The sequence below is a fragment of the Mustela nigripes genome, chromosome 4, assembly GCF_022355385.1.
Source record: "Mustela nigripes isolate SB6536 chromosome 4, MUSNIG.SB6536, whole genome shotgun sequence".
Lineage (NCBI taxonomy): Eukaryota > Metazoa > Chordata > Mammalia > Carnivora > Mustelidae > Mustela > Mustela nigripes.
Genome location: NC_081560.1, coordinates 154584204 through 154655594, shown reverse-complemented (window position 1 = coordinate 154655594; position 71391 = coordinate 154584204). Strand labels below are relative to the sequence as shown.

The following is a 71391-nucleotide window of genomic DNA, read 5'->3' as shown; positions in this document are numbered from 1 at the left end:
TCTTCCAAATGGAGAGTCAGTTGCCCCACCATCATTTGTTATATTACCTATGCTTTTTCTGGTTATTTTAATGCTTTCTTTGTTGTGTTCCAAATTACCATTTATTTGATGATCTGCTTTTAGGTTCTGTATTTTCTTCTGCTGGTTAATTTGTCTAGCCGTATACTAATAATAGACACTTTAGTAACTTTTATATAAATCTCAATGTAATATTTTAAATATAAATCTTAATACATTTTTTAAAAAGATTTTATTTGACAGAGATCACAAGTAGGCAGAGAAGCAGGCAGAGAGAGAGGGGGAAGCAGGCTCCCTGCCAAGCAGAGAACCCGACACGGGGCTTGATCCCATGACCCTGAGATCATGACCTGAGCCAAAGGTAGAGGCTTAACCCACTGAGCCACCCAGGCACCCCTAAATCTTAATAATTTTTAAACAAATTTATTTATCTTTTTAAGTAGTAGCCCAGTGTGGGGCTTGAACTTACAACCGTGAGATCAAGACCTGCGGCAAAATCAAGAGTCAGACGCTTAACCAACTGAGCCACCCATGTACCCTTCAATATAATGTAGCTATCTTTATTCTTGGTTTTCAAATTCAACTAACTACTCTTGTCCCTTTTCTCTTAATATATGAATTTTAGAATCAGCTTGTCAATTTTCATAAAAATCTCCTGCAGACATGGACTCTGGACAAGGTTCTAGACCTATTCCTGTTCTGGGATGGTACTAGAAATGGACCTTCATTTTAACTAATTTTGCAATAAATGTTGGAAATAAATTGCTTTACACTTATTTGGTCCTGATATGATACATGTAGCCAAACTACAAAACAGTCAGGAGTGGGCTGGAAGGACAGGATGGTATAAAACCAAAAGAGTATGTCAAAGGGAGCTTCTGCAGTGGAAAGAATCCCTACTTTGTATGGGTGGTATAATTCATTGCTTCATTTTCTTCTGGAACCCTGGGGGTTTTAGGAAATTCTTCTTAAGGAATACTTTGTTGTTTCTTGATTTGTGTAACAGCCTTCGTAAGTTACCATGCACATAGCCAATAAAGAATCTTTACATTCTGTTAATTGGTGTATTTCTGTAAATCCTATGACCTTCCTGATAACATCTTTGCACTGAGACAAAAATGCAAATTAGAGATAGAAGTTATATTGAGGGAAAGTCCCTAGATCTTCGTGGCCCTGGTTATTTGAGGGAGGGAAAGGAAGTCAAAGTGAAGGAGAGTATTCCAAAAATTCCAAGATGGGTTGACAGGCTATCTTTGACATAGGATTGTGAACTTTTGCAACTGGAAAATGAGAAAATATTTATTTCAACAGCGGATTTCTTTTTCTTTTCTTTTTTTTTCTACTTTCTGTCTCCTTCCATATAGTTTGGCTTAACTGAGAAACAGTTCTAGTTCAGAATGGCCAAGTTTTAAAATTTCTTGTTGATTCACTAAGATATACCTAAGAATGGCCTAGGAAGCAGTCATCTGGAAAAAGAAAAGAAAAGAAAAGAAAAGAAGCAGCAAACTCATCTGAGACTTTGGAAACCATATTTTTGTCTAAGAGAACTTTGTATTGTATCCTGCTTTATGTGACATATTTGTTAAATTTTCATACCCTTTTCCATTTATTTGATTTCATGATATACTAAAAAAAAAAAAAAAAAAAAGATTTATTTATTTATTTTAGAGAAAGGAGAGAGGGGGAGAGAGAAAATTTCAAGCTGACTGGGGATTTGACCTCACAACCCTGGGATCATGACCTGGGCCAAAATCAAGAGTCAGACACCCCACCAACTGAATCACCCAGGTGACCCTAGGCAGAATTTATTAGACAGAACTACAAAAATTAAGATAAATTATTGCCCAAATAAAATAACCTTATGTGTTTATCACATTATTAGGCTCTGAAATGATCTGAGAAATGAAACTTCCTCCCATGTAACTGGGGATCTTTGATCTTAAAGTGGGTTAGTGCTGCTGACCTAACCCTTTTTTTTTTTTTAAGATTTTATTTATTTATCTGACAGACAGAAATCACAAGTAGGCAGAGAGGCAGGCAGAGAGAGAAGAGAAAGCAGGCTCCCTGCTGAGCAGAGAGCCTAATGTGGGGCTCGATCCCAGGACCCTGGGATCATGACCTGAGCCGAAGGCAGAGGCTTTAACCCACTGAGCCACCCAGGTGCCCCGACATAACCCTTTTAAACATTCAATGTACTTTTAACTGGATTCTACCAATCTGCCTCTGTTAGTTTGTTCTTTGAAAGCAGTCAAGAAGTTGCCTGTTTTGATAACAGTTTGTGGGGTTTACAGGTATCAAGATATAGCTTAAAGGCAGTTTGTGGTTATGTGTAAGAATTTGAAACAGAATGGTCAATATAAGTTTTCCAAGAGGTTAAATAAATAATCTCTATCTCTGTCCTGCTTCTCAATCTCTGTCCCTCTTTCCGTCTTACTCTTCTCCCACTCTCCTGGGTCTGAAAGACTCTCCATCTTGATTCAGGGGTTCTCACTTTATCAAATTACTGCTCTTTATATTTTCTTTTCTTTTTAAAGATTTTTAATTCGTTTATTTGATCCATGAGGGTAGGAGGAATTGAGAGGCATTACCCTAGAGATGCTGAAACAGAGTAACATCATTTGTGATACTGCCTTAAGGTATCCAATCAACTGAAGGCTATTATGGAATGCTGAAGGGTGGATGCTCAGTCACCGCCCTAATCTTCCGTATAGAATGCTTGCCCAGGGATGGAGTCAAGTATTCTGGAATGCTCTCTTAAAGAAAGGCATATGTCTTAATCTCTCTCCTTTATGCCTTAATAGAAATTAGCTGTTCCCCCAAAGTTAATGTATGCTTCCCTGTTATATCTATGTCCAGTTAATGGCCTCAGGTTAAATTGGTCAAGATGTATCAGTTACAATCCCACCTTCCCAAGTCAATAAATAAGGCATCCATATTTTCTCTACCATTTTTTAAAATATATCGATACTTGTTATTGGTGAAAAACTGGAATATTGAACACTGGGTAGCCTCCTAAGAAATGCACGAGGAATCATTAACCATCAGTTAGAAAATGAGGGCTGCTATCACCTCCTCATTGTGTCATAAATTCCAATTTAGTTACGTACATAATCACTTTTCTACTCTCAACTATTGCTTGAGCTTCTAGTATTAACTTCTAGGGGATGAATGTCTAATGTAGTGAGGTGTCCCAGTTTCACACCCCAAGTGAATTATATGTGATACAGTGCATATTTTAAGCCTGATCATCCCAAACATATTCTCCAAAAGTTTTAAAATGTTTTTATATAGCTATTTTTATATAAAGTACTTTCAGCCAAATACAAAAATAATTTTATAAATAAGTTATATGTCTATAGTGAGGCCTGAAGAGGCTGGGAGTGCTGTGAAAACAAGCAGGATTTGGGGGTACATCAAATATTAAAACAAGAGATAAGGCCAAGAAGAAAAATAATAGAAACTGTCTCTCCTGACTTGTTTTATATAGTATAAAATGATGAAGAAAATAAAGGAAATGAGGTACTGAGGAATTAAATGCATTTAAATATATTTCAACTTCATTTGCTATGTTTGAACATGGTGTATGTACCCTACTTGGCTTTAGCTTGGCAGCAGGGGGTCATCTGAAGTGGTGAAATCTGGAAAACTCCAATAGACCAGCGGCACCCAGGAAAAAGAACTACTTATGTTCCTGAGCAGCTGCCTCGAGGGGAGAAGGGTAGGGGATTCAACATCCTATAGTGTATGGGGTATACCACACAAATAGCTCTTCTCCACCTTCTTCTTGTGTAGCCACAGACTGTTGTATATTTTAAAATAAACACAACAAATTTCATGCCCTTATTATCTCCAACCACTCCTTCGACCTAAAATTAGCACGTGCAGTCATAGTTTAGTGAGGCTAATCAGGCCTAGAAGGAAATATGAAAAACACAAGTCACAAGATTTGAAGAGAAACCAGAGTTTCAATTTCTCAGATAATATGAACAAAGGGAAACATGTCCTACTTACACAAATAAAAAGTTCTTCCACTTAAAAATCTGGGTAGGACATGTGGTTCTGACAACGCTGGTTGAACTGCAAAGTACAGACATTTCATTCTACCCACATGAGGAACCGGAACAATCAGCTCATTGTATAGTATATAGAAAAGCTTGGTACTTAAATACTTTAACTGAATGATTTTCAGTGAGGGAACAGAAATGAGTAACTTTTACTATCTCTCTCCAGAGAATATAAAAGAATGATGTTAAAAATATTTAAGTCTTTACTCTATGAGCATACTGAAGATCTTATTTAATGGGATCTTTCCTATGAACCCGTTGGTGGATGTGGAGGTTGGAGCTCTGGCTGAAGCCTTTCCCACACTTGCTGCACTCATAGGGCTTCTCTCCAGTATGCACTCTCTGATGGATGAGGAGTTTTGAACTCTGGCTAAATCCCTTCCCACATTTGCCACAGTGATAGGGCTTCTCTCCAGTGTGGACTCTGAGATGGATGCGGAGATCAGAGCTCTGGCTGAAGCCCTTCCCACAGTCATAGCACTGGAAAGGCTTCTCGCCTGTGTGTATGCAGCGGTGAATGTGAAGGTTTGAACTCTGACTGAAGCCCTTCCCGCACTCCCCACACTTGTAGGGCCTCTCCCCCGTGTGGACTCGCTGGTGGATGTGCAGGTTGGAGCGCTGACTGAAACTCATACCACACTCCCCACACTCATAGGGCTTCTCTCCAGTGTGCACTCGCTGGTGGATATGCAGTTTGGAGCTCTGACTAAAGCCCTTGCCACACTTGTCACATTTATAAGGTTTCTCGCCTGTATGGACTGCATGATGAATGAGCAGACTTGAACTTCTTGTGAAGCCTTTCCCACACTTGTCACACTTATAGGGTTTCTCATCGGTATGGACTGCTCGATGGATGAGGAGACTGGAGCTCCTTGTGAAGCCCTTCCCACACAGCTCACATTTGTAGGGCTTTTCCTCTGTGTGGTGTCTTTGATGAAGCAGTAGTTCTGAGTGCTCACTGAAGTCCTTACCACACTGACTACACCTGTGTAATTTCTCTGCAGGGTGGATTTTCTCACATGGATGACCATCTGAGCTGTTGTTATGTCTCTTCTCAATGTTGTAATGGTTATAGGGTTTCTCCTCTGTATGAGCTCTCTGATGACTACGACTGACCACTCGTGATTTCCAACCACAAACATCTTTGCAGTTATAGTCAAAGAGATCCAAAGACTCTTTCAATTGGCCATTCTGGCAATTTGCCTCACCAGTGACCAATGGTGAGACCAGTTCTGTTACATCAGACATAAGTTTAATTTGAAGGTTCTCTGAACAATGATCCATGGGAGGACTTTCTCCCTGCAAGACTTTTCTCTCAGTGCTTTCTTCAGTTACAAATAGACTTTTGCTTTTCTGAAGATCCTGGGGCTCATTTTTACAGAACGTCACTGAGGAGTCCTGTGTGGTCATTTGGCTTGGGACTTTCAAAGACAAATATTCTTCATTCGCCATGTTTTTTTTAATCATTACTTTGAAGAGTTACCACACTGCTCTTATTTCTGGAAATATAGAAGATGCCCGTCCCTACTTCTGATAAGGGGAAAAAATCTAGTTCAGGATTCCTGCATACTTCTCCTGGAAGATTCGCAATATAATCCCAACTCTGTTATTGTATCTGTTATCTTCTAAAATTAGCCAGCAGAAAAGCCCCTATATAATAGATCCATCCCTAAGTCCTTTCTCTTGAAGACTCTCCATAGAATTTTCATTCAAGTCTCCTAGGGAACAAAGAGAATTCAGTGATAAGAACACACAAAGAGTAGATTTCAAGATTTTATTTTATTTTTTAAAGATTTTCTTTATTTGTCAGAGAGAGAGAGAGAGCGCGCGCGCGCGCAAGCGTGAGCACAAGCAGGGGGAGGGGCAGAGGCAGTGAGAGAAGCAGGATCCCCACTAAGCAGGGAGCCTGATGCCGGCTGAACTCAATCCCAGGACTCTCTCGGATCACGACCTGAACTGAAGGCAGGTGCTTAACTGACTTAACTGACACCATCAAGGTGTCCCAGATGAGAACTGGATTGCCTATTGCCTGAAGAGTTAATAACTGAAAAATGTTCAGTCTTGTCCTTATAGTCATATCCTTTGGGTTAGTGTCAGAAAGAGAAAACTTAGCTGTACAAGACATCTTAGCTTGTATAAGAACCTTGTCTTGCCTTTTAAGCATAGTCAATAAAAGTGTGTTCCCCTACCCTGCAGACGCTATGAATTCCACGTCCTTGTCACAAATAACATTTCATTTCACTTCACTAAACTTTAATTAAATTTGTATTTAATTAGTAACCCACTTTAATAGGTGCTGGGTATACAAGGAAGAAAGAGAAATTCTTTTGCTATTCAAGCTAGAGCTTACTGCGAAGAAAAAAAAAATCAACAGTAGTAACACTCTAAGTGCAAAAACAGATGCATGCACAACTAGTCATGGGAGCACAGAGTATAGACTCGACCTGAATCTTGGGGAAGATTTCTGGGAGCAAATATAAGGGAGAGTAAAAAAAAAGTGAAAATGTAGAGAAAATCTGACATGCCCAGGAAAACTGTATGTAACTTCTTATGGAGGCTATAAAACAGGTGATAGTGGTAAAGAACGTGCCCTGGAAAAGAAGACTGGAGCCAGAACAAAGGACTTTGTGTGTACTACTAAGGATTTAGGGCTACAACTCTCAGGGATTTAAAATTTAAGGACTTCAGTGGGGAGTGAAATGCCTGACTTTGTGATTATAAACACCATCAGAAATAAGCAAGACTTTAGGTAGTGAAACAACTGCTGCAGCAAATCAGAAGCAAAATGATAAAATGATAAGGATGGTTACGGAGAGAAAGGGAGAGATTCATTCTAAATCATGCAATGACTAAACTTGGAAGGAGGCGCCAGCAAGATCTTCAAGTTCTTTGCTTGATTGACAGTATGAGGGTATAAATGGTAAGACAGGCTGGAGCTGGGAAGAGGGAACCAATAAACACAAACTTTGACTTGTTTAATTTGTGGTGCTGGTAGAACATTCTTGAACTGTTCAGTAACATGGGTCTAGAACTCAGAGAGAGAGAGAGCTGGGCTAGGAATGCAGATTTTAGACTTACTAGTATGTATGTCAGTCAAAATAATTAGAGTGAATATCTTAATATGACACTGAGATGACAAAAAAGAAGTCCACAATAGTCTTGGAAAAAAAGAAAGTTTGCAATCAGCAGAATAAAAATGTTGAGGAACTCCGAGATGATGAAGAGTAGGTGGATGACAAATGATGGGGTAACTAGAAAAAAATCCAAATGCACAGCTCAAATCACATACAGAAGGCTTCCAAAAGACTAAGAGATCTTCTCAACAAAGCCTAGAAATGCAAATTCCAAACTCAGAACCAACAACTATAAAAAGAGGTTGATCTTGGAAACAGGTTTATTAATTCACATTAGGTCTTTCTTTCTCTTTCCTTCCCTCCCTCCCTTTCCTTTCTTTCTTTTCTGTTCACTCACTCCTTCATTCATTCTATTCAAGTATCTCTTGAATACCCACACCCAATGTGGGACTTAAACTCATGATCCCAAGGTCAAGAGTCACATGCTCCTCCAAATGAGCCACCCAGGCGCCCCTCACGTTAGGCATTTCTAATGGCTTGACTAGTTGTTGCCATTAGTAGTACCACTTCCCTAAATACCTTCCCTGCCAAAAATGAAATCCTGGATGGCTCAGGGTAGTGGCCCACACAAAGCCTCAAGAAAGAATAAACAGCCAGCCAAAGAAAGACTTCTAATGGTATTATTTGGGCTGGAGAGAGTAGCAGAAGTTGAGGTAATACTGAACCTACACAATGACAGGGTTGATTAAAGTACAAAAAGAAGCAAGTGACTCCACATTTGCCCAGAATAAAAGCTCAAGCTAACCCCTGAAATGGGATTTCTGACAAGGGAGATACCTCAGAGCTAGAGCTTGAGAAGCGTAGGATGTCCCAGGTAACTCATTGGACTGAAAAGGCAACATCAAATAGGTGGTTGTAGAATCACCCTCCGTGTGGATTCTTATAGTCACCTCAAGCCCAATCAGCAGATGCCTCCTCTGTAAGGACAGCATGAATGCACCAGAGAGGGTCAAGCATCAGCTGAGGAGGTATAGTCCAGTACCATACCGTGAATATAAGACTTTTTTTTTCAAAAGATTTTTAAAAGATTTTATTTAGGGGCACCTGGGTGGCTCAGTGAGTTAAAGCTTCTGCCTTCGGCTCAGGTCATGATCCTGGGGTCCTGGGATCGAGCCCCACATCGGGTTCTCTGCTCAGCAAGGAGCCTGCTTCCTTCTCTCTCTCTCTCTCTCTCTGCCTCTCTGCCTACTTGTGATCTCTGTCTGTCATATAAATAAATAAAATCTTTAACAACAACAAAAAAAGATTTTATTTATTTATTTGAGAGAGAGAGAAAGAGAGAAAAAACACAAGTAGGGAGGAGGGGCAGAGGGAGAGGCAGGCTCCCCATGGAGTGGGAAGCCCAAAGCAGAGCCCTGATCTCAGGATCCTGGGACCATGACCTCAGCCAAAAGCAGACACTGAACCAACTGAGCCACCCAGGTGCCCCGGAACATAAGACTCTTGAAAAGAAATATGAGATCAACATAATAAAAATAATATAAGCAGACCAAAAAAAAGTAAAAAACAAACATAAATGAAGATTGGCTTCAAGAAATAATGAACAGAGGAAACAGAATTTAAACGGTACATAATTAAAATCCCAAAGAAATCTGAGAGGATATCACATTTAGAAAAACAATATAATCTAATAAAATATAAACACATTGCTATAAAAAATAATCAGAATTCTTTTAAATTAACCCAAGGATTGAAAAAGCAACAACTGTAATAACTAAGATCTACCGGGCCCATGTGAAGCACTCAGGCTCTAGCTGCATTATCACGTAAGAGAACTCATAGGACCTCCATTCTACCCATGAGGAAACCCAAGGTTGAAGAAGTTAAGTGACTTCTGTCGTAACTACTGTCAGGGAGACTGCTCTTAAGGTCTGCAATCTAGATGGGTCGAGTAGCAAAATTAACACATGTTTAATAAGTTTTAAGACTGAGAGATCCTCCTAGAATGTGGAGTAAAAGGACAGAAAGATGGAAAGATAAAAGTAAAAGCCCATATTGTAGGAGTTCCATGAATACAGTGAAGACAAAATGAGGGAGAGAAATGATCAAAGCACTAATAGATAAAAATCTCGTAGAATCCACAATTCATGGCTAACTGAATGCTTTTAGTTATGTGGGAAACCTCTGGATTTCAAGGAAAGAAACAAATCCCAGAAAATGCTAAAAGCATCCAGACAGAAAAGGCAGGTTGTGTGCAAATAAATGAGAATTCTTTTGACACTGAACTAACAACTAGCAATGCTGGATACCTAAGGATAACTGAGCAGTATCTTCCAATTACGGAGAAAAAGTAATTGTGAAAAAAATGATACATGATACAAGAAATAGCAGTGAGTAAAGAAGTCAATAAAACAATGGAGTTCAATCAGTTGTTGCTATACAAAACAATAATTAACCAAATTAACCCAAATGTTATACAATAGTCTGGGATGAAATCACCCCAAAGTTAAAAAGCAAACATTAGCTTTAGGAAAGGAAAAATAAAAAAGGAACTATAATCAATAGTGCAGTACTTGACCCTGCAAGGAACAAGAGTTATGAGGTCAAAGCAATGTAAGCATCAATCACTGATGTGACCCTGACATAAAATCTTGGAGGGTGCTGCCTGCCTGTGTTCTCTCTCTCTCTGACAAATTAATAAAATATTGAAAAAAAAAATCTTGGGAGGATGGGCATGCTGGGGAAATAACGTAAAGGAGCTAAATCCTCATGTGTGATGTAAGAAAGTCAATACAGAATACAAAATATTGATAAACTGAAAAACAGCAGTATATTATAATAAACTCTAACTATACTGAGAAACCATTTTCCACCTGTTACCCAAAACCTGAAGACACAATGCTTGTTAGTGTAAATTTGTATCACCCCAAAGAAGGACATTTTGACAAAATTATCTATCAAAATCATAAATGTATGCACTCAGCATTCCAGCTTGGGGGTTTTATTCTTCAGATTTCCGGGCAAACTTGTGAAATGATACCTGCAAGATTTACTCACTGCAGATGGCTTGTGATAGCAAATGACCATAACCTGGAAAAGAGGAGTTAGGGATATGAAGGAAGGCTTACACTGTGCACCTTTTTATTTTTGCAGTATAATTTTAATAATTTAAAAACATTTAGTACAGGGGCGCCTGGGTGGCTCAGTGGATTAAGCCGCTGCCTTCTGCTCAGGTCGTGATCTCGGGATCCTGGGATCGAGTCCCGCATTGGGCTCTCTGCTCAGCAGGGGGCCTGCTTCCCTTCCTCTCTCTCTGCCTGCCTCTCTGCCTACTTGTGATCTCTCTCTATCAAATGAATAAATAAAGTCTTAAAAAAAAAACATTTAGTACATTTGGGAATGTTCAAAATTTTTTTGTACATTTTTCCCAGCTTTATTTAGGTGTAGCTGACAAGTAACACTGTGTACTTTATGCTTTTTTTTTTTTTTTTTTAAACCATATGAATGTATTTGTTCCTTTAAAAAAAAAAGTAATGGGACACCTGGGTGGCTCAGTTGGTTAAGCATCTGACTTCAGCTTAGGTCATGATCTCAGCGTGCTGGGGTCTGGGCTCTGTGCTCATCGAGGAGTCTGCCTCTCCGTCTGGGCCCCCTGCCCCTGCTCGTGTTCTCTCCTCCCCTCTAGCTCTCAAATAAAATCTTTAAAAAAAAAATTAGTAACTGCATATTTTCAAGAATTAAAACCAAGTGACTATGAGAAGCCACCCTATGGCATAAGGAGCAGCAGAACAGGGAGAATGGCTTTTATAATTAAGACTTTTGATAGAATTTGCTTTACCTAGGTGAATGTATTATTTGTTCACAAATTTTAAAAGTAATGGCAAAAGAAAAAGGAAAAGAAAAATAGTGCAGTTTGGAACAGTTAAGAAGTCACGTGCTGGGCCAAAGTTATTAAATGGTCAAAGGACATTGCCTCAACGTTCTTGCTGTACAATACCTGGGAATGACCGCAGAACTGGAAGGTCTATGAAAATCAGTGGGGGCGATATTGTATTAATGGTAGGTTCTATAAATAGTTATGAAACCTTGTAATATTAGTTTTTAAAAATATTTAAAATATTATGAAGAATGAATATTTAATATTAGAAGAAAATGCTGATGTAATGAGAAAAGGGGTTCTTTTACAGGGAGTATTTATGTCATAACAGAGATCTCTCAGACATACTGCATAAGATTGTCAGTTGAAAAATACATGTAGGGGGCGCCTGGGTGGCTCAGTTGGTTAAGCGACTGCCTTTGGCTCGGGTCATGATCCTGGAGTCCTGGGATTGAGTCCCACATCAGACTCCCTGCTCAGCAGGGAGTCTGCTTCTCCCACTGATCTCTCTCCTCTCATGCTCGCTCTCTCTCTCTCTCAAATAAATAAAATCATTACAAAAAATTTTTTTTAAAAAAAGAAAAATATATGTAGTATAATCTTATAAAATTTTAACACATATATTTGTAATATACATACCTATGTATGGAATACATAAAAAAAGGATACACTATCATTAGTGATATCATTTCATAATAATTCTGTGTTGATTCTTTGAGATTTTTATATCTTACTTGCATTAAAAATGTTGGACAACCACTCAATTTTTTATCAATTAAAAATGAAAACCCAGCACCAAGATTGAAACTAGAAACACATATCCTACTTCGTTTTTCCTCCATTGCAAAACCACTTTCTACACAGCAGTCCCACTGATACTGGATAAATTGGATCATACCACTATGTTGTCCACTGGCTTCCCACTGAACTTAGCATGAATCCACACTTTTTACCCGTGCCTTCAATGCCACAAGTGAGCCAGGCCCTGCCCACCATATCTTCCCCATTCTGTTCTTCTCAGGTGCTCCCTGAATTCTTGCCACACTCCTTCCAGGTCTTGGGTTTTTCCCTTGCATTATTCTCTCTGCTTGGAATATCCTTACCCTAACCAGTCACCTGTGTCATGCCTATGAAGCCATTAGATCTCAGTTGAAATGTCACGTCAGAGGCTTTCCCTGAAACTTTCAACAATCACTTGTCTTGTCCCATACCTTCATTCTCTCAGGGCACACTATTTTATCCTTCACAGGACTTAGCAGTTTATAATAATATATTGTTTACTTAATATTTCTTCTTTGCTAAACCCACAGTAGTCAAATTTTAAATCTTGACTATTATTACCCAGTATTAAATAGTTTTCCCTCCAGAAACTTGGCTAGAAACAAGGAAAATAAATCAGACTTGTAGATCCAATGGTTAATATAAAAGCATACAAAAAATATCCAATCAGATCTGATGAGACTGTGAGATATAAATCGGAAGCTCTGAGAAGGGAGTCAAATGGAAGCAGTAGTCAAAGGTTTCACACTAGACTTTGAATAACATCTTAAAGGACCAAATTAATCAGGAAGCAGAGCACGATAATCATCAAAGTTTCTAGAGAAATCCAGGTAGGGAGTTTTGAGGTTCTAAACCAGCAACTAAGGGTAATTCCAGGTTTTTTTTTTTTTTTTAAAGATTTTATTTATTTATTTGACAGAGAGAGATCACAGTAGACAGAGAGGCAGGCAGAGAGAGAGAGAGGGAAGCAAGCTCCCTGCTGAGCAGGGAGCCCGATGCGGGACTCGATCCCAGGACCCTGAGATCATGACCTGAGCCAAAGGCAGCAGCTTAACCCACTGAGCCACCCAGGTGCCCCTAATTCCAGGTTTTTATATGAAGAGTGACATGATAAATTATATGTTAAGGGAGATAAGCCTACTTGCAACATCCAACTTGAGCCTGAAGAATGATGTCAACAATCTGTCTCATTGTTACCACTGTTAGCATTAAGTGGACCTTTTTAGAGGGCAATCTGTGAGACCTGCATGTTAATAAATTTAAAAGAACTTCAAGTAAAAAAAGAATTGATGAGAGAATTACAGATGCTGGGGATGGCGGGGGATAAACTTTATGGCTTATTTCTAATCTAGTTGGCTGGTAGGATGTTAATACTAAAAAAGTGGGAATATGAGAAGTTAAAAAAGGAAAATAACTTAGAAAATTCTCAATACACTGAATGTGAAGTGACACTGCATATTCAAGTGTAGATAGCCCATAGCCAAGAAAGTACATGGGAAGAGAGTTTCATATGAGGATAGGAAATAAAAGACATTAAGGATCATTGAGGCCATTTTTGCGTGTGCTAGCTCTTTGCGGAAGGCAGACAAGTGTACAGACAGATACAGTGTACATTCTCAACAGGGGCAATGTTGACACCAAGGGGGTGATAACAACAAAAAAAAAAAGGTTGAGAAACACTGATAAATGGTGATCTAGAGGCAAAGGACCTTTTAAGATTTCCAAAGCTGGAGGGAAGACAGAGAAGCCAGTGAACATGCAGAGAAAAGTAACAGGAGAAAGGCCAGAGGAAACAAGAAAACAATGACTTCATACATATCAAAAAATTTGAAGGTTAAGGTGAACACTATCAAAGCCATCAGAAGAACTGGTAAATCTCAAAAAAAAAAAAAAAATTAAAAAAGGAAAAGCTCTGAAAGGGACAAAAGTTTAATACTGACCTCCAGGTAAGCAATTCTGGTACAAAGATAAAGCACAGGCGTTAGGTTTACATAAAGGAAATAGAAACATGGGACTCTGACTACTTACAGAGACCCAATTCATTCTGTGGTGCTTACCTTGCTTCCCAGGTGTAGCTGAAAATAATGGTTTGAGAACCACGGGTATGAAGACAAAAGCAGGAAAAAGCCCTGAAAGCCACCATCTGTCCATGTGGACAAAGGTAGGAAAAAGCCCTGAAAGCTACCATTACAGGCTACTTCTTTTCAGTGGTTTTTGTACAATGTCCATTTTTACTACAAAATGGCAATTTCACATGGTTTAATCTAGTATGTATATATGTATCTTATAGTCTAAATGTTTTTGAGAAAAACTGTGTCAATTATACCCATATCATTCTCTATGGTATGAAATTTTGTCCCCTCACAAGTTTTGCCTGATATTCAGAAGGGGAGATGGATGAACCCCTGAGTGGGAAGAAAAGAAGCAATGGAAATTAGATACCGTAGGGTAGGGATATTTAATGAAAATAAAGTCCAAGCCAAGATGGTACAAGGCCAATGTGGGGAAAGTGTGGGAAAAGATAAGAGTAACAATAAGAAGGTGTAAATGGGAAAGACAACAACTGTCTGAAAGGAAGAGGGGAAATAAGTGAATAGACAAAGGTATGTCAGTATGTGGAAAGTATCTTTTGAAGGCCCTGGCTTTCTTCACAGACCAGAGAACTTCAGAGAGAACTCAGAATATTTCAAAAGGGACTCCTCTTCTATGTATTAGTCTGGGTTTGTAATCTGCCACAGTGCCTAGCTGATTTCTCTGGAGTTCATTCTCCCTTATATAATGATCTTCACCCTGCTCTGAGAGATTACATCTGGGAAACAGAGGGATCAGATAACTATGTATAAAGCAAAATCATTCCCAAGAGATGGTTTTATAATGGACATGGTTTCTAAGACAACTCAGTAAAGCTACATTCTCTGATTTTTAACAAGACAAATTCTTTGGCTGCTTACAATAATCAGAAACATACTTTGTGCCAAAAGGAAACTTTGAATCCTAAACCACAATCCCTGGAGTCCCAACACTCTTTAAAATTGAAGAAACAAAGAGTCCAGTGGGCAGGTATCCAGGCTCTTGTTCTTACCTACGGAGACTGCAGGTAACTGGCTGTAGTTCTCCAGCATCACAGCTCGGTGCAGCTTCCTCTGAGTGGGGTCCTGGCAGCCCCACTCTGCCTCAGTGAAGCCCCCAGAGACATCCTTGAATGTTACTAGTTCCTAAAACATTAAGCACATTCCTCCTCAACTGACAACTGTTTGCACAAATGCCCTGGAAGAAAGGTGGGGCTGGTAACACTGGAGAGGGTGAGAAGGGGACAGAAGAAGAGTATAGTTCAGGGAGCTGAGTCATCTAAGTCAAGTTTTGTTAGATCAGCTTTCCTTTCTCAACTACTTTGCTACTTCTATCCAAATCCTTCCCCTCCTGCCCACAACTCACTCAAGCTCAAGCTGTCCAGTTACTGAATCTTTTCTTGTCACTGTCATCTCATGGTCATTGCTGAGTTGTCCTTTCCACCCCAGTCCTACCATTCTGACAACCTCAACACTCAAAAGAGAACAATTTGCTGAATGCTCTAACCTTACATTTCTTAATTTCTTCATAGTGCTAGTCATCCCTGTCTCATTTCTTTACACTCAAAAACCATGACCAGGGCCATTTTACTGTGTAGACCACTCTGCTTTTGAATACTAATCTCTTAATAACCTACTCCCTAAAAACATCTTCCTGACTTTTTTGTTCTTCCTCTTCCATCACATCTGGTTTATCAAGATCACCACCCTGAACTCTTCTGCTTTTTTTCTTCCCAGTCAAAGTATACTTTTGATCTTAAGTCTTTCTCTGGTCCTATCAAACATATGTTCTTTCTTGTTCTAAACTAAGTACTTGAACATTTCTGGAAAAAAGAAAATAGCACACATGCACAAACCATAAGATACTCTCCTTAGGTATTCCCAAATATTTACTTCCAGGCATGTTTCTCCTCACCTCCAGGCTCCATACCTTTACCCAACATCTGCACTTGAATGTCTAAGAGGCACTTAAAATTTAATAGGCCCCCATGGAACTCTTGCTCCCAACAATCTCCATCAATATCTGCTTTTCCCTAGGGGTCCCCACTTTATTAAATGATCACATAACGCACCCAATTGCTGAAGCCAGTTTCAGAAGTCATTTTGATTCTCTCCTCTCTCCCTCACATTTTATTATCACCAAGTTCTACCTCTAAGATGTATCAGAATCTACCCACTTCTCTCCACCTTGCACAGGTATGGTTATAAGCCCCAGCCATCATGAAGTTCCAACTGTACCAACCTCCTAATTTGTCTCTCTGCTTCCACACTTGCTCCTCAACAGAATGAATTTTCTACATAGTAGCCAGGGTAATCTTTTAAAACATATACCACCTCAGGGATGAAACCCTCCAAAGGCTTTGCAATGGATGTCAAGTAAAATCCAGATCCTTCATCTTGGCCTACAGGGTTTTACAGACTGGGGTCCTGTCATTTCTCCAATCTCAATCTGAATCACTCCTTCCTATCTGCCACACTCAGCCCCAGTGACCTTGCAGGTCCTTGACAACATCAAACCCATCTCAACTTAGGGCCTTTGCACTGGCTGTCCCCTCTGCCCAGAACGTTCTTTTCCCACATCTTCACACACCTGGTTCCTTATCTTTCAGGTTTCAACCAAACTGCCAACTCCTTAGAGAAGCATTTCCTTAACTGTCTAATCCACAGTGGAATCCAGAAACCATCACTTCTTGTTTTAATTTCTGTATACTACTTATATCTTACCCCATTTTCTTATTTATTCATTTGGTTTCTTATTTAACTGTCTCTCCCCACTAAGATATATATTCCTTAAGAACAGAGAGAGGTTTGATCCTTATATCCTCAAGGCCTCAAGCAATGCCTGGCATCTGATCGGAATCCAGACGTTTAGTTAACTTCACAGTAACACTGGTTCCTTCCAGCGTTCTCTTGATGGAGCAACACTTCTCAAACTACCTCTGGTGAAGGACCAGTTTATTTTGAAAAGTTTCTAATGTGTCACACTTTTGTCAGATATTTTTGCAAAATACAATAAAAAAGAGTTACTAGAAATAAAAATCCAGATGTATAAAATATCAGTGCCATTTAAAAAATATTAGATTCAACAGACAGAACATTTTTAAACACTTTCAGTTTCTCTCCTTATCTGTATGCAGACTGGTAACAAGCAGTCTGTGGACTGGCACCAGCCTTCGGGCCACACCCTGAGAAGCAGAATGACAGAATGTGACTGAGAACTGAGTGAAGCCAAAGCAGCAGCTCAACTTGGGCCAGGGAAGTACCGGATAACCTTCAAACTCTGACACCTCAGGCCTGAGGGGCACTACCCACATACTTCTCAGGAAACTGAAGAAAACCAGGCTGCTTGCAGGAGTGACCGGACTATCCTACTTATCACCAGTGGAAAAGGTAATAAGGGAAGCTGGCAGTTTCCTCCTCCACTGTGTCTGAGGAGAAAGAGATGAGACTGGGCTCAAGAAGCCTGCAAGATCGGTGGCACCCGGATGTTGGCTAAGCATCCAATTCTTGATTTCGGTTCAGGTCATGCTCTCAGTGTCCTGGGATTGAGCCCCGTGTTGGGGGGGTCCACACTCAGTGGGAGTCTGCTGGACGACTGCCCTCTTCCTCTGCCCCTACTCCCATATGTGCTCTCTCTCTCCCCTTCTCTAAAATAAATAAATGAATATTAAAAGAAAATAAAAGAAAAAAGCCTGCAAGTGCCTGTGCAAAGATGGGACAGAGAAGGTGTAGAAGTGGAGGTTGCTGCCTCAGGGAGCCATACAGACACCCATTAAGACCACAGCACCTAGGGAACATGGAGCTGTAGAATTAGCCCCTCTCAGATTTTCTTCTCAACCTCAGAGAACAAGGCTGCTTTCTGTCCAAGGTTAACCTGTCCCGATGCATGCTCCAATCCATTTCTTCCTTCTGAATCTAAGTCCATCAGTTACCTTTTTTCCTTTCATTTGTTACCATTTTTCCACTCAGTCATCTGGATAGTCTAAGACTCCTACCAACCTCAATAATATTCAAACCACTTCAGATCTTGTCAACTCATTTCCCAAATTTCTCTCCAAAGTGTTATCTCTTCTTTATTTTCACTGCCACTGTCCTAGGTAAGGCCCTCATCTTACCTAGATCACAATAACTCCTTACCAAGTCTTTAAAATACAAGTTTTGTCATCTTTCATTCCACAGGCTGAAAGAATCATTAATTTTTTAAGATCTCACAGACAAAGTGGTGGGGAGAATTCCATGCCAGGAATGGAAAGGGTAAAAATATATATATGTATATTATGTATATGTCTATATAATATATAAATACAAATAAATATAAATGTATTTATATTTATATTTTCTTTTTGAAAGGATATATTAATTGACTATTAACTCTGCAGTAGATTGAAGGTTCTTGGATAAGAAATGGTAGGACAGGGGGTGCCTGGGTGGCTCAGTGGGTTAAGCCTCTGCCTTCCGTTCAGGTCATGATCTCAGGGTCCTAGGACAGAGACCTGCATGGGGCTATCTGCTCAGCAGGGAGCCTCTTTTCCGCCCCCACACCACCTGCCTCTCTGCCTACTTTTGATCTCTCTCTGTCAAATAAATAAATAAAATCTTTAAGGAAAAAAGAGGGGTGCCTGGGTGGCTCCAGGCCACCCAGAGGGAGGCCACCCAAGAGGGAGCCTGCTTCCTTCTCTCTCCCTGCCTGCCTCTCTGCCTACTTGTGATCTCGGTCTGTCAAATAAATAAAATCTTAAAAAAAAAAAAGGAAATGGTAGGACAGTGGGCCAAATGAAAGGAATCAGCATGACAAAGGAAAAGGGAAAGAAAATAGTGGTTCTGCTAAAGACAAGCTGGGAATGAAGGAATCTGAATAATTAAGAGGGCCTCCCTGCCCCCCATCCCGGCCCCACTATCAGTGGAGCTAATAAATTACACCCAAGATAGACTCAGTATCCTGAAGGCCAACCAAAGGGGAAAGTCATGGGACTAGCTGTTTCCTTTCCTGTTCCCACCTGACAAATGTCAAACTCTTTAAAACTACATGTATCATGTGGCTTTCCACTTCTTTTCCAGAGCTCATCTCCCTGGATCCAACAACTTACTTAAAGGTAGGAAATAGTAATGCTGAAGTCAGGAGATGGACAAGAGCTGTCATCGCACTGGATTACCTGTAGTCAACCAAATGTCATGCTATAATCTAGAATAGCCCTTTACATGCTGCTTCTGCCTTGAGTTGTATTTCTCCCATCCATTTTGCAACTCCTAATTTCAGGACAATAAACAACTACCTTTCTCAATCATGATCTCTTCCAAGATCTCATAGTATTTTTCACATCTCTCTACCAAAGATATAAAATCTGTCTTCCAAATTGGCTACAAGATTCTAAAGGATAATGGCCATGTTCTGCTAATCTTGAAATCCCCAGCAACTAGCTCAACTGACTAGGAATCTAAATGATATTTATAAATTCATATTCAACTTAAATGAATAATGAAAAGATACAAGTAAAACTGAACTTCAAGATCATCAAGGAAACTCATACTTTTACAGATGAGAAAACCAAGGTTCATGACAGTGAAGTAACCTACTCAAGGTCAGAAAAGGAGGGGTTAAATTGGGACTTGTCCCTTTCAGCAGAGTCAAGGACAATGTCTGGTACCTAAGAGAACACTCAGTAAGTATTGGCGGAATGAAGTCCTTTCTTTAAATTCAAGTTATTGGGGCGCCTGGGTGGCTGTGTGGGTTAAAGCCTCTGCCTTTGGCTCAGGTCACGATCCCAGGGTCCTGGGATTGAGTTCCGTATGAGGCTCTCTGCTCAGGAGGGAGCCTGCTTCCACCTCTCTCTCTGCCTGCTTCTCTGCCTACTTGTGATCTCTGTCTGTCAAATAAATTAAAAAAATAATAATAAAAAAAATTATGGTATATGGTATATGTTATTAACATATACAAGAATCCCAAAATTTCACTGTATTAGCAACTCCCAACTTCATGATAAATAATCTTCATCAAGGACCAGGTAGAGGAAAAGGAGGGAAAATATAGAGAGCGCAGGGTCTTATTTACATAAATTTCCCTTGAAGTTCTCAACTCCCTTTCTAGGCATAGAGATGGCATTCTCAGGACCTTGAGGCAGCTTGCTGCCTTCTAAACTGATTTTTATAAGAGCTCATGTTCTCTTCCTATGTATGCAAGAACTGTATTTGCCAAGCAAAAAGATGGTCTTGCTGGTAGTGGTATTAAGAAACAATTATTTCTTCCTTAAAATCCAGCCTGATATTTCGCTCAAGTAACTTCTGGTGTAATTGATTTATTTAGTTATGGAGAGGGAAAAGCACTGAGATGGAAGACATGGGGTTTCCTTCTGACTCTGCTGCTCTGCAACAAAGGACACTGTGTTTCCCTTCAGCTTTCTCAGAATTAGAGCTCTTCTTGGTAAAATGCCAGCACCAAGGCAGAGAGGGGGCTGGCTGATCCCTTCCATTTCAAACATTCTGTGTCTAAGTGTCAATCTTGAGGTAACTTTCTAGGAATGGTTTTATAGAGACAAATGAGCAATCAGTTTCTTAAAAAGTGCTACTCGGTAATTTAACAATTTATTGTACCAATTAAACATGTAGATATTTTGGTAAAGGGAACAAAGCAATCAGAGCATAAAAGATGAATAACCCATCTTACGTACCTTAATGATGCTCACATCAAGTATGCAGAGAAATATCTCACAATAAATCCAAGAAATCTTTGGATGTCCAAAGGCCAATGGGAGTAAAAGAAAAAAAAAGTGAAATTCTCCTTTTAGTAGGTTTGGGGTTGGAGGGCGTGCCTATGACTTTTAATTCTTAAAAACACACACAAATAACTCTGATGAACATCCTGCTTAGAAGCATTTCTGGGACTGATTTGGTAACTACTGGGCTGGCATTTAACAAATTTTTTAATATTTAGTAAATGGTTATTGTTAATATGTGTATTTTATTTTTTTCATACATGGAATCTGCTCATGAAGAAAAGCACAATTTATAATTCTATTTGTTTTCCTGAGACCACTGAACACTGGCCAGAGCATGTGATAACTGATTAACTTTCAATTATAAGTGAAAAGTCTTGGCAGGAAAAGGGTAACTTTGAAAGAGGACCAGGCAAAGATGCTGTGTGGAGTCTTTCAATAGAATAGATGAGTGCTCTGGGGAGTGGGCCAAGTTCATGGAGGGAGGGTGGTTCAGTGAAAAATGATGTGTAATTTAAAGGAAGCAGCCACCTGTGCAGACTCTGGCAACATCATTTGATAGCTACATGTCCTCAGTATATTCATGTCCTAACACCCATTATTTATAAAGTGTATGTCTCACACTGAAGTCTGACAATAAAAAGAATGTACAGAACAAACACAGGACCTGGCCCCAGATAGGCACTCAATTAATTCTGATGTTCTTCCTTTGCTCCAAGCAAGAAAGATTATGTTCATTCTCGGAGACAAGGTATTTTCAGAGAAGAAACCCCAACTCACCTGGAATTTGGTCATTTCCTCCTCTCTGGAAGGGCAGAGTCCTGGAATGGTAGAGTTAGAGAAAGAGAGAAAGCCATGAAAATCAGGTCCACCTTGCAGGAATACAGACTTGCCACTCCAGAAAGACTGTAGGAAAAAAGTGCTCCTGCTACTAATCCCTTTTCAGTCAGCCCCTCACATGCCCTCAGAGACGCCTCCCTCACCTCTCTCCACAGGGCTTTGAATTAAACAAGCCAAGCCTCCCCAACGAAGCCACGAGGGTGAATAAATTCCACCGCCCCCAGTCACACTAAGATGTGTCCATTTGCTCAGGGTTTCTGATTTCTGCCCTGAAGTTCGAGAAAGACCAGTAGGGGCTCTTGGCTTGGATGCTTTGCTTCAGAATGAATTTCGACTCCCTGAGGCGCTTTCCCCGACCTGTCTCATTTCTGGGGTGGTAGGACAGTGCTGTGGGGACAGAAACCTGGGTCCCTCAAAGAAGCCCCTCTCGGTCGCCTAACGTCCACCGAAAACCGTGGAATAAGGCCAGTCACCGCACAGAAATGGCCGGTGCGGCCAACTACGGAGCCTCTAGGCCGGCCAAAGCCAAAGCTCAACCGGGCGAAAGACTGGCCCCTCGGAGCCGCATCCACTTCAGCGTTGGGGACCTCAAACTCAGGTGATCACAGCCAGGTCTGACGGACAGAGCGGCGGTCGCGACGCCTGGACACACGTGCAACCCCGGGCCGCACCTCCTCCAGGTCGCGCGCCCTCCCACAGCAACCGAACTAGGCTTCCGGGTGTCAGCGGCCCTACGCCTCCCCCGAGGCACTCCCATATCCCATCCACCGGACGCCTCGCTGTCCGCGGCGCTGGCTGTCCCATCCTGAGCGTCTCACCTCCCACGTGGAATCCGATACCTGGAAGAGCAAGGACTACCAACACTGACCCGCGCCCGCGCCTAAGGGCTCGGAACTACAAGTCCCAGAAAGCTGGGGCACGGCCACGCCCACTTCCGGCACTCGCTTCCGGCGAAGGTCCGAGCTTCGTGGGCCTTGGGGCCGAGGGCGGGTTCCCGTCCCTGGCGTCTGCGTGTACTCTGCTGTTCTTTGAGGTTGGGGACTAATTTGTTCAAGTTACCTTACCTTTTCTTTTTCTTTTTCTCTTTCTTTTTCTTTCTTTTGTTGTTACAAACTGAAGAATTATTTTAGGAATACCTATTAAAGGGTTTTTTATTTTGCTGAAGGGCTTCTGGCATGAAAAAAATGTAAATATCACCTGTTATTTTGTCTTTACCCTTAAAAATATTCTGAAACGAATATATGCTATTCGGCATCACCATCTTGACTCCAAAGTTCATGCATTTGGCAAACACGAGGGCCTACAATGTTCCAGGAACTTGAAAATCACTGCGGATATTAAGCTTTAGTGGGGCAAACAAGCAATATTTATTTATACATAAATGGTATAGTGTGTTATAAAGTGATAGTGGGTTACGGAAAAAATAGAGCTGAATTGGAGGGTTAAGGGGTGCAGTGTGTGTTGGAGTGGGTGTGTGGTGGGGTATGCTTTGCAGTTTTAAATGGGGGTTATTGGAGCAAAGATACTGACGTGAGGTGATCAGTCTTGTGGCATTCAGAACTCTTTCCTAAATGTGCACACACAACTATGCACAGACATACTTTTTAAAAAGCATGGGATCATGCCATATGTATGGGCTTATTGTTTGCTTTTAAAAATTCGATAGTACTTAATACTGTGTATCATAAATTTACCAGTGAAACAAACCCTACCCCCTTAAAGCCCTTCTAACTGTTAAACAGCCTTCAAGGGGGAGAAGACCAAAATCCTCCCAGGCTGCACCTTCATTACCTTCACCCCTTGCTGAGGGGCACAGGGCCACTTCCAACTCTCCCAGGACATTCCCTTCAGATTTATTCTGGGAGTTAACTGTTGCCTGGACATCTCCTCTGTATCTTCCCCCTTCCTTGGTGTATTAGTGTCCAATTGCTGCTGTAATAAATTACCGCAAACCTAGTGACAAACAACAAACATTTATTTTCCTACAGTTGTGGAGGTCAGAAGTCTGAAATCAATTTCGCTGGGCTAAAGTCAAGGTATCAGGACAGCTGGTTCCTTCTGGAGGCTTAGAGGAGGATTTGATTGTCTTTTTCAAAGTACATTTGATAGCCTCTATTCCTTGGCTGTGGTTTCTATTTCCATCTTCAAAGTGCTTATCTCCAATCTCTGCTTCTGTCATCACATTACCTTCTCTTGCGCTGACTTTTCTTGTGTTCTTCTATGAACTCATGTGAGGCCTTACATCAGGCCCACCTGGATAATCCAGGATAATTTCCCTACATAATGATCTTAAATCACATTCACAAAGTCCCTTTTGCTGTATAAGGTAACATCCAGTTTCTTCGGATTAGGACAGGGACACATTTGGGTGACCTACTGTATTTGGAGAGGCTGCTCCTAAGTTGCTTTCCTACCTTTTGTCTGGAGAACATAAAGTATCTCCCTAGGACCCTACTGCTCTCCTAAATATTCCTTGATCCATTGATTCTGTCACCCTTGCTGTGACACTCACTTTCTGATGTTCTCAGTTACCTCCTCAACCAATTTAGAGGCCATGGCTCATCACTATTGTTAGTCCTTTGCATGTCCTGTCAACTCTCTTGCCCATGTCTCCCTTGGTTATATCTCTGGATAAAACACCAAACCTGGTTGAATCCAATTTTCTGCCTGTTCTGTGCTTGCACTTGTGTAGTGGATGTGGCCTTAGAAAAACACAGGGCCAAGGTGACTGGTGTCACTTTCAATTTATGACCACTAAGGTCAAGTGGGCCCTTAATGCTGCCCAGCTATCCTACTACATTTGCTTAGTCCATTCATTCTCTTAACAATTTCATAGCTTCTCCTCACTCTTTAAGCCTCTAACAACTCCTCCCATTTCACTCACAGCTGATGACTTTGCTTTCTATGAGAAAAGAAAACTATACTGTCCTACAAATCCATCTGCCCACCTTTCTCTACTGGAATCTGTACACTCTACTTTCCATTCTGAACGAACAGCCTCAGTTCCTATTTAAGAAAACTCTCCATTTGCACCCTGAATTGTATGGCATTCCCCTCTCTCTTCTGTATTACCAGGTTTTCATTCCATACTGAATCAGCAACATGCAAATGAATATGCTGTAATATTCTATAAAATACTTCTTTATCCTTCATCCCATTTCTCTCAAGCTATTACCCTATTTCTCTGATCCTCTTTATTGCAAAACCCCTCGAAAATTGTCTTTAAGAGATGTTTCCTGGGCGCCTGGGTGGCTCAGTGGGTTAAGCCGCTGCCTTCGGCTCAGGTCATGATCCCAGGGTCCTGGGATCGAGTCCCGCATCGGGCTCTCTGCTCAGCAGGGAGCCTGCTTCCTCCTCTCTCTCTCTGCCTGCCTCTCTGTCTACTGTGATCTCTCTCTGTCAAATAAATAAATAAAATCTTTAAAAAAAAAAAAAAAAAAAAAGAAAATAAAAAAAGAGATGTTTCCTATTCCCATTCTATTGAATCCACTGCAATTAGTTATTACCCTCTAACAATCCAATGGAAAAGTCACCATTAGATTTCAATATCCTATATTCAAAAATCTATACATCAGGGCGCCTCAGTGGCTCAGAGGGTTAAGCCTCTGCCTTCAGCTCAGTTCATGGTCTCTGGGTCCTGGGATCGAGCCCCACGTTGGGCTCTCTGTTCAGCAGGCAGCCTGCTTCCCCCTTTCTCTCTGCCTACTTGTGATCTCTGTGTGTTAAAGAAAGAAAAAAAATTTTAAAAAATCTATACATCAAAGACTTTTAGGATAGGAGAAATTGACAAATTACTATCAAACTTGGGTATTTTGACATACCTCTTACAGATAAAAAATGAAGTCAACAAAAATCTGCTGGGGTTGTACAAGATCAGAAAAACACTGTTAAGCCTGATTTAGTAGGTAAATATAGAATAGTGGACCCCCGAAGCAGAAAATAACTTTTTAAAAAAATGTGAAAAAGGGTGCCTGGGTGACTCAGTGGGTTAAGCCTCTGCCTTTGGCTTGGGTCGTGATCTCGGGGTCCTGGGATCGAGCCCTGCATCAGGCTCTCTGCTTGGTGGGGAGCCTGCTTCCCCCTCTCTCTTTGCCTGCCTCTCTGCCTACTTGTTCTCTCTCTCTCTCTCTCAAATAAATAAATAAAAATTTAAAGAAAACGTGAAAAAGTCACAAAAATCCTATTAAAAATGGCAAAATATCAACAAATTTCAAGGAGTTTATATTACATAGTCAACTTGCAGTTATGAAAATGGACTTTAGATGGATCCTCTCTATAGATGCTATGAATATGCTCTCTATAGATGCCATGAATCTGCTGCTCACAGGGTTTCTGACATCATCTGCCAGAGTGCTGAGCTTTTTTCTGTCCATCTAAGAGCTCCAAATATTACTTCAACAGCAAAAGCTGACCACCAATCCTGTAAAGATGGCAGCCATCTGAGAAAGGCCTGGGAGGCAATGCTCTTTGGAATATGTAAACCATATATTGTACTTTCATATAAAAACCAATTAGAGCATTAGAACATGTATCATGTATCATCTAGTGGGCTCTTCCCACTTTCCAAGAATCTAAGACTGTGTCACCTGGATTATTTTGACTTCTATAATGTGCAACCAAGAACCTTATCTTTCCAATACTATCACCATTTTATAGATTTAGAAAACTAAGACAAAATGGAATTTTCCTGAAGTCATTCAACTTGTTACTGCAAACCCTGCTAAGCCAAGAGACTGCCTCTTGTCAGGGCAGTGCTTTTTTTCCCCTTTAAAAATCTGTCCCTGGGGTAGGGTGGGGGTGGATGGGACCATCTAAAAGTCCAGCTTAAAGTTCTAGGGAGGGAGATAGGGTCAGATGGTTAACAAAGGGATATAGGGACAGACCTGAGACTTACGTCCTACTAATAGGGCAACAGCTCTTCTCAGACTCTGCTGTTTGGAACAGGAAAAGGCCCACTTGGAAGAACATGTTCTTGAGGTAGTGAGGAAGAAGAAAGACCAGAATGGCAGCCTGACCAGATACCAATGAAAATCCCAGTTCTATGTCTTTTAACAAATTAAGCAAATAATTAGCATATATATGCCAAATACCTTACCTTTATCTTATGTAATTTTTTCATACACTTTAGGGTGTTAGTAGGGTAGGAAGTGTGATGCCATTTTGCAGCTTTTATATTTTAAAAGTTTCAAGAAACATATTTAGTGTCTCATAAAAAGTTTTCCAATTTCATAATAAAGGTAGAGTATGGATTCAAATCCAATTTTTTAAAAAAATATTCCAAAGCACATGTTCTCCACAGTTGACTCCCTTTATGGGGGTCCCGCATTTCCATGTAATTTTCCCCTTCAAGACTTGTTTTTCTCAATTATGAAAGGGACCCAGTAACCACAGCCCTTTTCAAGGAAACCCCCAAGAAGGCAGAGGGGATTAAACTGTTTCAGGAACTTTCCAGGGTTCTGTATGGTTGAAGATAATTATCACTGAAATGTGGTCCATTGTACTTAGAAAATATCAGAAGATGTTTGTAGGGATGAGTTGAGGGGTCTCAGAAGGGGTTGTTATGAGGACAAAAATAATCATACCATGTTCTGCACAGTTTAGAATCCCTGGAGAATGATCCCTGGAGAATTTCTTCCCAGGGTGGTGCTGGGACTTTAGGATTATACTGAATGGCATTCTGCTGACAGTGATCAACCTGCTTACAAACATATACCTTGTACTCATTCACACAAACTATAACATAAATATAGTCTGTACCCCTTCACAGCCTGTTCCTATACAACCATATACACAGCACGTGCTTACATTCTCACCCATTATTGTCTGTGCGAGAATACACTATTATTCCCAATTTTTTTCAGTTCATATATTTTTAAAACTTTTTATTTTGAAATAATTTTAGATTCACAGGAAGTCAGAAAAAAATGTACAGGGAGGTCCCTGTGTCCTTCACCTAGTTTCTTCTAATGGCAGTATCTTACATAACTGAATTTCATAATTTTCAGGATATAGATCCTATACATGTTTTGTTAAGTTTACACTTAAGTATTTAATTTTCTTAGGAAAGATCATAAATGATATTGCATTTTTAATTTCAGTTTTCACACATTTATTGTTTAGTATATAGAAAATTGATTAATTTTTATGTTGCTTTTGGACCCAGTGACTTTTTAAAAAAATATTTTATTTATTTATTTGACACACAGAGAGAGAGATCAGGTAGGCAGAGCAGCAGGCAGAGAGAGGAGTGGGGAAGCAGGCCCCTTGCTGAGCAGAGAGCCCAATGTGGGGCTTGATCCCAGGACCCCCAAGATCGTGACCTGAGCTGAAGGCAGAGGCTTAACCTACTGAGCTGCCCAGGTGCCCCTGGACCCAGTGATCTTGCTGAACTTAGTGGTTATCAGAGGGTTTTCTTTTCTTTTCTTTTTAAATTATATATATTTTTTGAGTGAGAGAGAGCATCAGAGGGAGAAGCAGACTCCCCATGGAGCTGGAAGTCCGATGTGGTACTCAATCCCAGGACTCCAGGATAATGACCTAAGCTGAAGGCAGCCGCCTAACCAACTGAGCCACCCAGGCACCTCAGAAGGTTTTTTTTTTTTTTTTTTAATTGCTTTTTTTTGACATTGTTCACATCGAAAATTATGTCATCAATAGAGATAATTTTCCTTCTTTATTTCCAATCTGTATCCCCTTTATGTTTTTTCTGACTTATTGCACTAACTAGAATTTCCCGCACCATGATGCTTAAGGTGATGAAAGCAGACATCCTTGTTTGTTACTGTCTTAGGGAGAAGGCCTTTGATTTTAAAATTAAGTTTGGTGTTACTTTAGGTCTTTATCAATTTGAGGAATTTCCTTTCTATTCATAGTTTTCTGAGTGTTGTTATCATGAGTAGTTGTTGGATTTTATGAAATCCAACCTTTTTTCTTTCTTTAAAAAAAAAAGATTTTCTTTGTTTTTTTGAGAAAGAGAGAGTGTGCATACTAGCATGAATTGGGAGAGGGGTAGAGGGAGAAGGAAAAGCAGACTCCCTGCTGACCAGGGAGTTGAAGGAATGGGGAGCTCAATCCCAGGACTCTGGGATCATGACCTGAGCCAAAACCAGATGCTTAACCGACTGAGCCTAGGTGCCCCTGAAATGCTTTTTCTTACATCAGTTGAATGATCTTAATATTTCTCTTCTTTAGTATCGATATGGTAGATTATACTATGGATTTCATATATTGAACCAGTCTTACATATGTGGAATAAATTCCACTTGACTGAGGTGTATAATCCTTTTTATACATTGCTGGATTTGGTTTGATAATATTTTGTTGAGGCTTATTACATCTAAATTAATGAGATATTGGTCTGTAGTTTTGTTTTGTTTTGATACACTCTGGTTTGGGTTATCAGGGTAATAATGGCCTCATAAAATGAGCTGGGAAATATTTCCTCTTATTTTTTGGAGTAGATAGCATAAAATTTGTGTTAATTCTTCTTTAAATATTTGATACAATTCTCCAGTGAAAACAATGTAAGCCTGGAGATTTCTTTTTATTTTTTACAAGTTCAGTTTCTTTAATAGTTATATGACTATTCAGACTATCTTTTTGGGAGGGGATAATCTGTGGTTTTTAGGGAATAGGTTCATTGCTTTCAAGTCATACTTATGAATGTAGAGTTGTTAGTAGTATTCCTTCTTGAGCCCTGTTTGGTGGGCTCACAATATGGTAAGGAGCCCTTTGCCTAAATAGTGGGACAGAGGCTCATAGGAATGTTTGTATCTGTTTTGCAAGGCAAATGATCTGCTGTGTGGATGATCTAAAGGTGCTTTTTCCCCCCTCTATCTTATTTTAGTCTTGTCCCACCCCTATCCAGTACCCCTTCTCCTTAGCTGATTCCATTCCTGACCCCAGAGAAAGCCTAGTGGTGTGGCCCCCAAGACCACTGAGGCCCTGCTAAGCCTCCTTTCTAGGATCCTCTCCAAGTTGCCAGGGCCAGGTGCTCTGGGGGGAAGCTGGCAAGGTCTTCATTTGGGGTCTACATCTTCTGCCTTTTGTGGGGTTGGGACCTGGAGGGCACCAGGCAGGGAGCAACTCAGTCTGTAGGCCTCAGCTGGAGAGTGGTTGGTAGATACAGAAAGAAAGGTGGAGGGACTTCCATTTACTGATTTCCTCCTGGATGCCCTGCATTGGGCTCAGGGCCCAACGTTCATCCTTGCCTGTTAACAGCACTGTGGAATAGGGGTTATTCCTCACTTGTCGTAAACTGAAGGCACAGAGGATGAGGGATAAAGGGCTATGACTTGTGCAAGATCCTGCTGTTGGTAAAAGGCAGAGCCAGAATTGAAACTCAGCGCCTTGGGTATTGAATTGGAAGCACTATCACTATAGTACATTTGTCTGTCACCTCCTCTTTTCAGGAGATCACAGATACAATAGGCCAGAAAAGAGATGAAGAAAGGAACTTTTGTTGGACCCTTTGGGCTCTGCCTCGCAATCCAGCCTGCTGGGGGATCAATCCAACATAGAAATACCAGGTCAACTAGAATGATGACAGATGCAGGCCCAGTCACTGTGGACTCCTGGGAAAGCTGGAGAAATCAGTATTGGAGCTGGAAAAGGGAGGTTAGGACTCCTATGTGGATTTGAGCCCTTCTAGCCAGGTTGGCTCCTGGCTGAAGCAGGGGATCATAGAGCTACCTCTCTCCGGATCCCTGCAGAGTTCTAAGAATGTCTCCAGGTCTGTTTCCCAAATTGTCCCCAGGGTGTGCTCAAATACTATATAACCATAGCAATGAAGAGGGCGCTAAGGAGGGTCTCATACAGCCATCTTCACTTTTTAGACTGGGAATTGTAGCCCAGAGAAAAGAAGAGAATTGGTTGAGTGCCTCCAGGCAAGCAAGGAGGGGAGAGGAGGGAAGTTAGTCCTTCCCAGTAATAAATGACTCTTGGTGCTGCCTGCTAAGGGTGGAGACTTAGGGGACGGGTAGATGGCCCCAGGGCTGTGGAAACTCTAGTTACAGTGTTCACCCTGCTAGATACACCTCAGCCTGATTCCTGCACTTACTCATTCAGAAGCAGTCAGCAAGTATCTTCTGTGTACCTCATTGCATAAAATGCCATTTCTCCCCAGGGCTCCACCAGTACTGGGGCGGGTGAGGGTTTTAGCGATTTTCAGCATTATGAATCTTCTCTTCTCCCCCATCAGCCTCTTCATCCTGATTGTTGTTGCTGCACTTCCCACCTTCCTTCAGACTGTACCTGTTCACTTTCTCCAAGATATCATACCAGGCACAGCCAACTAAGGGATACTAATGAGTACATAACAACTTAAGGAGCATACCCCCAATCTATGGCTAAATGTATCCTAGATTATCCCTAGAGATTTAGAAATCTTTAAACCAAAAGACTGCGGCTTTTTAGATGTATTAGGATGATAGAAATGGAAAAGAGAAAAGAGCTGTGTGGAGTGGGCAGAGTTGGGTTGCCAGATTTAGCAAATGAAAATGCCCAGTTCAATAAGAATTTCAGATACCAAAGAGTGACTTAAAAAAAAATTTTTTTTTTTTTAGAAGATGTGTGTCCCTTGTTTGTCTGAAATTCAAATGTTGCTGGGCATCCTGTATTTTATCTGGAAACCCTAGACGAGCAACATGTTTCTAAGAAGGCCTCAAAAGACTCTTAAAGCGGGTAATTGCAATCTGGTAAACCATCCCAAAACATGTGCTAGTCTGGCCTTCAGTTTAGCCACCTACCTCAGAGAAAGAGGATACTGAGAATAGATGCACAGAGCTTCTCAACAGCTCAATTACCAGCTCCTCCAGGCTCATCTTCGCCTCTGCCCTCTATCTTTCCTTCATCTTCCGTGAAAACTCACGGAAGATGCCAAGAGCAGCTTCAGATGCCAAGAGCAGGGGCTGTGGCGTGCGATTGCTTGGGTGTAAATATAGGCTTGGCTACCAGAAAACAGACACCATGGGCAGGTTTATCAATGTCACCAAGTGCTGATTTCCAGTGAGGCTTGTGAAAGCTGCCCCTCTCGGGCTGTTGTGAGAATTGCAGGAAATAAGGCATAGAAGGGGCGCATCGCAGGGCCCCGAGCTAAAAGTTAATTTACCTGTTTTGACCTTCAGGGGCCAGGTGTTGCTAAAGGCGTGCCTTTGGAGACAGAGGAGCTGTGGGAGAATGTTTGGACCTGCTCCGCGACTCTATGTATGACTTTAGTCCCTGTTGCACCCCTCTCCTTGTATCTCTGACTTCATTTCTTTTATCTCGTTTAATTCTCAGAACAGTCCTGGGAAGTAGGCGAGCAGAGATTATTAACTTTTGCATATGAATGGACTGAGGCTACATTATTTGGTTCTCTCTAAACCTTCCTCATCTGTTAAAAAAAAATGAGGAGCAGGGTGAGATCCTTACAGCAGCGGAGTTTTTGAATTTCCCCAAGTCACTCATAAAAATGGACTGAATCACTAGGATAGCAGAAGAAACATCCACTCTCCCAACCCCCGCCTCAAAAAAGGATGTCTGGGTGGCTCAGTTGGTCAAGCATCTGACTTCAGCTCTGGTCATGGTGCCAGACTCCTGGGATTGAGTCCCACATCTGGCTCCTTGCTTGGGCGGGTAGCCTGCTTCTCCCTCTGCCTGCTGCTTCCCCTGCTTGTTCTCTCTCTCTCTGACAAATAAATAAATAAAATCTTAAAAAAAGAAGAAGAAACATCCCCACTAGACAGTATCTTCAATAAAGCCAAAGTCAGGGTACCCCCACAAATCCCAGAAGAGGTGGGGTCGAAGCACCATGGGGCTTTAGCAGCTATTCCAAGATAGTGAGAGTCCTGGAACCAGAACACAAACTGCCACCACATAACGAAGTCCACAAAGAAGAGAACTCCACTTTGAGTGGACTCCAGCAGGACGCTGAGAAGACCAGTGAAACAGCTAAGTTTCCACAGCTCTAGTTTGTAGGTGAATCCGAAAGACTGCAGGAAACTGAAATAGCCAGGGCTCTTTGGAAAAGTGGCTGGTTCGTGGCAAAGCATAGTGTAAGCCTGGGACAACTTGTCTGCCAAAGAGCAAGAAAGTTCCAAAGACTACTACCATCATGTTATAAGGGCCCAGGCCTGCCTTGACGGGCTCCCCTTTGAGTCAAACAAATCAAGTATAAAAGAAATCTATGAGACACCTAGAGATATTCAAATTTGAACTGGATATTAGATATAAAAGAATTTGTGGAAAAAATGAAGACTAACCAAATGAGAATAGCAAAGGCTATTTATTCAAAGTGTGCTATGGCAAAGTAGTCAGCTACCATCACTTGCATTTTGGCAGTGGAGTGGTAAAGCTTCAGAGTGGAAAAGAGGGAAGGCTTTGGGTATGCCCTGATTGCAGACTGTTGGCGAGGGGAAACTGTAGGTAGCTAAGTAGAAGAGGGCATCCTATATGATTGGTTAGGGGAGTATATTTGGCATACTCTGATTGATCCTAAATTGTAAGTGGGGGCAAAACTAAGGGATACTGTCAGTTACAGGGATACAGGTCTAACTGTTCAGGGGTGATTAGTAGTTTGGCTGTCTGGGCTGATGACTAGGGATGATATTTTGATTTCTTACAAGTCAGTCTATAAGCAGGCTGGCTTCCTGGGCTAGTTAATGTAGATTGTGGATTGGTTTCCTGGGCTAGTTGCTACAGATTGTTTTTATTTATGGTCTTGCCATTGTCCATTTGGACATTCAGTCTCTCAACTTATTACTTAATTTTAAAAAGATTATTTATTTATTTGACAGAGAGAGAGAGAGAGAGAGGTCACAAGCAGGCAGAGAGGCAGGCAAAGAGAGGGGGAAGCAGGCTCCCCAATGAGCAGAGAGCCCTATGTGGGGCTCGATCCCAGGACCCTGGGATCATGACCTGAGCCGAAGGCAGAGGCTTTAACCCACTGAGCCACCCAGGTCCCCCTATTACTTATTTTTAAAGTGTCACAATAATACAATGTAAAAAATAATGCCCTTAGGGGCGCCTGGGTGGCTCAGTGGGTTAAGCCGCTGCCTTCGGCTCGGGTCATGATCTCAGGGTCCTGGGATCGAGCCCCGCATCGGGCTCTCGGCTCAGCAGGGAGCCTGCTTCCCCCCTCTCTCTCTCTGCCTGCCTCTCTGCCTACTTGTGATCTCTGTCTGTCAAATAAATAAATAAAATCTTAAAAAAAAAATAATGCCCTTAGGTAAGATACATGCCTGATTACTTATAGATTAAATAGTTCAGTAAGAGGGGAGAGGATTGACAGATAAAATAAAACAGGCAATCTTGATATTTATGAACCTGGGTTATGGATACAGGGAGGCTAGTTATATTCTTCTATGTTGTGCATATTTTGAAATTTCTATAACAAAAGTTATATTTCCATAACAGAAGTTTTTGCTAGTGAGAGTAGTAATTGTACCTACCTCATAGGTTTGCTTTAAGTATTAAATGAGATAATTCAAGTAGCAAATTTAGCATGGAAGTTGGAATAAGGTGGGTCATACCTTGCTGTAGGTCCTTGCTAGCACGTTTCTGGCATTATCTCATTATTATGTGAGATACCCCATGGGATTATACTATACAGTCTGTTTTAGAACCTGATTTTTTTTTCACTCAATATTTTGTCAGTAAGTCACGAGGATGAAAGTTACAGCAAAGAGAATAGAGTGGTATTGCAATAGTTGTATGGTGAAAGATGGTAGCTACACTTGTGAACATAGCATATAGACTTGTTGAATCACTATATTGTATACCTAAAACTAACCTAACATAGTGTGCTGAGCCCTGTGCTTCTTAAAAACAGCACGGGTTAAGAAACTCAACTCAAACTTTTGTTTGGGAGGCAGTATAGTGTGGCATAAGATAATGATGGCATTTCATTTACTAGAGGAAAGAAGAGACTTTTCTTTTCTTTTCTTTTTTTTTTAAAGATTTTACTTATTTATTTGACAGACAGAGATCACAAGTAGGCAGAGAGGCAGGCAGAGAGAGAGGGGAGAGCAGGCTCCCTGCGGAGCAGAGAGCCCGACGTGGAGCAGAGAGCCCGATGTGGGGCTCGATTCCAGGACCCTGGGAATCATGACCTGAGCCGAAGACAGAGGCCCTAACCCACTGAGCCACCCAGGCGCCCAAGAAGAGACTTTTCAATGGTGCTGGAAAGATTATCCAATCATTTGAGACAAATTTAAATTTGATCCTTTCTTTTATAAGATGTGAACCTCATTAAAAACAAATTAGAGAGCATTAAAGGCAAAACATTAAGGAACAAAACATAAAACACAAAACTAAATGTTATGGGTGAAATTGTGTCCTACCCTCCCCCTTCATACTTGAGGTCCTAAGGCCCAGTATTCCAGAATGTAACCTTATTTGGAAATAGGGTTGTTGTAGATATAATCAAGGTAAGATGAGGTCATTAGAGTGGGCTCTAACCCAATATATTTAGTTGTCCTTGTAAGAGGAAAATGCCACATGAAGACAGACACACAGGAGAATTAAAGCCAGAAATTGGATTGACAGTAGACACAGGAAGCTGGGGAGAGTCAAGGAAGGATTCTACCCAAAGACTCAGAGGGAACCAGCCTCACTTGATAATGAACTTCTAGCCTCCAGATTGAGAAAATTAATTTCTATTGCTTAAGTTTGTGATACTTTGTTATGATAATCCTGGGAAAGAAATATAATTACTATTTTAAACATTTCATCATTCCCCATCACTTCATACCCATTAACAGTCACTCCCCATTCCTCCATCCCTCCAAACCTGCTTTAAATTTCCTGTTTCTATGAAGTTTCCTTTTTTGGACATTTCATTTAAATGGAATCATATTGTATTTTGTGACCATCTTTTATTATTTAGTATTGTTTTCTTTTTTTAAGATTTTACTTATTTATTTGACAGAGAGAGATCACAAGTAGGCAGAGAGGCAGGCAGAGAGAGAGGAAGGGAAGCAGGCTCACCAGTGAGCATAAAAGCCCATGTGGGGCTCAATCTCAGGACCCTGGAACCATGATGTGAGCTGAAGGCAGAGGCTTTAAGCCACTGAGCCACCCAGGCGCCCTCTTAGTATTGTTTTCAAAGCTTATCAGTTATGTAGCATATATAAATACTTCATTCCTTTTATTACCAAATATTCCACTGTTTGGCTACACCATACTTTTTAGTCCATTTGCCAGTTGATGGACATTCGTGCCTTTCCCACTTTTGACACTTATGAATGACACTGCTATGGACACTTGTGTACAAATTTTTTTTTTTAAAGATTTTATTTATTTATTTGACAGAGATCACAAGTAGGCAGAGAGGCAGGCAGAGAGAGAGAGGAGGAAGCAGGCTCCCTGCTGAGCAGAGAACCGGATGTGGGGCTCGATCCCAGGACCCTGAGATCATGACCTGAGCCAAAGGCAGCGGCTTAACCCACTGAGCCACCCAGGCACCCTTGTGTACAAATTTTTGTGGAGATTTTTATTAGATATATATTTTCATTTCTCTTTGGTAGGCATCTGGAAATTGTATCACTGAGTGATATGGTTATTCCATGATTAAAGTTTTGAGGAACTGCCAAACTGTTTTGCAAAGTGGCCACACCATTTTATCAACAATGAATGAGGATTCCAGTTCCCCACATTCTGATGGCTTCTTATTTCATTCAAAATAAGAGCCAGTGTCCTTGCAGTGAACTAAATGGACGAATATTGTATTAGTCAGGGTCTTCCAGAGAAACAGAAATAGTATATGTGTAATTAATTAATTAATTAGTTGGGTTATTTAGTTACAGATCTGCCATGATCTGCTATCTACAAGCTGGAGAACCAGAAAAGCTGGTAGTATAATTCAGTCTGTGTCCAAAGGCCCAAGAACCAGGGAGCTAATGGCTGAAGGCCTGAGAAGGGAAGGGTGGTGTGTGGAGGAAGTCCCAGAATCTGAAGGCCTAAGAACCAGAAGCTCCGATGTCTGAGGTCAAGAGAAGATGGATGTCTCAGCTCGGGAAGAAAGAGAATTCATGCTTCCTCCACATTTTTGTTCAGTTGGTCTCTCAATGGATTGGATGATGCCAGTCCATATTGGTAAAGGTAGATCTTCTTTACTCAGTCTACTGATTCAAATGGTAAATATTTTCTGGAAACACTCTCACAGACACACCCAGAATTAATGTTTTACCAGCTGTCTGGGCATCCCTTGACACAAAACTAATCATGACAAACATGATCTAGACTTTACCTGTCTTTAGTGTTCTTACCACATTGACCTTTTGTTGTTTCTCAAATAAACCAAGTATACTCTGTAGGGGCTTTGCATCTGCTGTTTTATCAGCCTGAAACTAACTTCCCACAGATACACTTCTCTTTTTGTTATCTCAATTTCTAAAGATTTCTGCATATATGATCTCTTATCAAAGGGGCCAGTCCTTACAGCTCTATATTAAATAAAAATAATCTTCTCACCTCTTTACCTTGATTTTATTGAATCTCTCTCTTTTAGATGTCCATTTGAATGTAAGCTCTTTGAGGGGATGGACATTATTTTATTTTTTTTTTAAGATTTTATTTATTTATTTGACAGAGAGAAATTACAAGTACACTGAGAGGCAGGCAGAGAGAGAGAGAAGGAAGCAGGCTCCCTGCTGAGCAGAGAGCCTGATGCGGGACTTGATCCCAGGACCCTGAGATCATGACCTGAGCCGAAAGCAGCGGCTTAACCCACTGAGCCACCCAGGCGCCCCCATTATTTGTTTTGTTCACTGTCATTATACTGACAACTTTTGAAACTTGCAAAGAAGAGTTTATTCAAGACTTTATTGTATTGCTATATGGAAGAGAGCCTGAACTTAACTCCCAATATAACAGAGACAAGTTGGGATTTATAGCCAACTGACAGGGTGAAGGAGTAATGGAAAATGACTATGAAGAAACTGATTAGGTATGAAGATGGAGGGAGGGCAGAATAGAATTTGGTTAGAGATCAAGGGTGGGGAATTTTTTTTTTAAAAGACTATTTATTTAAGATGGAGAGTGAGCATGAGCCCAGGGACAGAGGGGGAGGGAGAAGGAGAAGGAGGCTCCCCGTGCTTAATCAACTGAGCCACCCAGGTGCCCAGTTGGGGGAATTCTTGATGAACTGGCTTAGTAGGATTCTTCGCTAAAATTGGGCTCATTAGTCCAAAGACAAGGTCTTGCAGAAGAGGATTCTGAGGATTCTGACCAAAATTTGGTTAAGGAGGAAGTCCTTGTCAAGTGCTCTGTCCTTGGCATCTAGAATAGTGAGTGGCATTTAGCAGGGCACTGGTTAATTACTGTTAATTTGGTGAATAAATGCCCCATTCTGAGAAATAGTCTTCCGAATAAAAAGTCTTAATTGAACAAAAGAGATACATTTTCCTTCCTAAGCTGTCAAATTCCTGGAGTTTGTGAGTAGGACTCCCCCCCCACCCGCCTAGAAAATGACACGTTTTTTTAAAAAATGGTTTCAATCTTGTTCCATTTTCTATGTCAGCAAATAGTGAGGAAGTTTTTAGTGTACCAATCTTGGCTGCACATTAGAATCACGTGGGAGCTTTAAAAAGCCCCCATGCCAGGGCTACCTAGGAACAAGAGGTAGGCCCCATTTCTTTTTATTTATTTATTTTTGCCGGGGAGAAGGCACAAGAAGGGGGAGCGGCAGGCAGAGGGAGAAGCAGGATTCCTGGTCAGCAAGGAGCCCCAGGCGGGACTCTATCCCAGGACCTGGGGATGGGGATTGTGACCTGAGCGGAAGGCAGCGGGTTAACCCGTTGAGCCACCCAGGCGTTCCGCCCTGTAGCTTTTTAAAGCTCTTAAAGCTATGCAGAAAAAGGTATAGGAAGGAGACTCAGAGCCTAGACTGCACCCCAGACTACATTTCCCAGAGGCCCCCGCGGACGCTTCTGTTTCCGGCCCTGCCCGCTTCCGCGAGAGTAGAATCGGGCTCCTGTAAGCTTGAAGGTCTCTGTGGCAAGTACCTTTCCGGGTGGTCGCAGTTTTTCCGTGCCCTCTGCGTCGCAGCGCAGACCGCCCACCCTCGTATCCCAGCCAGCCGAGCTTGGTCCTGGACGCCGTCGCTGGGCTGGGGCACTGAGACCCGGTGCGCCTCTCTTTTCCTGAGGGGGCCCGAAGGAGCTGGCTGAGGAGGGGACGGGCACATGTGGCCGCGGCCCCAACCCAAGGAGCGGTGCCCTGCAGAGTGAGCGCCCTAATCTGGCGCCTGACCTAAAGTTTAAAGGCTTGTACTAAAGCCCAGGGATTGAGTCACCTGTGAGACTTTCCACCCTTGTTGGCGAAGCTGCCTAACTCCCTCACACACCCGGAGCTTGGCCTGAAGCTTGCTGCGGGGTCAGACTCCAGGCAGCCCAGCCGGCTCTGACCTTAACCACCTTCACATATTCACTCACCTGAGAGTAGGGAGGGAGGAGGACTGGTCTTGTCCAGCTTCCAGAAAGTTCTAGCTAGTTTAGGACACGGAGGGACTCGTCACATTTCCTTTCTTCTTTCCCAGATTGGCTTATTGAGGATCCTTTGCCTTTGCCTGGGAGAACAGTTCAGGAGGCAGATGGCCCCAAGTCTACCAAGAGTCCAAATCCAGGCAAGTTTGATTTCAACTTTTCCTGAGAAATCGACACCGTTTTCAAGTGAAGTTGGGTTTATGCTTCTTTCCTGGAAGATACACTCTCAGTACCTGAACCAAATTAGGTTGCCTGAGCCAATCCTGGACTGGTGCAGCTTTATAGAGAAAGGACCCCTCTCTCCACTGTTGTCCTCTCATTTCCTCTCTATCATGACAGATCTTTGCTTCCCATGCTTTCGGTAGTGCTAGAAGCTGAAGAATACTTTGTACATAAAGTATAGCTCTTGCCCCAGAGGGGTTGCCAACTCACAGAAGAGAAAAAACACTCATTTATCCTAGAACAGCAGAGGCTGCAGTGTCAGTGAATGATACACATGACACAGTGATGGTCGTGCTCTTGATGTTCAGGGGTCAGAGGAATCCAAAGGGTGGGTGGGTGGTGGTGGTGGTGGTAGTAATCCTTTTAGTTCTTTTTTTTTTTTTTTAAGATTTTATTTATGTATTTATTTGACAGAGAGAAATCACAAGTAGATGGAGAGGCAGGCAGAGAGAGACAGACTCGATCCCAGCACCCTGAGATCATGACCTGAGCCGAAGGCAGCGGCTCAACCCACTGAGCCACCCAGGCGCCCCAATCCTTTTAGTTCTTCCTGAAGATTAAATGAAGCTTGCATAATTGTAGAAGTTGGGGTGACTAGGGGAAGGCTAAGACATGAGTGAAGCCATTACATCTGAATGGTCCCAGAGAAATTTGGAAACATTTGTGGCCTAGAATGCCAGGGTGGAGTTTGCCCTTATCCTGGAGAAAACTGGGTTTTGAAGGATTTTCAGAAGTTGGCAGGGAGGAATATGTATTTGAGTATTGTACATATTAAGAGTAACAGAAAATTTTAAAAATTAAAGATTACCTGTATTCCTGTCACACTAACAATTCAAATTATTTCATTTGAAACTGTTTTGCATATGTTTTTTAGGTTTACCCATTTTTTTTTCCTTTTAATATGTCATAGCCATTTCTTCCAATTTGCCCCAGAGTCTGCCATTTTTTGTAGCTCCTTTTTATATTGTAGTCAACCAGCCTGGTGACCTTGAACAAATTCTTTCAACTCTTTGAGCTTTAGTGTTCTTAGCCACAAAGTAGATTTACTTTATGGATAGTCATGGTAGAAATTCAGAGATATGATGTATATCCTGGGACTTAGCATTGTGTCTGGTACATATAAGTTGCCATTGCTATATATACATATATATAGGTAGATATATGTCTATATTTACCTATATATATTATGTAATATATTTATATTATTTATCAGTAAATTCTAGGATAAAGCCAGTTTTACTCTGCATGTCTTTTGGAATTTCAGTTCATTTGTTGATTGACAAATCCTTGGACACTTCCAAAGTGTGCCAACCAGTATTTTAGGCTGGTGACACAGCAGTGACCCAAGTGGTCCCTAACCTCCTGGAGCTCACATTATAGATGATACCGACAATAAATCTGATCCTGCCAGGAAGGGAGAAATCCTGTGAAGAAAGTGAAGTGGTTCATGGGATAGAAGGTGGTAGAGGATGGGAGAAGATAACTTTCTGGTGAAGTGACATTGAAGTAAAGATATACAAAATGAGGGATGAGCAAATGCTAGGCCCAGAGGAAGGAGCATGATCGGTGCGTTGGAAGAGCAGGAGGAGCCCAGTGTGGTTCACATGAGGAGCCACTACCTCCCTTTATCCCTGGCTGGATTTTCCAGCTTCTTATCTTCTAATTTGTTGTTCGTGTGTAACAAGTCTGCTTTCTGAGCCCCCTTGATCCTTTTATTTATTTATTTAAAAAGATTTATTTATTTGTCAGAGAGAGAGCGAGCAAGAGCAAGCACAGGCAGACACAGTGGAAGGCTCCCTGCGGAGCAAGGAGCCCGATGTGGGACTCGATCCCAGGACGCTGGGATCATGACCTGAGCCGAAGGCAGCTGCTCAACCAACTGAGCCACCAGGCGTCCCCCTTGATCCTTTTATTAACTGTGTTCCACTTCCCTCTGCATAAACAATCTGGAATATCAGAAGCTGGCCTTGAACGTGTAGCTTTCCTTTTCCCGTGAGGACTTCCTTGTTCCCTACTTCAGGGTCAAAGGTGTAAACAGTTCCTGGATGAGCAGAGTTGGGTTTGATTTTGCAGGGATCACTAACATTTGGGGATGTTGCTCTGACCTTTACCCAGTTTGAATGGAAACACCTGGATACCACTCAGCAGATGCTGTATAGGGATGTGATGCTGGAAAACTATGGGAATTTGGTGTCTGTGGGTAAGAGTGTCTTTTTTTTTTTTTAAGACTTTATTTGAGAGAGAGAGCTTGAGCATGCATGCATGTGAGTAAAGGGGAGAGGGGCAGAGTGAGAGGAAGAAGCAGACTCCCACTGAACAGGGAACCCCAGGCATCCCAGGACCCCAGGATTATGACCTGAGCTGAAGGCAGATCCTTAACTGATTGAGCCACCCAGGTGCCCCTTAAGGATGTCTTTTTAACTCAAAATTGAATTCCTTGGAAACTGTGGGTTTTCACAAGGTGTATAGGTATTTAAAGATCTTAAATAGGAGGTTTTGTTTGTTTTTAGCATGGGCTTTGAGACTGGAGTTAATGCTCATTGTGTCCCTCAGAAAGTCAGAGGCATAGGGGCGCCTGGGTGGCACAGTGGGTTAAAGCCTCTGCCTTCGGCTCAGGTCATGATCTCAGGGTCCTGGGATCGAGCCCCGCATCGGGCTCTCTGCTCAGCGGGAGCCTGCTTCCTCCTCTCTCTCTCTCTGCCTGCCTCTCCACCTACTTGTGATCTCTGCCTATCAAATAAATAAATAAAATCTTAAAAAAAAAAAAAAAGAAAGTCAGAGGCGTAGAGTTTAAAATGGCAGCATTGTGGGCAGTCTAGGCCAGTCTCTAAATTTTTCCATGTTTGTGTCTATAACTACATGATTTGGACATCCTGATACCACAGAGAGTGCTATCCTTCCTGACATGGAGACCTCTGTGAGATTGAGGTCTGGAATAACTGCTTTTGCTCATTACCACCATAGCATTCCTTTTCTTTCTGTATGAACAGGCCTTCTCTCTTCCAAACCCAAACTTATCACCAAGCTGGAGCAAGGGGCAGAGCCATGGATGGAAGTACAACAGATTCCATCAAATACTTGTTCTGGTGAGTGAGGTGGGTACCATTTCAAGCAGTAGCTGAACACACTGAATGGTTAGGAAGGGTTCTTGGTGAGAAGGCTCATCTTAGAGGGCCCATGTCTGGGCAGCAAGGCTGGGGTACTTAACACAAGTTTCCTCTTTTAAATGTCACTGTCATATCAAATGACTTGCCATTTTTCTCTTCATTCCTATGTAGAGGAGCTCCCTTCTTTTTTTTTTTTTTTTTTTTTAAAGATTTTATTTATTTATTTGTCAGAGAGAGAGCGAGCGAGAGCGAGCATAGGCAGACAGAGTGGAAGGCAGAGTCAGAGGGAGAAGCAGGCTCCCTGTGGAGCAAGGAGCCCGATGTGGGACTCGATCCCAGGACGCTGGGATCATGACCTGAGCCGAAGGCAGCTGCTTAACCAACTGAGCCACCCAGGTGTCCCAGGAGCTCCCTTCTTGAGGGCTTCAGGCCCACGACCTCTTGCTCGGAAATCCTCAGTTTCTTTTTTTCTTTTTTTATTTTTTTATTTTTTTTTTTTTTAAAGATTTTATTTATTTATTTTACAGAGAGAGATCACAAGTAGGCAGAGAGGCAGGCAGAGAGAGAGAGAGGAGGAAGCAGGCTCCTGCTGAGCAGAGAGCCCGATGCGGGACTCGATCCCAGGACCCTGAGATCATGACCTGAGCCGAAGGCAGCGGCTTAACCCACTGAGCCACCCAGGCGCCCTCAGTTTCTTTTTTTAAAAATTTTTTTATTTATTTGACAGAGAGAAATCACAAGTAGACGGGGAGGTAGGCAGAGAGAGAGAGGGAAGCAGGCTCCCCGCTGAACAGAGAGCCCGATGCGGGACTCAATCCCAGGACCCTGAGATCATGACCCGAGCCAAAGGCAGCGGCTTAACCCACTGAGCCACCCAGGCACCCCGGAAATCCTCAGTTTCTTTATGTGTTTTTTTTCCCTTCCCATTTGCAGGCACTTGTCAGGCTATACTTTGGGTTTCTGTCTTCTGTCCATTCTCAATTCCTTTCAATTTCTGTCATGATTAACTTAATAAATGACTCTCTATCCCTTTCTAGTTTTAATATCCATTATCTCTAATCATATAGTGGCAGTGGCAGATTCCAAATGTAAGCATAGTTTCGTACTATTAGATAATTACTATTTTTGGCAAACAAACTGATGGGGAAGCATTTTCTTCTCTTGTGGTCTTTTTCTCTGTTACCCTTTGCTCTTGACTCTCATTTTTTTTTTTTTTTTTTTTTTTTTTTACATATACTCTGCATAAATTTCTGTGTGTCACTTTCTTCATGTCATAATTCATTTCAAAATCTTTAAAAAGGGATGTTTCTTTCACCTAAAATATTTATCCTGCCAATATTCCTTTTTAAAAAAACTCTGTTATTTTGTCTGTATCATCCTTAGAGAAACTTTTATAACTGTATTTCATGGAACATACCAAGGATGCACAGTTTGTTTAACCTAGGTTTTTGGTTTTGTTTTGTTTTTTAATGCTTTTCAGTAATTCTTTTTGTTCTTACTACGTTTAATGTGTTTTCCCTAAGTTTTTGGGTAGATTATTTTTTTCAAAAAGATTTTATTTATTCATTTGAGAGAGAGAGAGCATGAGCGGGGGGAAGGGCAGAAGAAGAGGGAGAAGCAGACTCTCTGCTGAGCAGGAAGACTGACTCTGGGCTGATCCCAGGACCGTGAGATCATGCCCTGAGCCCAAGGCAGATACTTAACTGACTGAATGACCCAGGAACCCCTGTGTAGATTCTTTATAGGGTAATAGTAGTAACTCACTCTTCCTTCTTTGTTCTTTCTGTTTTGATTTTGGTATTTTTTGATATAAAATGTTTAGAATTTAGATATGTAGTAAAAGCTAGCAGTGTTTCCTTTGACATTTCTTCCATCCATTTGGCAGACTAATAAATCTTTATACAAAGATTCCACAACCATTCCATGTTTCACAGTTTCCCCTCTTTTTTTGCATATTCCACTCTATTGGTTTTAGAAATGCATATGGTATAAATTTCAGGTGGTTCAAATGGTATCAAGCTTTCTTCACATACCTTTCTTAATCATCTAGTTCCTCTTCCCAGAGGCATCTTTGTATAAATTTCTTGTGGAAATTTCCAAACATAATGTATGCTTTGCAAGAATATACATGTATTCCTTTTTTTTTAAAGGTATATGGTTGTACACTATTCCGTGTCTTGCTTTTGTCATACCTTGGAAATCATTTCACATAGCTACATTGTTTAGAGTGCTGTTTTATTTTTAATGGCTGTATAGTTTTCCATTTTACAGATTATACTGTAACTTATATACTCAGTTTCTTATTGGACATAGTAACTATGAACAGTGGTGCAGTGATTATTGATACACATATCAATTCTCTCAAGTACAAGTAAATCTAAAATAAATTCTAGAACAATAATTTATAGGTGAAAGTGTAAGTATATTTTTAAATTTGTGGACAATACTAGTATCCATACATTTATACTCCTGTTGACAATGTATGATTGTCATACCAGATGCCAATCTGATCATACCTCATCAAGAGTGTCTTAAACTTTTTGATAATTTCTAATCTGATAGTTAAAACCTTTTATTTTATTGTAATTTTGATAGGCATTTCTCTTATCAGGAGTGTGGTTGAGTGTAGATTTTTTATGTTTGTTTTATATTGACTTTTTTGTATTGTCAACTATAATGGTAATGATGGATATGCTTCTCTTTTAGTGTTTCTAATGGGATTGTGTCTATGATTCTTCCATTTAACTGGTTATTAGGTTGGGATACAAAAATGTTATGTAAAGGAAGTATTTAATTCACTTCTTTCATTAAGAAATTATTGTTTTTCAAGTAAGCATGGACATTGGATTTTTTTTTAAGATTTTATTTATTTATTTGACAGAGAGAGATCACAAGTAGGCAGAGAGGCAGGCAGAGGGTGTGGGGGAAGCCAGCTCCTTGCTGAGCAGGGAGCCTGATGTGGGCTTGATCCCAGGACCCTGAGATCATGACCTGAGCCGAAGCCAGTGGCTTTAACAACTGAGCCACCCAGGTGCCCCATGGACATTGAATTTTATCAAGTGCCTCTCAGCCTGTGTGAAGATAATATCTTTCTTTTCCCTTTTGATCTGTTAATACGGTAAATTTTACCTTCAATTATCTTAACGACTTTGCATTCTTAATAGAACCATCTTGGTTATGACATCATTACATTATTTTTTAAATATGCTAGTAGATGATTCTGTTTGCTAATCTTTTATGTAAGTTTTTGCGTTGATATTTGTAAAAAATTTATTTACATTTTTCTTTCTTGTCAGGCCATTTTCATTAGGTCTTGATTTCAGTTTTTTTTTTAATAAGGAAACATTTATTTATTTATTATTTTTTAAAATATTTTATTTACTTATTTGACAGAGATCACAAGTAGGCAGAGAGGCAGGCAGAGAGAAAGAGGAGGAAGCAGGCTCCCTGCAGAGCAGAGAGCCCAATGTGGGGCTCGATCCCAGGACCCTGTGATCACAACCCGAGCTGAAGGCAGAGGCTTTAACCCACTGAGCCACCCAGGTGCCCCTAATCTTTCTCTCTCTCTTTTAAAGATTTATTTATTTATTTATTAGAGAGAGAGAGAGTGAGAGAGAGAGAGAGTTCACAAGTAGGCAGAGAGGCAGACAAAGAGAGGGGGAAGCAAGCTCCCCACTGAACAGAGAGCCCGATGTGGGTCTTAATCCCAGGACTCTGGAATCATAACTCGAACCAAAGGCAGAGGCCCAACTCTCTGAGCCATCCAGGTGCCCCAGTTTTGTAATACCTCTTAAAATTTTTTTTGAACCTTTCCTATTTTCATCCTCTGGTATAGTTTAATTCACATGATAGCTGGTTCCCTGAAAGTTTGGCCGTTGTTTTGTTTTTACTTATTTTTAATGGCAGGTTCAGGGGAGAGGAATTGGGGGGTAGTTATTTGATGATATTCTTTCTTTTATAGTAGCTTGTCCAAGTAGATTTTCGCTTTCTCTCAAAACAGTTTTGGTAATTTATAATGTCCTAAAAATATCCAGTAATTCAAGTTCTCAAATTTGTCTGTGTAAATTTGAACAAAGTATCTTTCTGATTTTTTAAAAATTGTATTTATTTATTTAAGATGGGTTGCGAGGGGACATGCTGAGAGGAGGGGCAGAGGAAAAGGGAGAAGCAGATTCCCTGATGACCAGGGAGACCAACATGGGGCTTGATCCCAGAACTCTGGGATCATGGCCTGAGCTGAAGGTAGACACTTAACTGAGTGAACCACCCAGGTGCCCTGACTTTATGAATCTTTTTGATTTTTATTTGTTTATTTTTAAAAAGTTTATTTATTTTTTAAAGTAACCTCTATGTCCAACGCGGGGCTCAAACTCATGACCCTGAGTTCTCATGACCCTCAGTTCTTCCAACTGAGCCAGCTGATTCATTTTGTAATATCCTCTACATTTATGGTTACTTTCTACTGATTTCTTATATTATTTATTTGCCTTTTTAAGATTTATTAACTCTTTTGCTTTTTTAAAGAGCTCTTAGATGTATTTATCTATTATTATATTCCATTTTTTAATATTTAATTCCTTTTCCTTTTAGTTTTCTTAGGTTTATTTACCTTTGCTAACCTTCTTAATTGTTAACTTAAATTCATTGATTTTCATTCTTGTTTATGTAATATATATATTTAAAGCTTTCAGCTTTTGTTTGTACAGTGTTTTGGTTGTATTCAGTAGATTCTGATATGGTTTTCATGATTATTAGATATTTTGCACTTTGTGTTTTCATTACTCTGACAAAGTATTAAGAGACTCATAAGCTCATAAGAGACTCAAAAGTATTAAGAGACTCATAAGTATTAAGAGACTCATAAGAGACTCAAAATATTAAGAGACTCATAATACTCAAAGTATTAAGAGACTCAAAAAATTTTTTTAAAATTTTTTTAAAGATTTTATTTATTTATTTGACAGACAGAGATCACAAGTAGGCAGAGAGGCAGGCAGAGAGAGAGGGGGAAGCAGGCTCCCCGCTGAGCAGAGAGCCCGATGCGGGGCTCGATCACAGGACCCTGAGATCATGACCCGAGCCGAAGGCAGAGGCTTAACCCACTGAGCCACCCAGGCGCCCCTCTTAAAGAAAAAAATTTTTAAAAATTTAATACATAATATAGAAAAGTTGATAAAAAATATATATACACAGTCTAAATTAGTATTTTTAAAGCCACTACTATGTAACCAGCACTCACGTCAAGGAAAAGAACATTGGCAATACTACTAAATCACATGTTGATCCCTCCCAATAATTAGCCATCCTCTCTCCACCCCCCCAAACTAACACTAAAGTTTATTTGGCCACTTTGATTCATTGTCCTTGCTGCTGGAACCAAGTTCCCAGGTGATGCTGCTGCTGATGCTATTGGGCTAGGAACCATACTTTGAAAACCATTGCTGGAGTATTTTATTCATTGCATGGCTATTCTATAGCTTGTCTCATATATGTGTATGGAAATTTGGGATATTTCCAGCTTTTGACTGTTAGACTATGAACATTCTTATAGGTAGGTTATCTTTTGGTTCATGTGTGGCTATGTTTCTTTTGGGTGTATACCTAAGGAGTGGAATTTCTATTTTATGGGATATGTATATATTCAGCTTTAGTACCTAATGTCAAATAGGTTTTCAAAGGTTTGTTCCATTTATATTTCTGCCATCAGTGTGAGAGAGTACTCATTTTTTTGTATCTACCAACACTTGATAATGCTAATCTTTTGAAGTTAGGCATTTTTTGGGTGTGTTTATCTCATTGTGGTTTTAATATCCTTATCCATTGTATTTAATGAGGATAAGGACATTTTCAAATGTTTATAGGCCATTATATATCATCTTTTATGAAGTATCTATTCAGAGAATCTTTTCTTGATTACATAGCAGTATCCCCTTCTCTCTGTGGTTTGCTTTTCACTATTAATGGTCTTTTGATGAATAGAAGTTCTTAATTTTGATGACCTCTAGTTTATCACTTTCCCTTTCCTTGTCAGTGTCCTTTTATTTATTTATTTTTCAAAAAAGATTTTATTTATTTGTTTATTTATTTGACAGACAGATCACAAGTAGGCAGAGAGGCAGGCAGAGAGAGAGGGGAAAGCAGACTCCCCGCTTAGCAGAGAGCCCAATCCGGGGCTCCATCCCAGGACTCTGGGATCACGACCCAAGTCCAAGGTAGAGGCCCAACCCACTGAGCCACCCAGGCACACCTTTGTGTCCTTTTAAATAAATCTTTCATTTCCCCATGTTCATGAGAACATTCTATTGTGTTAACTACTAGAAGTTTTATTGTTGGTCTTTTACTTTTAGATTTATCATCCTCTTAGAATTTATTTTTGAGCATGGCAAGAGGTAGGGGTTTATGTTTAACCAACCCCCATACCTCACAAGTACCTGTGTTCTCTCCTTTTCCTCACTGCTCTGCAAGCTACCTTTGTCGTAGAACAATTGTCCATATGCTTCTCTTTCTCTTCATATGACTAATTTGCCTCCACCTACCTTTACAATCAGTATCTTAAAAATTTTCTCTGGTTTAATCATTACACATTAAATGTGTATCCCATCAAAGGCCATTTGAAGGATCTGGACTGTTTCTCACCAGCCTTCCTTTTCAGCTTGAGTTTTCCTAAAAAAATAAGTCTTAGCTCTAGTATCTGATGTATGGAATCTCTCCCCAGGCTAATAAATATAAATAGTAAAAGATATAAGTATAGATATGTATGTATGTATATAAGAAAAAATTCATTCAGTAAAAGAATTGATCAGTGACTTTTATCATAAATTTGGCTCCATTAGTTTTTCAGAATCATCTTACCTATTTTCTCTTGGGTAATAGGTGTGTACTTTGAAAAAAAAAAAAAAAAAAGAAAGTCGCAATTTGGTGTGTTGTTTTTAAGATATGTTAAAAAACATAGATTACCACAAAGTTTTTTGTTCTTGAGAACTGTTTTTGTTCCTTAAATATTTTGTCTGTTTTTTTTTCTCTGAGACATTAAATATTGGTTCTCTGTTAAATCCTCAGAGAAATGTTATTCTTAAGTTTTTGGAAACATTAAAGTGTTCTCTAATGTACCACCTTATAGCTATATGCCCTAGAAATCATGGTTTGCTTTGGGATATTTTGTTTTCTCTCCAAGTAGGTATTTATTCTCACATTCTCATCTATTTTTCGGGGTATGTGTTTTCTATATGACCTTCCTAACCTGCCAACTTTTTAGATTCTCCTTGCATTATTTAAATAAAATATTTATTATATAACTTCCTTCCACTTCTTTAGATTCTTACTTTTATCTTTAGTCTTGCCATCTTTTCTTAGCAAGAATCATCAGTGGGATGAATTAGTTTTACATAACCCTTAATTGTGTAAAATAGAACATTATTTTTATGCTCTGCAGCTCTCATTTTCAGTATTTCAACATAGCGAATGTTTGAATTAAAACAATTTTTTCAGTCCAGAAGTACTGCTTTGAAACAAAGATGTCCACCCTAAAGCAACATACTTCTGAAGGATCTGTACTGGGAGAACAAACAAGAAGTGATGTGATGGAAAGAGGCCTGGACTGGGAGGGCAGAATTTCCACGGAGAAGGCACATTATAAATGTGAGGAATGTGGGAAAGTCTTCAAATATAATTCCTCCCTTATTAGCCACCAGAGAAATCATACTGGTGAGAAACCCCATAAATGTAATGAATGTGGGATCGCCTTTATGAGCAGTTCTTCTCTTTTAAATCATTATAAAATTCATACAGACAAGCAGCCGTATAGATGTATTAAATGTGGGAAATTCCTTAAGAAGTACTCAACATTTGTTAATCATCAGAAAATTCCTTCTAGAGAGAAACCTCATAAATGTAATGAATGTGGAAAAGCTTTTGGAAAGAACTCTATCCTTTTACGTCATCAGAGAATTCATACTGGTCAGAAACCCTACAAATGTAATGACTTTGGGAAAGCCTTTGCTCAGAATGTAGCTCTCACTTGTCATGAGAGAATACATAGCAGAGAGAAGCCTTTTAAATGTAATGTATGTGGGAGAGCTTTTAGGGATAACTCAACTGTGTTGGAACATCTGAAAGTCCATACTGGTGAAAAACCATATTGGTGTAATGAATGTGGAAAAACCTTTAGGAAGAGCTCCACTCTTATTAGTCATCAAAGAATGCATACAGGAGAGAAACCCTATCACTGCAGTAAATGTGGAAAATCTTTCAGGTATAGCTCATCCTTTGTTGGACATCAGAAAACTCATAGTGGAAATAAACCCTATCAATGTAATGACTATGGGAAAGTCTTTATGAAGAGCTCAACCCTTATTGGACACCAGAGAATTCATACTGGAGAAAAAGCCCTATTACTGTAAGAAATGTGGGAAATCCTTTAGGCATAGCTCTGGCCTTGTTGAACACCAGAGAATCCATACTGGAGAAAAACCTTATGAATGTAATGTATGTGGGAAGGCTTTTCCCCAGAGTTCAGCCCTTAAACAACATAAGAAAATGCATAACAAAGAAAGAACCATCAAATGTAGTTAGTGTGGTAAATGAAGAAGTAGTTTATTCCTTTTGACTATCAAAGAGGAGACTTCCAACAAATCACACATTTAAGAAAAATAGTCTGTGTGCCTCTATCTGGGAGAACTTCTCATTTGTGAGGATGTTCACTGTAGTATAGTTTGTACTACTGAAATATTTGAAGAATGTAGATGTCTATCAATATGGAAATAGGAAATAGTTACTATAGAACACTATGAAGGAAGCAAAAAGAATGAGGTAGAGCTCTGTATAGAGTCATAGAAATACATGATATGTTGTTCAAGTTAAGAGAGCAAGTTGAAAAAAATCTACAGGGGCACCTGGATGGCTCAGTGGGTTAAGCCTCTGCCTTCGGCTCAGGTCAAGATCCCAGGGTCCTAGGATTGAGCCCCGCATCGGGCTCTCTGCTCAGCAGGGAGCCTGCTTCATCCTCTCTCTCTGCCTGCCTCTCTACCTACTTGTGATCTCTGTCAAATAAATAAAATCTTAAAAAGAAAATCTACGTATTGTGGTCTAATTTATATTTAAAACAATGAAGCTATTTTTATTTATACATATATTTCCTGTGTATTCAAAAAGATCTGATAAATAAGGTCCAAAAGTTGCTTTCTTTGAGAAGAATGTTTTTATTGTATGATGAAGTGAAATTTTGACTTTGGCTTTGTTTTTTGAAATATTTAATCCTATACACACACACACACACGTGTATATATATATATATTTCATGCATACTCTATAATTTAACATAGTTGTCTTTCTAAATAAGAGAATTCAGAAACCATAAAAACTTAAAAAAAAATAAAAATTAAAAACTTTTGTATGACCAGAGGCTTCATGATGTTAAAATACAAAGAACCAGACTTGGGGAGAATATTATTATCATATTATAACAAATAATACTTAGAATATCTAAAGAATTCATAAAGATGCATAAGAATAATATAAAATCCCAGGGGTACCAGGGTGGCTGTTGGTTCAATGTACTACTCTTTTTTTTTTTTTTTTTAAAGATTCTATTTATTTATTTGACAGAGAGAGAGAGACAGCAAGAGAGGGAATACAAAAATGGGGGGTGGGAGAGGGAGAAGCTGACTCCTTGCTGAGCAGGGAGCCCGATGTAGGGCTCGATGTGGGGCTCGATCCCAGGACCCTGGGATCATGACCTGAGCCAAAGCCAGCTGCTTAACAACTGAGCCACCCAGGCGCCCCTAAATATACTACTTTTAATTTTAGCTCAGGTCTTGATCTCATGGTTTTGAGATTAAGCGCTGCATCAGGTTCTGTCCCCGTTGGGGAGTTTGCTTTAGATTCTCTCCCCAACTTTCTCTCTTCCCTTCCCCCATGCATTCACTCTTTCTAAAATAAATAAATAAATCTTAGGGAAAGAAAAGAGTAATATAAAAATCCCATTGGAGAAATGGTTTGGAATATGAATATACAGTTGTCAGAAAAAACAAGTACAAATAGTCAAAAAGAGATAACCAGCTTTAGAGAAATGTGAATTAAAATAACATTTTTTTGTTCTCTTTGGCAAAAATTTATAAGAAATATATTTTGTGCTTTTGAAGGTACAGTAAAATAGCCACACCTACATATTGTTGAAGGAATTGTGAATTAAGTTTGATTATGGGAAGTGTAATTTGACTATATTGACCAACTTTTAGAAAGCTACTCTTCGACTTAACATTTCTACTTCTTAAAATCCAATAAAGAGTAAAGAACATCTTTACAGGACTATGGTAAAGAAAAGTTGGGGTCACCATAGTATCTATTACCAGGGCAATGATTAAATTAAGATACATGCACTCATTGGACCACCATGCAGTCATTTAATATATAACCATTACAAATCATTCAATTAATCGGTTAACATTTAATGAGTTAATTTTTTGAAAAGATTTATCTATTTATTTGACAGACAGAGACCACAAATAGGCAGAGAGGAGGCAGAGAGAGAGAGAGAAGGAAGCATGTTCCCTGCTGAGCAGAGAGCCCTATGTGGGGCTCCATCCCAGGACTCCGGGATCATGACCTGAGCTGAAGGCAGAAGCTTTAACTCACTGAGCCACCCAGGCGCCCCAATGAGTTAAATTTTTTGGAAGATTTTATTTATTTATTAGAGAGAGAGAGTGAGTGTGAGCAGGGGGCGGGGCAGAGGGAGAGGGAGAAGCCAAATCCTTGCTGAAAAGGGCTTGGTCCCAGGGTCCTGAAATCATGACCTGAGCTGAAGTCAGATGCTTAACTGACTAAGCCATCTTGGTGCTCTTAATGAGTTATTTTTTTTTAAAGATTTTATTTATTTATTTGACAGAGATCAAAGTAGGCAGAGAGGCAGGCAGAGAGAAAGGGTTGGGAGGAAGCAGGCTCCCTTCTGAGCAGAGAGCTGGATGCGGGGCTTGATCCCAGAACCCTGAAATCATGACCTGAGCTGAAGGCAAAGGCTTAACCCATTGAGCCACCCAGGCGCCCCAATGATTTAATTTTTTAATTAACAGGGAAAGATGTCTAAGACACAAGTGGGAAAAAAGCCGAATTGTGTAATAATATAGGACCTATTTAATATAGTTTGTGCACTATTTCAATCTTTCATTCAAATATATGACTTGTAGTTTAAAATATAGAATAAAGCAAGATTATTGATGAGTTTTTTAGAACAGAAAGGAGAGGAACTAAACATTCAGCTCAAACTAGAAAAGGGCTGGTATTAATTAAAAGCACAGTTGGGTATATTTGTGTGTGTGTTTATTTATTTATTTATCACAAGTAGATCACAGAGGCAGGCAGAGAGAGAGAGAGGAGAGAGCAGGCTTCCCGCTAAGCAGAGAGCCCGATGCAGGGCTTGATCCCAGGACTCTGGGATACATGACCAGAGCTGAAGACAAAGGCTTTAACCCACTGAGCCAGCCAGGCACCCTAGTATGTGTGTTATTAGTGAAAACTGGTTAAGCTTTGGAGAGCAGTTTGACAATGTGAATGTGAATCTAAATTTGTGCTCCCATTGACCTGGAAAAGCCACTCTCAATTCGCCTAGCTTACAGAGATTGTATTGCTCATCATAGCACTGTTTGTAATAAAACCCTGGGAAGAGGTGGGAAAAACACCTAGGGTAGGAAAATATTTAAATACATTATAGAGCTTTCATAGACTGATATCTGTTTTTAGTGGTACATTATAAGCCACACAGACTTCATTACCATTTTGTTAATGCTCACAGATTGTGTATCAAGAAATCAGAAAGCAGAGCAGGAGCAATTTTCTAACTGTATGATGTTTGGGTCTCAGCTGGGAAAACTCAAGGCTGGAATTGACTTAGCAGTTGCATGGTTAAATCATTTGAGGCTGTCGCAGTACAGTAGCCACAAGTGGCTGATGAGCAGTTAAAAACAGGCTGGTCTGAATTGAGATGTGCTGTAAGTGTAAAGTATACATTGGATTTTGAAGACATAGTATGAAAAAACTAAAGTATCTCAATTTTTCAATGTTATTACATGTCAGAATTGTATTTTGGATAAATAGGTTAAGTTAAATATATTAAAATTATTTAGAATGATTTTAACGTGTCTGCTAGAAAATTTAGTTACATATGAGACCCATATTTGGGGCTCACATTGTATTTCTATTGGTCAGTTCTGGTTTGAAAGCATGTTTACAGGTTTGGTGGTTGATGCTATTGGCTAGGACCTCAGATAGGGCTGCAGGACAGCTGAAGCTGAAGTGAGTGTAACCTGTGGTGTCTTGGGGTGCTCAGCATAGGGGGCACCCTAGTGGGGTGGCTGGAGCCAAGGCAGGGTATGGGCCAGGGGTTTCTGGGGGTGCTAACTTAGAGGGGGTACCCTGACAGGGTGGCTGGAGCTGAGGTGGGTCACAAATTGGGGGTTCCCAGGGTGCTCTGTGAAGGGAGTGCTTTGGCAAGGTGACATTTTTGTGAGTGGAAGTTTGTACTTTTTGACTCCCATCACTCATGTAAGCCCCCTTGTCACAGATTAATTTATTGTGTGTTTATTTCTGGGATCTCTTTTCTGTTCCATTGATCTCTGTGTCTCTTTTATGTCAATACATAGAGATTTGATTACGATGGTTTTGTAATATAGTTTGAAATCAGGGAGCATGTTGTCTCCAGTGTTGTTCTTATCAAGATTGTCTTGACTATTTGGGGTCTTTTGTGGTTCCATACAATTTTTAGGATTGTCTATTTCTTTTCTTTTTTTAAGATTTCATTTATTCGAGAGAGAGAGAGATATATAGTGAGAGACAGCACAAGCAGAAGGGAGAGGGAGCAGCAGACTCTGCTGAGCCAGGAGCTTGATGCGGGGCTTGATCCCAGGACCCTGGGATTACTACCTGAGCTGAAGGCAGACACTTAAACTATGGAGCCACCCAGGTGCCCCAGGATTGTCTGTTTCTGTGAAAAATGCCATTGGAGTTTAGATAGGGATTTCATTGAATATGTAGATTGCTTTGAGTAGTGTGGGCAGTTTTTTTTTTTTTTTAAAGATTTTATTTATTTATTCATGAGAGAGAGAGAGAGAGAGAGGCGGAGGCAGAGGGAGAAGTAGGCTTGATGCAGGACTTGATCCCAGGACCCTGGAATCATGACCTGAGCTGAAGGCACTTAGCTGACTGAGCCACTCAGGCGCCCTTAGTGAGGACATTTTAACAATATTAATTTTTCCATCCCTGAGCCCAGAATATCTTTTCATTTATTTGTCTTACTCAATTTCTTTCATCAATGCCTTATAGTTTTTAGTGTACAGGTTTTCTCCACCTCTTTTGTTAGATTTATTTCTAGATATTTTATTCTTTTTGGTGCAATTGTAAGTCAGATTGTTTCCTCAGTTTCTCTTTCTGATTGTTATTGGTGTACAGAAATGCAACAGATTTTGTATATATATTTATTTTCTATGCTTGACTGAATAAATTTACTACTTTTAACTGTGTAAGGGCCTATTTAGCCAGAGTGGCTCCACCTTGATTGAACAGCCATTTTGTTGTTTATGCAGTAAAACTTAAACTGACCCTGCCACCAGCCCCCCAGGGGAACTTACTTAAAAGTATGTCCAGGAAACCAGTAAAATATGGTCGACCAGTCCCTGATAACAGAGCCCAAAAAGGAGGGCGGGTCAGGTCAGGTGGAGATAACAGCCCGAATGAAGGGATGAGTCGGGCCAGGTGGAGCCATCCACTCAGTGGGGTGCACATACTGTCTCCCTAGCTACCAAGGAGTGTGGGCCTCTGCCTTTTGGGTGCCAATTCTGACCAAGGTGATAGGCTAGTTCAAATAGCTACTATGGGGTGAATTGTAATTCAATTGGCCACCCGTGTGTGATCTAGCATGACTATGCAGCTTTTTCTGTGTGTTATAATCTCATTTGCCACCTGTGTGTGGCCAAGGTCAACCACATGGCCTTTGCTCTATAAAAGTTAGTCTGTAAGGCAGGGAGGGTTCGCCCTCTCTGTAAGAGGCGGCCCAGAATGGTTGGTTTGATTCTCAGTGCTTGGCACGAAATAAAGTTTTGCTTGACCTTCGCTTTGTATCAGTCTCACTCCTTTGATTATGGACCTAACAGTTGGTTTTTGGTGATGTCTTTGGGTTTTCTTTTCCTTTTTCAGAGAGAGAGCATGCATATGGGGGGGTGGTAAGGAGGGAATCTTCAGCAGGCTCCATGCCTAAAGTGGAGTCCAATGCAGGGCTGGATCTCACAACCCTGAGATCTGTTTCTAGAAACTGATCCATTCTTCTAAGGTGTCTAATTTGTTGGCCTATAATTGTTCATAGTAGGCTCTGTGATCCTTTGTATTTCTGTGGCATCAAGTTGTAATGTCTTCTCTTTCATTTCTGATTTTGAATCCCCTTATCTTTTTTTCTGGGTGAGCCTTGATAAAGGTTTGTCAGTTTTGGTTATCTTTTTTTTTTTTTTTAAGATTTTATTTATTTATTTGTCAGAGTGAGAGCATGGAGAGCTACAGGCAGAACAGGTAAGCAGGCTTCCCACCAAGCAGGGAGCCCAATATGGGGCTTGATCCCAGGACCCCAGGATCATGACCCGAGCTGAAGGCAGATGCTTAACAACTGAGCCACCCCGGCACCCCTCATTGATCTTTTCTATTTAGTTTTTAGTCTTTTCTTTTTAGTCTCTTTTCTTTAGAGACTTTTCTTTTTAGTCTCCATGCTATTTATTTCTGTGTTATTTATTTAGTCTCTCTGTTATTTATGATATTTGTTATGTTCTTTCTTCTGCTAACTTTGGTTTATTTTTTAAGATTTTGTTTATTTTTTTGAGAGGGAGAGAGAGAGAGCAAGAATGCAAGAGCAGGGGGAGGGAGAAGCAGACTCCCCACTGAGCAGGGAACCTGACATGGGGCTCAGTCCCAGGACCCTGGGATCATGATCTGAGCTGAAGGCAGATGCTTAACTGACTGAGCCATCCAGGTTCCCCTAACTTTGGGCTTTGCTTTGTTGTTCTTCTGGTTCCTTTAGGTATAATGTTAGAGTGTTTGAGATCTGTTTTTTCCTTGATGTAGACATTAAATGTTATGAGTTTCTCATAGAACTGCCTTAGCTGCATCCCATAGATTTTGGTATGCCATATTTTCATTTATATTTGCTTTAAGTATTTTTTAATTTCCCTTTTGATTTCTTCTTTGACCAATTGGTTGTTCAGTACCATGTTTCATTGCCACATATTTGTGAGTTTTTCAATTTTCTTTTTGTAATTGATTTTCTACTTTCATACCATTGTGGTTAGAAAAGATGCCTGATATGCATTTCTGTGGTATCAGTTGTAATGTCTGATATCAGACTGAAATAAATTTCAGCCTTCTGAAATTTATTAAGGTTTGTTTTGTAGCCCAATATCTGATCAATTCTAGAGAATATTCCATGTGTGAAAAGAATGTATTCTATTGGTTTAGGATGGACTGTTCTATATATATCTGTTACAGTCTTAGATATAAGTTATATATCTGTTAATTCCATCCATGTTTCCTTACTGATTTTATGTCTGTATGATATCAGTGGTGTATTAAAGTCCTTTGGTATTATTGCATTATTGTCTGTTTCTCCCTTTATTTCTGTCAACATTGCTTTATATATTTAGGCATTCCTATATTGGGTGCATAAATATTTACAAATGTTTTACATCTTGTTGGATTGACCCCTTTATCACTATATAATGGCCTTCTTTGTTTCTGATTGTAGTCTTTGTTTTAAGTTCTATTTTGTCTGTTATATGTATAGCTGCCCCAGCTTTCTTTTGGTTCTCATTTGCATGGAATATATTTTTCTGTCTTTTCATTTTCAGCCTATGTGTGTCCTTACATCTGAAGTGAGTATCTTGTAGGCAGTATAGAGATGGTCTTATTGTAGTTGTAAAGATTTATTTATTTATTTGAGAGAGAGCACATACATGTGTGTATGAGCCAAGGGGAAGGGCAGAGGGAGAGAATTTCAAGCAGGCTTCCAACTGAGCATGGAGCCTGATCCAGGCTTGATCCCACAACCCATGAGATCATGACCTGAGCTGAAACCAGGAGTCAGATGCTCAACTGTCTGAGCCACCCAGCTGTCCTGGGTCTTGTTTTTTATCCACTCAGTCACTCTGTATCTTTTGATTAGATAATTTAAGTCATATTCACTTAAAGTAATTTGCTAGGGATGTACTTAATGCCATTTTGTTAATTGTTTTCTGGCTGTTTTGTAGTTCCTCTGTTCCTATCTTCTTCTCCTGCTTTCTTTATGATTTGATTATTTTCTTTGGTGGTAGGTTTAGATTCCTTTTTCTGAAGCTTACATGTAACAACTTACAAGAGTCTATTTTTAAGTTGATAACCTAAATTTGAATGTATTCTAAAGCTCTGAATTTTACTCACTCCCCCAAAATTTTGTTTTTGATGTCACATTTTATACCTTTTTATTTTGTGTATCCCTTAACTAATTGTTATAGTTAGTTATTCTTACTACTTTTGTCTATTAACCTTCATACGTGCTTTATAATTAATTAATCTATCACATTTACATTTGATTTTTCTAAACTTTCTATGTATTATTTTTTTTACCTTATTGTTGAGATTTATACTTTCAAGTTTTTCTGTTACTAATTAGTGTCCATTTCTTTATAGGCTTAAAGAAGTCCCTTTAACATTCTTGTAAGTCTGGTCTAGTGGTAATGAACTCCTTTTAGCTTTTGCTTGTCTGGAAAACTTTTTTTGTTTAAAAAACTCTTTATCCTGCTTTCAGTTATGAAGGACTTTTTTTTCTTTTGCTGGGTAGGATAGTCTTGGTTGGCAGTTGTTTTTCTTTCAGCACTTTGAATATACTAAGCTATCTTCTTCTGGTATACAAAGTTTTTATGGGACGTTTCCTTGCATGTAATAAGTTGTTTTTGTCATGTTTTTATGATTCTCTCCTTGTCCTTTACTTTTGACCATTTAATTATAATGTGTCTTGGTGTGAGTCTTTTTGGGTTCATTTTATTTGGAACTCTGGGATTCCTGGTTCTGGATATTGGTTTCCTTCCCTAGATTAGGGAAATTTCTAGACATTATTTCTTCCAGTAAATTGTCTGCCTCTTTTTGTTCTCGTTTTGGAATCCCTATAATGTGAACATTGGTCCACCTGATGTCCCATAAGTTCTTTCACTGTTTTGCATTCTTTTTTCTTTTTGCTACTTTGATTGGGTGAGTTCTACTGCCTTGTTTTCAAGTTTACTGAGTCTTTTTTCTGCTTTGTCTAGTCTGCTATTTAACACCTCTACAATTTTTTCAATTCACTTCTTGTATTCTTCACCCTGGTGGCTTCTATTTGGTTCCTTCTTATATTTTCTGTACCTTTTTTGGAAGTTCTCACTGTGTTCATGCATTCTTCTCCCAAGTTCAGTGAGCATCTTTATGACCATTATTTTGAACTCTTTTTCAGGTAGATCACTTATTTTCTCCCACTCATTAAGAACTTTTTCCCCCTGAGGTTTTATCTTGTTCTTTCATTTGGAACATATTCCTCTGTTTCTCATTTTCATCTCTCTCTGTTGGTTCCTATGCACTGGATAAAATAGCCACCTTTCCCAGTCCTGATGAAGTGGACTTGTAAAATAGATGAACCTTATCATTCAACCCTGCTCCAACTCTTGGTTCTCTCAAATTCATGATTGTCCAAGCAGCCTATTTTATTTTAGAGACTCTTAGTAGCTGGGGTGCATTAAGACCTATCGGTGTCCCAAAGAGTAGGGTATCAGTCAGCACTTAGGTTCAGCTCAAGCAGTAGCTTCTAACTTATGCAAATATATATTGTCCTGTGGGGCCACAAGTGCAGGTCCCACTGGCCATCATAGCTAGATGCTCTACAAGTGTCTCCTGGATGGCAGTCTATATTTAAGTGCCAGGAGAGTATACACGTTTCCTTCTGGGAGACACCAATGACTTGGAGTGAGGCAGAGAGAAAGTGTGAACATGGCATCCACTGGGCCATCTGTTAGTGTATCTCAGTAGGCACCTAGTTGTGTGCCAAACCAGAAGCCTGCCCCTCAGGCTGATATTCCAGGACAAGCAAATAGGTCTCTTTCCCAGAAAGACTGGGGGTGTGTTTCAGTCTTCTCTGTGCACAATGTCTTAGGGTTGGTAGCCAGCCAAGAATTATCTCTTTGTTTGTTACAGTCCTGTGGGATACAGGAACTGTATCCTGAGCCTGGGTGGCTCAGTGGTGGCCACCAGAGAAAGGGGATGCCCTCTGGGTTTCACCCATAAAAACCAGCATACCAGAGACATGTGCAAGCATGTCTCTGGGAAATATTGGTACTGTGGAGCCAGCAGAGGGAGAATGAAGATAATGACTGCCCTCTGAGATCTCTGGAGAGAATTATAGTGTGCCTTTGTATGTTTAATTAGCATCCTGCCCTTCAGGCCACAGCTATGAAGATAAGCTAATAAACCTCTTTCATGGAAAGACTGAGTGCCTTGTTCTGTTGTCTCTTGTTGTGCTTTGAGGGTGGTAGCTAGTTAAGAACTAATTCTCCATTGGTTACAGTTCTGTGGGCCCCTGAACATAAGCCCCACTGGCTGGCTACCAGAGCCAGGTGACTAGAGTTGTTCCCCTGGCCACAGCTGCAAGAATTGTTGTGCCAGAGGAGGGTATAAGCTGTTTTCTGGGAATTACCTGTGAGCTGAAGTGAGGCAGAGGGAGCCAGCCATCTTCCATCCCTGGAGATGCAAGGCCCCTAGATGTGTGTTAAATTAAGATGCCTCGGAGCACCTGGGTGGCTCAGTGGGTTAAGCCTCTGCCTTCAGCTCAGGTTCTGATCTCAAGGTCCTGGGATAGAGCCCCACATCATCTGGCTCTCTGCTCAGTGGGGAGCCTGCTTCCCCCTCTCTCTCTGCCTGCCTCTCTACCTACTTGTGATCTCTGTCAAATAAATAAATAAAATCTTAAAAAAAAAAGATGTCTGTGCCTCAGGCCATCACTTTAAGAAAATAAGTTTCTTTCATATGAAGTCTGAGTACCTCTCAATTGGCTGCTTCTGAAGTGAGTATCTTGTAGGCAGTATAGAGATGGTCTTATTGAGTCTTATTGAGGTGAGTCTAAGTGTGAGAGCTCTTTAAGAGCTGTTGTGGGTCTCATGAATGTAAGTCCTCTTGGTTTTCAAAGCTAGTTGTTTTGGGGACTCATGTCTCAAGTCTTAAAAGTTGAAGTACCTAATGTGGGACTCAAACTCTACTCCTCAGAAAGAAGATCCAGGTTGTGGGTTCCCTCCTGATTGTGGGTTGGCTGCACCAGGGGTAGGATTTATGGCAGTTGTCTCAGCTTCTCCTACCAGCTTCAATACGAGTTTTTTATTTGTGTTATCTGTAGGAGTGACTCAGCAAGTTTTTAGGTTTTTTGTTTTTTAAGAGGAAATTGTTCCATAGGTAGCTGTAGAGTAGGTTGTCTGTGTGAGGAGGTGAACCCAGGATCTTCCTACATTGTCCTCTTAAACTAGAACACTCTTTTGTTGTTACTTTAATGGAAGCAGCCAACAATCTTTAGAAAGTTAATAATATCTGTATAAAAAATAGGAAGAATATTTATTTTTAAGATTTTATTTGTGATAGAGCGAGAGAGGGAACACAAGCACAGGGAAGCTCAAGAGGGACAAGCAGGCTCCCCGCTGAGCAGGGAGCCTGATGCGGGTCTCTGTCCCAGGGTGCTGGGATCATGACCTGAGCTGAAGGCAGATGCTTAACCGCTGAGCCACCCAGAAGTCCCAGGAAGAATATTTTTAAAGATCTTTTATATTTTCTGACCTATTTACTCTTTATTATAAATACTCATTTCTTTTCTGCAGAACAAGGATTCTAAGATATCTATATATAGATTATGCATGTATGTATGTATCTGTCTAATCATGCAGAAACTTTTCACACTTTAAAGAGCTCTTCAGACCTATTCTTGGAAGTCATGTCCCATCAGTGCTGTTTTTTGTGTCTGAAGCAGTTACAAGCCTACCCAGATTCAAGTGGAGGTGAAACCAATCTCCATCTTTTCATGAGATTAGTGTTAACAGAACTTGTGGGGAGCGTTTTTAAACTGCCTCATTGTTACTGAATTATCTAATAAATTTCTTACAGAGCAGGACTGCTGGAGACCAGCATTTACTTCTTCATGTCACTTGTATCTGGGTTAACTAATCTATACGTTGCCTTCTGTTTTGTCAAAAGAAATGTTTACTTTTAAATCTTAAGCTTTCTCATGAATCATGAATTACAATTTCGTGTTTTGGTTTAGTCAGTAAATCTCAAGTCATTCTCCCAGATTTTTCCTTTTCTTTTCATAGTATCTTATCTTTTTAGAAAATGTTATGTTCTATTATTGCTGTATAGTAAATAACATAAATATTTAGTGGTAGAAAACCATAGCTTTTTATTTCTCTAATGACTTTTTGTGTTAGGAATTTGAGAAGTCTGTTCTTACTTAGGGCTCTCTCATATAGTTTTTGTCAGATGTCATATGGGTCTTCAGTCATCTCAAGGTTGCACTTGCCTGGACATCTACAGTAACGCACTCACGTGGCTGGTAGTTGATGCTGTCTGTTGGAGCTCAGCAGAAGCTGTCAACTAGAGCACTTACATGCAGCTTGTCCATTATAGTGGCCTCAAGATAGACTTTTTACATGGCAGCTGATTTTCTCCAGAGTAAGCATCTCAAGAGAATCAGGCAGAAACTTTTCACACTTTTGAAGGGCTCTTCAGACCTATTCTTGGAAATTATATAGTATCAGTTCTGTTTTTTGTGTTTGAGGCAGTCACAAGCCTACCCAAACTCAAGTGGAGGTGACAGACCCCCATCTCTTCATGAGATGAGTGCTAAAGAACTTGTGTGCAGTATTTTTAAACTGCCTCATTGTTCCTAAAGTATACCTTACAGATAAGAAAATGCATAGACTCCTGTTAAGTTCATTGAATTTTGACAATTGCACAGACCCATGCATCTACCACCTGAAATAAGGATAGAGCATGTTTTCACTTTATAAGGTTGCCTTGTGCCCTTTTTAAGTCAGTCCTTACTCAGTTCCCTCCACCCATAGTTAGCAACTATCTGAATTCCATTAGTTCTATTCTATTAGATGAGTTTTCTAGTGTGTGTGTGTTTCCACTCAACATAAAGTTTTGAGATTCTTCTATATTATTGCATATATTAGTTGTATGTTATTTTTTATTGCTGAGTCACATTTCATTATAGGAACATACCAGCATATGTTACCTTACCTATTGTTGGATATTTTGGGTTTTGTCCAGTTTATGACTATTACCAATTGGGATGATATCAACATTCTTGTATACATCTTCAAATGGTATCAGGGTATCTTTGGGAGCGATATTATATTACTATTCAAACCCACAGTATTTCTAAAGTATTTCTGTGCCCAAAGACCTTTGATATAATTTACCTCTCTAGATGATAAAGATTTGCTACCAAGCTCTTTGGGATGAATTCTTCCCTTCTTGAATCCTGATACAAGATTGATTTGAATATGTAAAGAAAAGACCGTGGGACTAATAAAGGGTTGATTTAAACAAAAACTAACGATGTCAACTACAGATTGAAAATCTGAATCTGTTATACATAGAAAAATCTCCCATGTATGCACTAGATTAATGGAGGTACTTGGGGGGAACTTAGGTCAAAATAAACTGACAAATTATGAAACATATGTGATAATGATAATAAACAAGACATTTATTTTTCATACTTATTTGGGGGGAAAGGAGAAAAGTCAGTTTGCCCTACCCAATGATGGTCTTTCTGAAAGAGTCTCCATTCATTCCATAGCATTGGATAGGTTGCTTGATCTGAGTTTTTTTTTTTTTTTTAACTTTTAATTCATAAAGAGAACTTCCTTTGAAGAGGGTGGTCAAAGGGTGAGTCTTTGTGAGCAGCTTCGCTGGTGCACAGCCAGACTCCCTCTCTGAGTGAAGCTTTTCCCACACTGGCCACACAGATAGGGTGTCTCTCCTGTGTGGATTTTGCCATGCAGGATACAATTGCCCCTGGTGTGGAAACTCTTCCTGCACTGGGTGCAGGCATAGGGTTTCAGGCCTGTGTGGACTCTGATGTGAACAATTAAGCTTCCTTTCTGACTGAAGGCTTTTCCACACTGATCACATCTATAGGGCTTTTCTCCACTGTGCACTCTTCTATGAACAGCAAGGTTACTTTGATTCCTGAAGCTTCTCTGACAGATAGCACACTCATAGGGTTTCTGTCCAGTATGAAGTCTTTCATGAACAGCCAGACTACCTCGTTGACTAAAGCTTTTCCCACACTCCTTGCACTGATAGGGCTTCTCTCCTGTGTGTATTCGCTGATGTGTAACAAGATTGCCTTTGGCCCTAAAGCTTTTTCCACAATGGGTACACTCAAAGGGCTTTTGACCAGTGTGGATTCTCTCATGCAAGGTTAGACTGCCTTTTTGCCTGAAGGATTTTCCACATTCCTGACACTCATAGACCCTCTGTCTCACTCCAGGTGAATCTTCCTGTAGTGTCTTAGAATCTGGGGATTTTTGTTCCAGCTTCTCTCTTCTGAAAGAATTCTGGAAATCCCAGCTTGAGGATCCTGTGGCCTCAGAGTGATCATATTTGTGGTGGGCTTCTGTCATCACATCTGGTAAAATGAGAGGGAAGTCATGTAAGATGCACCAATATGCTGAGTGAGAAGAATAGGGAAAAAAGAAACAATGCTTTGAATGCTTATTATGTGCCAGACATTACACTGTGAACTTTGCATAGATAATTTAATCATGAAAACCCTATGAAACCTTATCCTACAGATAAGGAAATGAGAGCACAGGGAGGTTGTCACAGATCTTGCAGTTAGCTAAGTGTAGAGTTGGGATTCAAACACAGGCATGCTCCACAGAAGTATACTGTCTCTAAATTTAGTTTAATTTAGCCTCCCAAAGAACCTGTAAGGTAGACATGATTATCTCCTTTTTATAGACAAGAATATAGGCTCAGAAAATGAACAAAACTATATAAGATCAAATAGAGTCCCATAACCAAGTTTTCTCTGACTCCAAGATGGGTATGGATCCAGATTGTGCAGGACCTAAAACTTTAAGATTCTGGAGGCACTCCATTAAGAAAAAGTATAATATAAAAGTAGGTAGAGAGTTCTGAGAGACCAATACGTGAGAAATCATCTCTGTACCAATCTATTTTCCTGACAGTGGAGTAAGCTCCAGGACATCAGAAAATATGTACCAGAATCTTTGGAACATTACATCTACTATCTCTAGTCCCAGTAACCCTGCAAGGTAGAGTTTACTGTCCCTTTTTACAGATGAAGAGCCTGGAGCTCAAGGAAGTTAAACAATTTGCCTGATACCACAGATCAAGCTAGGACAATTATAGAATCTGATCCAAGGAACTTTCCCCTTTAATATTCATGCTATTTCAGTCTACTAAGCTATGGTGGAACTGAAATCAATTTTGGTTTGGAAGTTATTCTCAGACACTTCCTATGCATGCTGACAGTGTTTTCCATAGTGCCCTGCATCTGAGCCTGCTACTGCACTTTAATTATGGGTCCATTAATCACTATTAACAGTTTTCTTGGAGTCATCCTAGGAAAATTTTCTCTTGCCTTACTCTTATTCAACGATTGTGCCCTGATGTTAAGCTACTCGTTCATTTTCTCAGAGACTACCTCAAAACTACTCCATATCAAGATCATTCTCTTGCTCTGTTTCTAATGCTATTTCTAATTCTAGCTTGCAAACTTTCCCTGTAACCCCCAGGAATGGTGAACTCCTCCAAAGGAATGTCTCCTCTGCTTCCTCAGCCTACTGATCAGTGCTTGAGTACAGGGATACTAAATATTGTGATTTAAGGGCATCTCAGTGATCAACCGACTCACTCACTGAAAAATGCTACATTCTGCGCATATCTTCCATGACAATCCAGCAGGGTAGCTGTTGGAAATCCAAACATGTCCACGCCTGCTGTATGACTTTAATTACCACCTCTTCATATGATCCTTCCATGGGCTATTCTTGAACACCTGAGGAGGAAAAAACAAACAGACAAAAAACATAAAAAGAAAAACAGGAAAAGGCAAGAGAATTGATAAGTGAGAAGGATAAATTTGGGGTTTGAGTAAATGGAAGAAATCTGGATTGCCTGATGTAATCTTAGCCACCTATAATGTAACCCAAAGTTGGTCTAAAGGTACCATGACCACATATAAATGAGTCAAGATGGAAACGTGAGGTGGGAAGCACAGAACACATATATCTCTTCCTGCCAATCCCAAGATAATGGGTCACTCCTGTTTGTACTTTAGCTATGGCATGTGATTGGGATCTCCCGCTTCCTTCCCCCACCTAACCACTTGCTTTTATACTTCAAGCCTCCAAAGGAATTCAGAATTTAAAAAAAAAACATTTCAGCCGTCATGATTCATTCTATGATGAAAATGGCTCCAGGTCTCCCCTCCAGTTCCCCCCAGGTTATAAGGACAAGAGATCTCATGTCTACCTTTTAACAATATTTAGGAGGGTCCAGATCCAGAACCACCCCTCTCCTATTCTTCAGGATATGAGAATACCAATTCTAAGTGTAAGTACTTGCCAATTCTAGGAAAAGAAGGACCTTCTTCAGACTCCCAAAACCAAGCCCAAGGCCCTCCAACTAGGATAAGTAACCTGTCCAAAGTCATACAGTCAGTAAGGAGTCCAGGGTGGGCAAAGGATCAAATTCAAGACTTTTGAGAGTCTATGCCCTTAAACTAGACAATTAAGAGCTGGTGAGAATTTTTATAAACTGGAACAGAATGTAACAATGCTTGATAGGACTTTACCACTCTTCGAGATTGTAGGAATCCTCTTGTTCCACACTCTTTCTCCCCTCCCTCTCCCCATTTTTGAGTATTTTCTTCTTACTTTAGGATCCTAATTACTAAATTCGTACACTTTATGCAGTGGTTCAGTGCATAATCTTTATTCCCCTCCAATATGTTTCATCAAAATGCAGGCCTCATGTTTTAATGAAATAGCGGTGTGATGCTACAGTGGTTTTGTTAACCTGAACATCTGGTCTTGACAACTGTACGTTCTGCCACATTTGTTCTGACTGGAGAGGCATTTTAAACTTGTATTTGGAGCTGTCACCTCCAATCTGGAGTAGAGGCTACAAAGGAATCCTCTATGATATCCTTATCTATGATATCCTCTGATACTGCCAGGATGCTACAGGAAGTTCATTTGTTCAAGGTGCTACTGCTTAACAACTGCACATCCATCAGGAGTCCCTGGAAAGTGCACGAAACCTAAACCCTGCCTAAGGTCAGACTCTGTCTCTGGGGAATCCAGCAAATAGTTTGGTCAGAACAAGTGGGTAGAATTTACAACTCTGCTTCTCCGCATGCTACGAGATCTTCCAACAAGTAACAACTCAGCTGCATCTCAGGAACTGCCTTGGTTAATAAATGGGGATTGTTTTATTTTTCTCCTTAGGTCACAAATCTGAGGAAATAATTTCCTGAAAAATTTGAAGTGGCTTTATTAATAGAAAATTGCTTTTCCTATCAAAGGCTATTTATCCTTTGGAAAAACTCAGAATAAGGCCAGGAGATAACTTGGTTTCTTGCCTTGAATCTCCCCTACCCCTATACAGCCTTGGGCAAGTAACCAAACAGCCCTGGCTCTATTTCCTCTCTAACTAAATAGGTTAACAATACTGTCATATCAGGTAGCTCTCAGGGGAATAAAAACCAAATGTGAAGAATCTCTGATGGCACCTACAGATTGAATGCCTAAAGTGGAGAGCCCTCAAAGGGGGTAAGCTTTGCTGTCTTTGGAACCTCTTGGGCCATAGTCTCAGGTTTAGGAGATGAGGGTGGGGGTGATTATTTTCTCTACACATCTGAATCCATTTTGTTCTTCCTCCCATTCTCCACCTTAACAAGGCTGTCCTCTCTCCCATTCGCCCTCCCTAGACAGAGCAGCCCCCAGCCCCAACGTTTTGTGAAATCCTCTCTGCAGGCCCCAGGCACACCTGCCTGTGGCCTCCCCCTCCCGCTTCTCCAGGATGCGAGGCCTTCACACATGCTCTATCCTGCGGAGCGGTGGTCGGAGGGGCCCCTTCTCCCCCGGTACACTCTCCCCTCCCGCCGCAGGCGCCCCCGGGCCCGCCCTGCGTGCTGGACCTCAGCATCCCGCTCTCCAGTCCGGCTGGACCCTTCTCTGCGGGCCGCACGCCTCTCCCCTCGCGGGTGGCCTCCCTCGGGGATCAGGCCGGCCAGGCCTGCTCTAGGGCAGCGGGGGCCGAAGAGGGCCCGGGGGCGGCGGCCTGCCCACGCGGCCCCGCCTAGCCGGGCTCACTGACCCGGCCGGCGGCCTCACTCACCGCAGCGGCGCGCGCCCGCAGACAGACAAAGGCCGGCGCCGAGCCCACAGCAGCGCCGGCGCGAGCGGACCGAACTACAACTCCCAAGAGGCTGCGCGAGAGCCCGCCCGCCGGGTCCTGGGCCTTGGCTGGCCTGGCTTCTTGGAGCACTGTGGGAAACGTAGTTCCATGGCGCGCCCTGCTACTCGGACTCTGAGGGTCCCGACCGGGCGGGGCTCTTGGTCGGATCCCCTTTGTGCTGTAGGAAGAGGCGTTCTGTCCACCGTCGTAGTCCGGGGAGTGAGGGAGCCATGCAGCCGCTCAGATTAGGCCTGGAATAACCGCGTAGTAAAGCCGACCGGTGGGCCAGGAAATCCGGAATCCAGGGTTCTTGAGGATTTCATGGAAGGAAACAAAATTTTGCGGGAGAAAAGCCTTGGGTACATTGGGGTTATGTGTTGAGCTGCTGCTTGAGCAAAGACTGGTCTGTAGTTCAGGCTCTGAAGCTAGGAGCAAATCTGTCAAGTAGAGCCTGTGGGTTAGTAATTTGACATAGCTGGAGACTTTAAAGGGTCTGAGAGGAGGATACTTTCGTCTGGTGTAGAGCTATTCCTTTCAGATCTTTTTAGCAAGATACTTGTCTTCAATTTGCAAGTGGGTGGCTCCACCACTGACTATCTGTGAGATAAAGGTTCTCTGAAAGTGCCCCAAGCCTCCCTCAAACACACTTTTCTAGGATCTTGCCCTCTTCCCAAGAGGGAATTTGGATAGGCAAGAATGGCTTTAAAATTCCTGATGACTCAGGTTGCTGTTGCCTGGGACTCCTCTTTAGAATCACCTTTGCTCTCCTTTTTCCTGGAACTCTCTTGCTCGTTGTACTTTTCTCTTCAGGCTCCCTGCTCCGGAGCTTCCACTAGCGGACTGGTTTGGCCTCTTGAAAGGAGGGCTTCATAAAGCAAACTTTCTATTGCTATGTCCTTGTCCTTTACCCCATAGCCACCAGTTAAGCAAAACAAAACAGAAAAATTAATTTCACAGAGTATACAAAGTGTAAGTAATAAGTTGGTCCTTAAATGTTAGTCATTACTATTACTAATAAAGTATCATTACTCAAGTTCAATTGAATCTATGTGCTGAGCCCATTTTAAGTGCCAGGTACTGTGCTGAGTGATGGGGACATAAATGTGAACAAGGCACACTCCCTTCTCTTGGGAGGGGAGCTGAAAGTCTAGCTGAGAAACAAACACACCACCTTTCTTAAAATCTGTGCCAGTGGCTTCTCCACAGAGAGGTCCATGAGTGTGCAGTGGAAACTGCTCTGATGCCCCCCATCGCCACCCCCAAAAGCCCCTCAGCACCAATGCAGATCTCCCTGTGGTGCATCCTTCTGTCATTCATTCCAGAGTCAGGGAGAGAAAGGGGTAGGTCACCAGGGGATGGGGCACAATCACTGTTCCGTTTTTCTTTCCTTGCTGAACAGCCAGATACTTTTACTTTTTCAAAGCTCAGGAAGCACACAGCAAAGGCCAGTCCCAGTGTTTGCTGTATGTCCCAGTGTTTGCTGCTTTCTTCTCTCCTGAGCTATGTCAATAGGGCTGTGTTTATCACCTGCCAAACTCCAGGAGTCATTTCTTCTGCTGATAAACAGCACCAGGCACCTAGAAGTCACTCTGGGTATATTGGTTCTGTTGAGGTCAGGATCAGTTGTGGGCATTAGGACAAGTTTCAGATCCCATCATGAAAGCAGATGACAAAGCTTCAGTGGGAAAAGGTAGCTGTAAAAGGGGACTTGTAGGGGTGCCTGGGTGGCTCAGTGGGTTAAAGCCTCTGCCTTCGGCTCAGGTCATGATCTCAGGGTCCTGGGATTCAGTCCCGCATTGGGCTCCCTGCTCAGCAGGGAGCCATCTCTCCCCTCTCTCTCTCTGCCTGCCTCTCTGCCTACTTGTGATCTCTCTCTGTCAAATAAATAAATAAAATCTTAAAAAAAAAAGGAGGGGGGACTTGTAGTTACTTTTCTCACATAAATCTGCATAAATTCTCTTAAGGGGAGAAAGCAGTTAGGACTGGAGTTGATAAGACCTAATGCTCACTAGACAGATGCTTAGCAGTCTTCACTGAGATCCTAAATGGGGCCCAGTCTTCAAACACAACCAGCAACTTAATGCCCCCACTCAACAGGAGGTGGAGGAGGGAATAGGGTGATGGTGTCAGTAGTGTAGATTTGAAAAATTGCCAAAGAACTATTCCTCCACTTTGCATGTATTTCAAAACATTAGGCAAGGATAGATAATTCAATAAATGGTGTTATGACAAAAGGCTAACAATTTGGGAATGAAATAAAGTTAAAGGTTTACCTTACTATAGCCAAGATAGCCTCCAGATGGATTAAATGTAAAATGTAATACCCAGGTCCACAAAAGGCCCAGAAGAATGTATGGCTTAATACTTTTATAATCTTGGCATGGGACAGGCTTTCCTAACCATGGTAACAAAGGTAGAAACAATAAAGAATAAGATTGCTGGATTTGACAGCATTAAAATCCAACACTTCTGTGTGTCAACACCATTTATGAAGTTAACATATGAAAAGCTGGGAAAATATTAATAACTGTCATATTTAAAGATAACATACAAAAACATTTCAAAAGAAATTTGGCAAAGGACAGCAACTCAAAAAAGAAAATACTTAGGTTTGCTATTACTCTTTTTAAAATGCCAGGTGACAGAGGAAATTTTTTTTTCTC

At 40.8% G+C, this 71391-nt stretch overlaps 3 protein-coding genes and 1 long non-coding RNA gene across 13 annotated transcripts in view; 2 read left to right on the top strand and 2 right to left on the bottom strand.

The window, feature by feature from the left end:
* Nucleotides 1–19233, top strand: part of LOC132016608 (uncharacterized) — a 64004-nt gene extending 44771 nt beyond the window's left edge. For 2 of the 3 annotated variants that reach the window (XR_009403957.1, XR_009403958.1), the window contains exons 3-5: nt 13883–13974; nt 17020–17272; nt 18941–19233. This is a non-coding gene — a long non-coding RNA (uncharacterized LOC132016608). The remainder of the gene's footprint in view (nt 1–13882; nt 13975–17019; nt 17273–18940) is intronic. The other variant, XR_009403956.1, reaches the window with a different exon arrangement.
* Nucleotides 1813–22337, bottom strand: ZNF239 (zinc finger protein 239). 8 transcript variants are annotated; one of them, XR_009403953.1, is made up of 5 exons: nt 22251–22337; nt 21373–21413; nt 20548–20604; nt 4030–5800; nt 1813–3929 (listed from the first exon to the last, which is right to left on the bottom strand). XR_009403953.1 is itself a non-coding variant. In XM_059398077.1 (5 exons), exon 5 carries the CDS (start codon nt 5547–5549, stop codon nt 4311–4313), a length of 1239 nt encoding a protein of 412 aa, XP_059254060.1. In that variant the 5' UTR covers nt 5550–5800; nt 14896–15028; nt 20548–20604; nt 21373–21413; nt 22251–22337; the 3' UTR covers nt 3942–4310. The 8 variants fall into 8 exon arrangements, 7 of the variants coding, with proteins under 7 accessions (XP_059254060.1, XP_059254059.1, XP_059254062.1 ...); XM_059398077.1 differs by lacking the exon at nt 1813–3929 and adding an exon at nt 14896–15028 and having other exon boundaries at nt 3942–5800; XM_059398081.1 differs by lacking the exons at nt 1813–3929; nt 22251–22337 and adding exons at nt 14896–15028; nt 22104–22244 and having other exon boundaries at nt 5445–5800.
* Nucleotides 22338–38257: 15920 nt separating this feature from the next.
* ZNF485 (zinc finger protein 485) lies at nt 38258–51263 on the top strand. The gene is given in 6 exon segments (XM_059397698.1): nt 38258–38269; nt 38374–38536; nt 38948–39034; nt 42107–42202; nt 49712–50604; nt 50606–51263. Coding segments are annotated over 6 exon segments (1440 nt in total). The 3' UTR covers nt 50795–51263.
* Nucleotides 51264–63974: 12711 nt separating this feature from the next.
* Nucleotides 63975–68762, bottom strand: ZNF32 (zinc finger protein 32). The gene is made up of 3 exons (XM_059398084.1): nt 68669–68762; nt 66184–66323; nt 63975–64925 (listed from the first exon to the last, which is right to left on the bottom strand). Exons 2-3 carry the CDS (start codon nt 66251–66253, stop codon nt 64174–64176), a joined length of 822 nt encoding a protein of 273 aa, XP_059254067.1. The 5' UTR covers nt 66254–66323; nt 68669–68762; the 3' UTR covers nt 63975–64173.
* Nucleotides 68763–71391: the final 2629 nt, after the last annotated feature.

Excerpts from the sequence above, each read along its gene's own strand:
- ZNF239 (XM_059398077.1), bottom strand. The coding sequence starts at position 5,549 with ATGATTAAAAAAAACATGGCGAATGAAGAATATTTGTCTTTGAAAGTC.
- ZNF32 (XM_059398084.1), bottom strand. The coding sequence starts at position 66,253 with ATGTTTGGATTTCCAACAGCTACCCTGCTGGATTGTCATGGAAGATAT. Across the intron at positions 64,926-66,183 it reads GCAGAATGTAGCATTTTTCA|ATGTGATGACAGAAGCCCAC; the intron begins GTGAGTGAGTCG and ends TCATTTTACCAG.